The sequence below is a fragment of the Primulina eburnea genome, chromosome 10, assembly GCF_022965805.1.
Source record: "Primulina eburnea isolate SZY01 chromosome 10, ASM2296580v1, whole genome shotgun sequence".
In the NCBI taxonomy this organism is placed as follows: Eukaryota; Viridiplantae; Streptophyta; class Magnoliopsida; order Lamiales; family Gesneriaceae; genus Primulina; species Primulina eburnea.
This window is the reverse complement of record NC_133110.1, coordinates 32,469,458-32,541,546: the sequence shown is the minus strand read 5'-3', so window position 1 is coordinate 32,541,546 and position 72,089 is coordinate 32,469,458. Positions and strand designations below refer to the sequence as shown.

Here is a 72,089-nt window from a genome sequence, read left to right as displayed (position 1 = left end):
TCCGGGTATGTTTTCTTGCATCTATCCATTGTTATATATGTCTTTTGTGAGCCCATTGTAGAGTAGAGGATGCCACCTAAGAGGAAAACAGTAGAGGGTGAGGATAGTTCTTCCTCGAGAGTTGTCGATGAGTTCGGCAAGTTATTGAAAGAGCAGGCCAAGGTCCATAGTGAGCAGATCCAGCAGTTGCTCCGATTGCAAGGAGCAGGTCAGGGCAGAGGTCAAGCAAGAGGGCAAGTTGCTCAGGCTGTTGGCACTGATGCCATATTTTCTGCTTTTAAGAGGATGGATCCGCCGGAATTTTCAGGGAGCACCGATCCTTTAGTTGCAGTCGAGTGGGTCAAGGCTTTAGAGGCGATCTTCGATCATCTCCACTACGAGGACAGAGACTGTATCAGCTGTGCTGTATTCATGTTGGTTAAAGCTGCTCGCATATGGTGGAATGCGACCAAAGTTGGAGTTGATGTCTCGACATTGAAGTGGTCAGAGTTTACAGATTTGTTCTATGACAAGTATTTCCCTGACGCACTTCGAGCGAGGAAGGTTTCGGAGTTCTTGGAGCTTCGACAGGGGAGCTTGAATGTGGATGAGTATATTCTGAAGTTTGAAGAGGGTTGCTTGTTTGCTCCGTACATTGCTTCCAACGACAAAGACAAAGGTGCTCATTTCATTCGAGGCCTTAGAGCTGAGATTCGTCGAGATATCAATATGTCCAAGGCTGTGACTTTCAAGGAGATCGTGTCCAAGGCTTTGTTGGCCGAGCAGGACGAGAAGGACATTGCTAGGGAGAGGCAGGCGAGGCATCAGGCCATTGCTCAGAGGGGACAGAGTTCGAGTCAGCGTGGCAGAGATCGATTCAAGGGGAAAGGTAAGATGGACTCGAATCCTAGACCACCGACAGTTCCAGTTGCTCCATCTGATCCCGAGAAGCCTTTATGTCCCAAGTGTGGGAGACATCATAGGGGAGAGTGCAGATTTGGCACTCATTCTTGCTATCGTTGTGGCACGGCAGGCCACATTGCCCGAGATTGTCCAAGAGGAGCTAGCCAAGAGAAGGTTCAGGGTCGCATCTTTGCGATGACCAAGGAAGGTATTAATCATGATTCTTCTGTGATCTCTAGCACTATTTTAATTTCAGGCAGAGTAGCTACGACTTTGATTGATACTGGTGCTACTCATTCTTTTATGTCTGAATTGTTTTTGAGATCTTTGGGTATAGTTTCTTCTATTCTTCCCCTCCAGTTGAATGTCTTATTGCCTTCGGGGGACGTGTTGTGCCTGACGTCTATTGTGTATGCATGCCCTGTTCGTATTGATGAGCGAGAGGTCTTTGCTGATTTGATTGTGATCCCGATGATTGCTTTTGATGTTATTCTTGGCATGGATTGGCTGTCGACCTATCGTACTGTTATTGATTGCGTTGCTAAGACGGTGACCTTTGCAGATGATAGCATTAAGGGAGGTACGCTCGCCAGTGCAGGTACTTCGCTGGTCCTTCCTTTTATTTCATGTCTTGAGGCTGAGAGATTGCTGTGTAGAGGTTGCGATGGGTTTCTTGCTTCTATTGTGGATGTGGATAGTATGGTTAAGTTGAATATTGATGATATTGATGTTGTGAGGGAGTTTGCCGATGTGTTTGAGGATGATGTTCCGGGTTTGCCGCCGGACAGAGATGTTGAGTTCGTTATTGATCTAGCTCCAGGTACGGTTCCTATTTCTAAGGCTCCGTATATGATGGCCCCTACCGAGATGAAGGAGTTGAAGACGCAGTTGCAGGATCTTCTAGACAAGGGTTTCATTCGTTCGAGTTCTTCGCCTTGGGGAGCTCCGGTTCTTTTTGTCAAGAAGAAAGATGGTTCTTTGCGGCTGTGTATCGACTATAGGGAGCTCAACAAAGTGACTGTCAAGAACAAGTATCCGTTGCCACGGATTGATGATTTGTTTGACCAATTGCATGGTGCTACTGTCTTTTCGAAGATTGATCTTCGGTCTGGCTACTATCAGTTGAAGGTTAGGGAGTCCGATATCCCTAAGACGGCATTCAGGACCAGGTATGGTCACTATGAGTTTCTTGTGATGTCTTTTGGTCTGACCAATGCCCCTTCAGTTTTCATGGACCTGATGAACCGTGTGTTCAAGCCGTTCTTGGATAGCTTCGTCATTGTCTTCATCGATGACATATTGATCTATTCCAAGACCAGAGAGCTTCATTCAGAGCATCTCAGAGTTGTGCTTCAGTTGTTGAGAGAGAGGAGGTTGTTTGCCAAATTGAAGAAGTGTGAGTTTTGGTTGGATCAGATTTCTTTTCTAGGCCATGTCGTTTCGAAGGATGGTATAGCAGTTGATCCAGTGAAGATAGAGGCGATTCAGAAGTGGCCTATTCCTACCACTGTTTCTGAGGTACGCAGTTTCCTTGGTTTGGCGGGTTATTATCGTCATTTCATTTCAGATTTTTCCAAGATTGCCCTGCCATTGTCCAATTTGACGAGGAAGACTGTGAAGTTCGAGTGGTCCATTGTTTGCCAGAGTGCATTTCAAGAGTTGAAGGATAGATTGACGACAGCTCCTGTTCTTTCATTGCCCAGTGGTTCTGAGGATTTTGTTGTCTATACCGATGCGTCGAAGAAAGGCCTTGGTGCAGTGCTGATGCAACGAGGTAAGGTCATTGCTTATGCTTCTCGCCAGTTGAAGGATTACGAGAGGAATTATCCGACGCATGATTTAGAGCTGGCAGCTGTGGTTTTCGCCCTGAAAATTCGGAGACATTACTTGTATGGCGAAAAGTGTGAGATTTTCACGGACCACAAGAGCTTTAAGTATTTGTTTTCTCAGAGAGAGCTCAACATGCGGCAGAGGAGGTGGTTAGAACTTGTCAAAGATTATGATGTGACTATCAGTTACCACCCAGGGAAGGCGAACGTTGTGGCTGATGCTTTGAGCCGTAAGTCGAGTTCTTCCTTGAGTTCTTTGATTCAGAAGCCGTTGTTGATGGATTTGCAGAGAGAGGAGATTGCTTTGGTAGTTCCGGGGACCATTGCTCGCCTTTCAGCGTTGGTTATTCGGGCTACGTTGACGGACAGGATCCGTAGGGAGCAGACTGTTGATGTTCAGTTGACAGAGATGAGAGCTAGAGTAGAGGAGAGAGGTAACTCAGAGTTTGGGCTGAATGGAGAGGGTTTGGTGACTTTCAGAGGCCGTATCTGTGTTCCTAATGGCGATGATATTCGGCGAGACATTCTGACAGAGGCTCATACCACGCCATATTCGATTCATCCAGGCAGTACGAAGATGTATCAGGATCTTCGTCGACTTTACTGGTGGCCAGGTATGAAGAAAGATATTGCCATGTTCATTTCTCAGTGCCTTACTTGTCAGCAGGTGAAGATCGAGCATCAGAGACCTGCTGGGACATTGCTATCATTGCCGATTCCTCAGTGGAAGTGGGAGCATATTACTATGGATTTCGTGACTGGTCTTCCCAGAGTGCAGAGAGGTTTCAATTCCATTTGGGTTATCGTTGATCGATTGACCAAGTCAGCGCACTTTCTTCCAGTCAAGACGACGTATTCCATGAACCAGTATGCTGAGGACTATATTACAGAGATTGTTAGACTTCATGGTGTTCCAGTGTCGATCGTGTCTGATCGTGACCCCAGGTTTACTTCAGAGTTTTGGAAGAGTTTGCACAGAGCTATGGGTTCGCGGTTAGCGTTTAGTACAGCTTATCACCCTCAGAGCGACGGTCAATCAGAGAGAGTTATTCAGATTCTTGAGGATATGCTCAGAGCTTGTACTATTGATTATCCAGGTAGCTGGGATTCTAAGTTGCCTCTTGTGGAGTTCACGTACAATAACAGTTACCAGGTGACGATTGGCATGGCACCGTATGAGGCACTTTATGGCAGGAAGTGCAGATCGCCCTTGTATTGGGATGAGATTGGCGAGAGGAAGATGTTAGGACCAGAGTTGGTCCAGCAGACTGCTGATGTTGTTGCTGTGATCCGAGAGAGGATGAAGACAGTGCAGTCGAGACAGAAGAGCTATGCATATGTTCGTCGTAGGCCATTGCAGTTCGAGGTTGGCGATCATGTGTTTCTGAAGATAGCACCTCTCAAGGATATGATGAGGTTTGGCAAGAATGGTAAGCTGAGTCCGAGGTTTATTGGTCCATTTGAGATTTTGGACAGAGTTGGTGATCGAGCCTACAGGTTAGCCTTACCGCCAGATCTTGACAGAGTTCACAATGTGTTTCATGTTTCGATGCTCAGGAAGTATATTGCGAATCCTTCCCATGTTCTTCACCACGAGCCATTGGACTTGACGCCGAATTTGACCTACCATGAGATTCCGATTCAGATTCTGGATCGCAGAGTTAGAGTTTTGAGGAACAAAGAGATCGGCATTGTTAAAGTCCTTTGGAGGAACCATTTGATCGAAGAGTGTGGGGACCCGGACGCTAATCAAGTTCTTAATCATCTTTGGGACTAATTAATCAATTATAAAACAGGGTCTAAAAATTTTTTTCTTTTTAACTTGCGGAACGTAGTGAAATAAAACATATATATACATCTCAGTATATAAAATACAAATCCTGTATTACAAAACATTTATTCAAACTAGAGTTTAACAACTAATGTCAAGTGTTCACACCCTATCTCAGATCAAAGTCCGAAGTCTCCACTCTAACTCGATCTCTCCTCATTCTATTCACATCGATATAACATCGATTAACAGTAATAGAAGGAACGATGAATCTATCCACATCGATATAATATCAACCAACAGTAATAGAATAAGCTATACATCTATCCACATCGATATAATATCACCTAACAGTAATAGAAGGAGCTATCAATCTATCCACATCGATAACCAACATCCAGTGACCGTCTTTGGCACATCCGCCAATACACCATCTTATGACATCGTGCAATGTGCCCGTGGTGATCCCACCACTAACGGCACTTCTGTCATAAGATTACTCTTCTAATACATGTAATCTATAACTCAAGAAACAAGTATATCAATCAATCGATGCAAATATCAATGCAATAAAATAAAGTATGTGATTTAGGGAAACCCGAGTCTAAACCGACTCAACTCCATCTCCCAATACCACATTGACTTATACCTTTGTCTTCATGATCTGACGAAGACGAAGACTCCATTTCACGTCTGTCCATGTCAATCTGAATTCACAATATCGAATAGACTGTGTCAATCTACAGCTCAATTCAAAGCATGTTCTGATCAATATCAATTCACTGATATTTCGACGGTATAATAATACAATCTCAGTAACCCCGTCAATCCTAACATCACAGATATAATACAGAAACTCATAATCAATATCAATACCAATTTCTATATCAATTCTGTACAATCCCGCAATCCCGGCAATACCATATCAGTACCAACAAATCAACAATTCATCTAATCCCAATCTGGTTAATATCAATATATCCAGTGATACAGTACAAATCAGATATTAATTCCAGTATTATAAAATCCACAATACCATGATTCTGATATCAACTCGGTATATTACAATCGAATAAACTCTGAAAATTCATAACAAGTCCATACACAGTCCGTTCTTCAATCTGACTTCAGATATACGATGTCTACTGTGTCAAGAACATCATATCTAACTCCTATTCAATTTAGACAATATCATAAATTCAAAACATGTCTAAACGTAGCAAAACTTACGTCCAGTTGTAGTCTACGTTGATATGAATTCGGTACTGAAGTCGGATTTAAAATCTGACGGACGGATTTCTCGCAAATTAATTTCAAACCTCGGAACTTCAAAACCTTCCCCTCGATTTCTTTTTCTTCTGAAGATTACGTTTACATGTATATATATATATGTACACACCCACGCCGCATACAACAAGTGGCACACTCTAGTTCTGCATGACTGGCGCATATGCGCGCACAATTCCGCGCATATGCGCCGAGAGCCTTATCCGCACACCGGACTGCTCGCGCATATTTCGTGTATTATTCCGTCTTTCCGGGCCACTCCATTCCGTCTATATTTACCGTAATTAATTAATAAATCATTTCAGATTAATTCCAGATTACGGTAATTATACCCAAATCATTTCAGATTACGGTAATTAAATTCTAGGGCATTACATTTCTCCCCCTCTTAGATTAGAGTTCGTCCTCGAACTCTCACTAAATTAATTCAAATCTATCAGAAGAAATGTATAACAGAGTTTAACATCCAAACTCATTTCCTTAACATCATTCTGCGGTATTTTCCTTTCCCGGATCTTGACTCCAAACGGAAAATACTCATTCAAGAAGTATAATGTCATAATACTACTTGAAATGATTCGTGACATAATCAATCGTAAAATATTGGCTATACAGCATCTGGATATGTCAATCAATAGTTCTATAACGAACAGTATCATCATTTATCAATCCTAGTCAAGGATATATTCAATTTCCAGCTCCAATTACCAATCGTCATCATCCGACATTGGCCTATGTCAAAGTAAATTTACGAGCTGTTTTCATTTTTCTTCTGAATCATACTCCTGATTCTATCAAATCAAATCTCAGAGATCCTTCATACAACGGAAATTAACCGTTCTCACTGTACCAAAATCTCTAAGAATGCTATCTCAATACGCATTTGATAGCTATCGTCGTATGAAAATTCATAAATAACACTCAGTTATTTCAACTTGTGCTAAAATCACGCACTACAACTATTGAATATCCTCCAGTATTAGGATAGTTCGCTCCGATGATCCTTCAATTATGCACAATAAAGAAAAGAGTTAATTGTATATACTGCCAAAAGTATAAAAGCAACCAAACTCCTGGTATGATATATTCTACTTTGGCATTCAATACAATCTGACCTCTTTTCTAGCACAATTTTAGTTGTCTAATAATATCTGTACATCATCCTGTACAACATAATAGAGGCAGATTCGAACAATCTGTCATTCAGAATCACATCATAGTACAATAAAAACAAGAATTCAGTAGTGTTATCACACAATTCTTAGAAATGTACTCCCATTTCTATTTACGAATCGTCAATCAAAACAATCAATCTCCTGATTTCCATCTTTCTGTCTTCAATTGTTGGCAATTCAGCTATTTCAATACATATTCTGCCACAACTGATCGCATTTGTTTATATCAAAACCATACTTTCAAATTTCATACCTGTTCTGTAATAGCCGAGCCCGGTGTACGGTACGATTTAAGTTTCGTTTGTTATTTGGGATATTTGATTAGATGTTCAGAGTTGTATTTTTGGGCTATAGTATTGTTAGTTTTATTGTCTTGAGGTGTTGGTTGATGTTGGTTGTTCGTTTCAGAGTTTCGGTTTGATTTTTGTTGCATGGGAATAGTGTTTTGCCGTGAGCACACCGCACCCGCGGCGTTGTAGTGACCGCCCCCGCGGTGGAGACCGCACCCGCGCTGCTTGCAGTACCGCACCCGCGGTGTCTGTGGTTCAGGATTTTTGTGGACTGCCGAAAGCTCAGCGCACCCGCGGTCCTTGTGTTGGCGCACCCGCGGTGAAGGTATGGGCGAGATATTTAGTCGATTTTGGAGTGGTTGGCCATCACTTTTCCTTTTTCTTTCCTTCTCATTTTCGCATTTCTCTCCATTGCAAGGGTTTTTGGTCATTTCTTTCACTTCCTATCTTCGATTCAAGCGTTTGTTTGGAATTTCGACTTGAGATCGACGTTCTCCTTGGTGCTAGGAAGCTTGGGTAAGCTTTTGGTGCGATTCTGTTAAGGTTGTAAATTAAGAGTTGTTTAGGTTGGTTGTTTATGTGGATTTATGGATTATTTAGCTTGTAATCTTGGATATTTAGTTGATATTGGTGTTATTTGTGGATTATTTGTTGTAGGTGGTGATCAAGGGCTAAGTTGAGGTGTTTGTTGTGGTTTGTAAGTGGAAATTCATTCCTTTTGCTCACATGATTTTATATGTATGTGTTTCAAAGAGTTTATTGTGTTATTCCCTTTCATTTGATCCATAGTATGTATTGTTATATGTATTGGAGGCATTGTATGTCTCATTATTGATTAAAGGGAATACAAAGAGATATATAGAGTTCAAAGTGATTGTTAAAACCAGAGAAGAGTTTAAATATTTTCGGATTGATAAATACATAGTCAGAGATTGCATGCAATATTAGATGATCATCGCCCAGAGGCTTATATCCCTCAGAGTTATCGGTATTTATATCGATTTGGGATACGAGCAACCCCAGAGCAGAGATACTATTGATATCAATCCCCAGAGCAAAAGAGAAATACCATCATATTTTATGCTATTGCTATATTATTGATATTCAGAGTTTACAGTTCAGAGTTGATGGTATTTATGATTTCAAAGAGATGTTTTACAGAGTTATTGTTCATTGTTATATAAGAGTTCCACTTGCTGAGATTTATTCTCATTTCAGTTATTTTCATGTGATGCAGATCAGAGTGGTGCCTCGGGACGTTGACTGTAGATCGGGGGTCATATGCATACACCGTTGGAAGGAGGATTTTGGCATGATCATAGGAATGATGTTTTGTTTTTGTTATGTCATTTAAATGATCATGTATTTATTTTGTAAAGATATTTGATGAAATGTATTTTGAAACTCCTTCCGTATATTTTAAAGAGAAAATTTTATTTCCGCTGCGTATTTATTTTAAAAGAGGATCGGGGTGTCACATGTTCTGTTACCGAAAAGAATACTGAATCGATCACTGTGCACTTCTGACCTTGTCTGTCATTCCAGATTCGGAATATTCGGCACAAACAAGATATATATATAACAGTAATACCTACCTGATGCTCTGATCGACGCTCAGATTCGGTTGCACTGTATATAATCACAATAATATATCACAATCGGTATCATATACGGATTCTGAATAATATCAATATCGGCTCCGATTCGAGTATAAATCAATATCTGATAATGCTGACTAACTGATCACATCTTCAAATCGTTTAGATCAACTGCTATATCTTCTTCGAATGTAATGTCCCCCAAACAATATAATCTGTCCCAATACTGTTCAGAACAATAACAATTCGCAAGCAATTTCAAAACCACAATCAGATATAATAACCTACCAAACTCCAGCAATTATAACTATCTGATATTGCTGTTGTTTCAGTCAGTAATCACTGTCCTCAACTATCTTTATATCCAAACCATTTTGTATTCAATAATCTGAACTCCCAGATTATTCCATATAAGATATTCAATTCAATCAATCTTATATCACGAGTATATCAACGCATCATAGTTACACGGTATAAAATCATCAGAATACCTCTGAATACAGGATTCATCAATCCATAACAGAACTGAGATATCTCATAGAGAATTACATATTCAGATATAACTCTCAAGCCATAAATCATCAAACTGATATCTCAATTCTTTTAATTCATTCTGTATTATTCTATACAGAATTCTAAAATAACACCAGTACCTGGTATAGAATCAAGGCTGTAATCCATCTTCCTGATACAAAGCAAATCTAAAATCTAAATCTGCGAGACTCTAGCAAATCTCCTGCTATCGACAAATCAGCTCCTGATATGCTCAATTTCAGTAATCAACTGAATATATAAGGAATTACTCCATTCATTTCGATAATCATCAAGTCATATAGTACGGATATCAAGGAATTCAAAATCGAGAATTCTTACCGTACATTATTTATTCTTTGGCCATTTCAGGTCAAAATCTTACCATCTCCTGGCAAGAATCTATACCCACTCTGTACTTGTTATTATATATCAATAATATAGTTAAAATCAAACAACACAAGTACAACATCATCTAATTCCATCTCATTCTCATTTTACTGCAGTATATGATATTTACAGAGTTCACTGATAACAATATTTTCCTCCAAAAGATTAAAACAAAACTCAATACTACAGTATACACAGACCCAACAGGTACAATGTATATCAATGCAACTCAGTCAAAGATAATCGTAAAGAATGCATTAGTATATATCAATACATATGCAATCTAATCATAACAGATCAGTACCTGTCACTGTATCATTCAGTATGTCCTGGGTCTGTTTCTCGATCACCACCCCCAGATGATCCTGCTCCCTGAAATCTCCGGGCACCTTTTTGTGGACAGACTCTAGCAAAGTGTCCTTGCTGTTTACAGAAGTTGCACCGACCAGTCACTCCGTGGCATAGCTCCGGGGAATGTCTTCCACCGCAATTCCTGCAATAAACTCCAGTATAATTCGGACTAGAGCCACTGGAGCTAGATGAACCGCTCCCAAATTTCTTAAATTGCTTCTTTTGAACTTTCAAAATCTCTTTCTTTCCTCCACTATATCTGCCCATCTCGATTCTGGAAGGCAGTTGTTGTGGTATCGGTGTTGGAAGAACATATGAAGCTTCTTTTTGTCTCATTAGAACGGTTTCTGCTCTTCTAGCTCGATTCAGAGTATCAGCAAAATTACTCGGTTGTTTTACAGTCACCAAGGTGCGTATTTCCAGATTCAAGCCCTTGATAAACTGATCAGCTACAGCTGTATCATTTCTAGCCACTTGCGGACCAAACTGTAACAAGGTGAAGAAATAGGCCAAATATTCATCGATCTTCAATGGACCCTGCCTCAAATTTGCAAATTCTGCACTTTTATCCTCTCGATATGATAAAGGTACAAACCTTTGATAAAATTCAACCTTGAAAAGCTTCCACGTAATCATGAAACCACGCTGTACTAGGGCTTCCCGGTTTACCAGCCACCAACTTCTAGCGACTTCCCGTAGTCGATTCCCAACCAGTTTAATTCTGCACTCGTCTGTGAATCCCAGAAATTCAAACAGCATTTCGATCTCCTCCAGCCAAGTCTCACAATCAGCTGGTGTCTCGACACCCCTCAAAATCGGTGGTTGAAATGACTGAAATCTTATCATCTGTGTTTCCATCAGAGTTTTAGACACATCCATCTGATCATACGATGTACTACCCCGTTCTGGAATTCGTCTAGGAGGAATATCTGATAATCACAGGTATTAGTAATAACAGGAGACAACTCCGTCTCAATCCCAATCCTGATCAGCTTACCTCTGATCAAGTATTGGTTCTGATCCCGTTTCATATAATACATATTACCAAATCATCTCCGATATCCAGGTAACATGTAGTTTAATACACAGTAACAACATACTGAAATCTTAGCAGATACAATGTTATTTCAACATTATATGCATTTCTATGCCATATAAATCCAGGCAACAAACATAATATCATGCTAGCATACATATAAATCATCAGTATATGAAATCACATGCTAGCAATCACATGCAGGGAAAGAAAACTCAATCTACCCCGCTCACTAACTCTTATCTCAGTGCTAAGGAACCTACAATTCAAGGACCTACGGCTCTGATACCACCTGTTGTGGGGACTCGGACGCTAATCAAGTTCTTAATCATCTTTGGGACTAATTAATCAATTATAAAACAGGGTCTAAAAATTTTTTTCTTTTTAACTTGCGGAACGTAGTGAAATAAAACATATATATACATCTCAGTATATAAAATACAAATCCTGTATTACAAAACATTTATTCAAACTAGAGTTTAACAACTAATGTCAAGTGTTCACACCCTATCTCAGATCAAAGTCCGAAGTCTCCACTCTAACTCGATCTCTCCTCATCTCCTCGACCCTGAACCTGTCCCACCTGTTGTCAAGTACACATACAGACAAGACAACAGCCGGATAAACCGGTGAGAATAACTCCCAGTATAAATCAATGAAACATGCAATCATATAAACAAATATAAAGCATGTAATCAGGTATAAAAAATATGTAACGAATCTGAAACATAATCAATGACCCACTGTCAACTATACTCGTAGCTACGTAATTCAGACTAGACTCAATCCTAGTCTAGGGATCCCGATTCCAGAAGTTGGTATGCATATATCGACTAACAGTAATAGAAAAGACTCCAGTTCTATCCACGCCGATATAGTATCGATTAACAGTAATAGAAAAGACTCCAGTTCTATCCACACCGATACAGTATCGATTAACAGTAATAGACGAAGCCCTGATTCTATCCACATTGATATATTATCGATTAACAGTAATAGAGCAAGCCTTGATTCTATTCACATTGATAGGATATCGATTACCAGTAATAGAACAAAGTCCGATTCTATTCACATCGATATAACATCGATTAACAGTAATAGAAGGAACGATGAATCTATCCACATCGATATAATATCAACCAACAGTAATAGAATAAGCTATACATCTATCCACATCGATATAATATCACCTAACAATAATAGAAGGAGCTATCAATCTATCCACATCGATAACCAACATCCAGTGACCGTCTTTGGCACATCCGCCAATACACCATCTTATGACATCGTGCAATGTGCCCGTGGTGATCCCACCACTAACGGCACTTCTGTCATAAGATTACTCTTCTAATACCTGTAATCTATAACTCAAGAAACAAGTATATCAATCAATCAATGCAAATATCAATGCAATAAAATAAAGTATGTGATTTAGGGAAACCCGAGTCTAAACCGACTCAAGTCCATCTCCCAATACCACATTGACTTATACCTTTGTCTTCATGATCTGACGAAGACGAAGACTCCATTTCACGTCTGTCCATGTCAATCTGAATTCACAATATCGAATAAACTGTGTCAATCTACAGCTCAATTCAAAGCATGTTCTGATCAATATCAATTCACTGATGTTTCGATGGTATAATAATACAATCTCAGTAACCCCGTCAATCCCAACATCACAGATATTAATACAGAAACTCATAATCAATATCAATACCAATTTCTATATCAATTCTGTACAATCCCGCAATCCCGGAAATACCATATCAGTACCAACAAATCAACAATTCATCTAATCCCAATCTGGTTAATATCAATATATCCAGTGATACAGTACAAATCAGATATTAATTCCAGTATTATAAAATCCACAATACCATGATTCTGATATCAACTCGGTATATTACAATCGAATAAACTCTGAAAATTCATAACAATTCCATACACAGTCCGTTCTTCAATCTGACTTCAGATATACGATGTCTACTGTGTCAAGAACATCATATCTAACTCCTATTCAATTTAGACAATATCATAAATTCAAAACATGTCTAAACGTAGCAAAACTTACGTCCAGTTGTAGTCTACGTTGATATGAATTCGGTACTGAAGTCGGATTTAAAATCTGACGGACGGATTTCTCGCAAATTAATTTCAAACCTCGGAACTTCAAAACCTTCCCCTCGATTTCTTTTTCTTCTGAAGATTACGTTTACATGTATATATATATATATACACACCCACGCCGCATACAACAAGTGGCACACTCTAGTTCTGCATGACTGGCGCATATGCGCGCACAATTCCGCGCATATGCGCCGAGAGCCTTATCCGCACACCGGACTGCTCGCGCATATTTCGTGTATTATTCCGTCTTTCCGGGCCACTCCATTCCGTCTATATTTACCGTAATTAATTAATAAATCATTTCAGATTAATTCCAGATTACGGTAATTATACCCAAATCATTTCAGATTACGGTAATTAAATTCTAGGGCATTACAAAGAGGCTACGTGGGAACCGGAGGATGAGATGAGAGAGAAGTATCCTGAGTTGTTCGTGCAGTGACGTCAATTTCGCGGACGAAATTCCTCTAAGGAGGGGAGATTGTAATAGTCGAGCCCGGTGTACGGTACGGTTTAAGCTTTGCTTGTTATTTGGGTTATGTGATTAGATGTTTTAGAGTTGTGTTTTGGGCCATAGTATTATTGGTTATTATTGTCTTGATGTATTAGTTGTTGTTGGTTGTTCCTTTCAGAGTTTCGGATCGATTTTAGTTGGTTGAGTTTTGATCTTGGCCGTGACCAGAGTGCACCCGCGCTCTTAGAGGAGTGCCCCCGTGGTGTACTATTCATGATTTTGGAGTTGGGAAGCCGAAGTAGGACCGCACCCGCGGTAGTGTAAGGACCGCACCCGCGGTGATGACCGCACCCGCGGTGTCTGTAGCGCCGCACCCGCGGTCCGAGTGTTCCAGAATTTTGTGTTGTGCCGTGAGCTAGGCGCACCCGCGGTGCTAGTGGCAGCGCACCCGCGGTGGAGGTATGGGCGAGATATTTAGTTACTTTTTGGAGTGGTTGGCTTCACTTTACTCTTTTTCCTCCTCTTTCATTTCGAAATTCTCTCCATTTCTTAGGGTTTTCATCCATTTCTTTCATTTCCTATCTTCGATTCAAGCGTTTAGTTGGCGATTCGACTTGAGATCGTGGTTCTCCTTGGTGCTAGGAAGCTAAGGTAAGCTTTTGGTGCGATTCTTTTAAGGTTCTGAGTTAAGAGTTGACTTGGGTTTGTTGTTCTTGTGGATTTATGGATTATTTAGTTTGGATTCTTGGATATAGAGTTGATGTTGGTGTTATTTATGGATTATTGTTGTAGGTGGTGTTCAAGAGCTTTGATTGAGGTGTTCTATTGGTTTGTAAGTGGAATTTCATCCTTTGTGCTCACATGATGTTATATGTATTGTGTTTCAAAGGTTTTAATGTGTTATTCTCTTCAATTGATTCATTTTTATGTATTGATTCCATTGCTATGCATATTGGAGACTTTTATGTCTCAATTATTGTTCAAAGGGAATACAAGAGAAAAGATAGAGTTTCAAAGTGTTTTTAATGCCAAGAGAGAGTTTAAATGTTTTATTGGATTGATAGATACATAGTCAGAGATTGCATGCAATTAGTTGATCAACGACCATAGGCTTATATCCCTCAGAGTTATCGGTTTATATCGATTTGGGATACGAGCACCTCAGAGCAGAGATACTATTGATATCAATCCAACCAGAGTAAAGAGAAATACCATCTCATTTATATGCTATTGCTATGATATTCATGTTCAGAGTTTATGATTCAAAGTTGATGGTATTTATGATTTCAAAGCTATGTTTTACAGAGTTTATTGTCATTGCTATGTAAGAGTTCCACTTGCTGAGATTTATTCTCATTTCAGTTATTTCATGTGATGCAGATCAGAGTGGCGGCCCGGGACGTTGACTGTGGACAGGGGGTCATATGCATACACCGTTGGAAGGAAGATTTTGGCATGATCATAGGAATGATGTTTTGTATTTTGTTATGTCATTCAAATGATCATGTATTGTTATTTTGTAAAGATGTTTAAAGAAATGTATTTTGAAACTCCTTCCGTATTTTAAAAAAAATTTTAATTTCCGCTGTGTATTTTATTTAAAGAGGTCAGGGGTGTCACACAACTGATGACTGAAACGTCTACTATTCGTTTTCTTAAAACGTTAAATTTTTTTTTCCCACTAAACTCGGCCTACTCTCTCAAGTACATAAAAATATTTTATTAAAATATTATGCACCATTTTAAAATAATAAATCGATGAACTAGTACTTGAAAATCAATGGAAATAGTTTAGCATAAAAGCATCAATTGTCTAACCAACCTAAAAGCAATAAAGGTGAAAAGTATCGTCCTCTCAAAAATCCCTCCTAAGCAAAAATAAAAAGTCTTAAAATCTTTAACTTAAATCATAAACTTAAAATCATGAGTGCGGAAGAATAGAAGCGCTGGTCCTCGGGTTATGTGCACCTTCAGTCCAGTCAGATTAGGCATCAAAGCCTCCCTCAACATTATTATCATACACACCTGCATCAATCACACCGAGTGAGTCTAAAGACTCAACACGTCATATTCTTGATAACAAATAATACGTATAAAACCACAAGAAACAGTGAAAAATACTTATACGTAAAAATACCATTTTCATGACACGCATAACCTTCCAGCATAAACATTTTCGTAAACATTTTCATATCATCTTCAATATAATCATATACATATTATCATCAACATATACGTATTTTTTTTTTTCGTTGAATTCAGATCGTTAATTATGACTTTCGTGTTCGTCTACGTCTACGTCTACGTGTTGGGCGATGGATCCATCTACATGTAACCACAGTACTGGGTGGCGGGGACACCAGCGACACTCTCACCCGTCAACTGGGCCTTGGCCTTACGTATTAACATATCATCGTATACATCTACATATCCATATCCAAGGAAACACGATCGTCGGGCTCCCACTGAGACCATAACCCTCACGAAATTTCCAACATATCATCGTATTAGTCCCAATTACTTCACTTTCTTCAACGTTTCATATTCTCATCACTTTAAAAAATTAAACATGCGTATAACGTTTTTTTTTTTAAACCAAGCATGCAACATATCTTTTAAATGTCCATAATTAAACCATAAAATCCATAAACGTTTTAAAAAATAACATTTTAACATATAAATAACCATGAACATTTAATATAACATTTTAACATTTTAAATCATAAACATTTGAAATAAATCTTTCGTCATAAAAATCCCTAAATATATAAATTCCATCAACATTTAAAATAATCATATAAAACCCCATAAATATCCATAACCATTGAAAATAATCATATTAGCACATAAAACAGCATTTAGGGCACTGCCATGACGTCTACTAATTTTAGGTGTAAAAAGACCGTTTTACCCTTGGACGTAAAATTTCACGTTTTTGACTTATTATTAATTTCATTGACTCTAAAATTTCCCAAATAATTATTTAAGCCTACATGAATTTTTTCATATTTTTATTTAGCTTAAATCAAGGACTTTTAATTTATTCTTTAAATGTGACGTATTAATGCGTTTTAATCCCGAATTAAAGCAAACCTGAATATAAAATTCCCAAACTTAAAACTTAGACTTTTAATAATTATTTGAGCTTAAACCTAATTTTCCATAATTTTATAAAGCTTAAACTAGGTGTTTCAATTAACTCGTTAGTTAGCGTTTCATGTGGCGATTAAATCACGAATAAATCCAAAACTCGTTATTTTGATCCCAAATTTTTAACATAGCCTTTTTATTATTTATTCTACCCTTCCATGTCATGAGCCACCCCCGTGGAAAAATGGAATCAATTTTGGTTTATTTAATCTCGTTTTTGACCCTTCGACGAACACACCGAGCCATCTCCTAATTTACCCGAGCCACGCCCAAGCCACCTTGAACCAAAACCTAGCCAACCCATCTAGGCACCCTACTGTGCAAGCCCAGCCTGAAAAACCACCCATGGCCCGCTCGAAACTTGCTCGAACTTGACCCCAAAATCTGTGCTTGTGTATGGGTGAGCCTTCCCTTGGACAATAGGACTCTTTCTCCCTCTAGGAAACTACCAGCTGCTAACCACTCGACCCATCCCGACCCTAACCGCCCTGGACCACGCCCAGACCAAGCCCAGACCAACCCCAAGCTCCCATAACCGAAGCTCCACTAGCAGCATCATGAATGGCCGAGAAACCCACCTAGCATGGACTCCATGTTTCTGTTGATAGGACCTAGCCAACCGACCCAGGCCCTGACCCAACACCTCTAGCACCCTTCTAGGACCCTAAGGACCTAACCTAGCCCAGCCCAAGCCCCCTGGCCGAGCCCCTCCTCCCTGCCCAAACTTCTGAAACCTGCGCATGATTTCCTTCAAGCTCTCGGGTAGTGTCTTGAATGGCAAGGACTCCTCCCAGCCCCTGGTTTTCGAGTCCTAGCATGGCTAGGACTCTTCCCTTGACCCCTCACGGACCATAGCTAAGCCCTGGCCCCAACCGAACCAAAGCCCAGCCCCCATGCCCACATAACCGATCCCCTCAAGCACCATGACAGTAACTTGTACAAGCTTATATCTTTTATCATGTGCAGTGTTTTGGTCCCTTATCATCCTAATACATGGCAGCCCCTTATATACTTGTAAATCATGATTTTTGGAACAAAACCAAGCTTTAAAAATCCACTTTTGATGCATGTACGAAAATATATCAAGGTGTTCTTATTTTTCATGCAATTCATAAATAAATACATAATATGGTGTGATGATGAGTAAAAGGAGAATATAGCGTGCCTTTGCGTTATATACGCACGAAGAATCGTTGACAACGAAGAACGGATCGAAACCTTGGCTTGTTCTTGCTTGAACCCTTCGAATTGCTCTTCAAAATTTTGTGTGAAGTGTCGTGTGTGTGGTGTGTCAAGGTGGAGAGAGTTTTCAGAATTTACAATTGTGTGACCGTGAGGTTGTGTGCAAAGTATAGGGTTTTAGGTTTTTATTATATTAAATACAATAATTAAATATTTAATTAGGCTTTAGGCCTATCAAGCCAATCAAATTAAGCCCATTAGTCTCAATTAGGATTTAATAAAATATTATCAAAGTTATTGCTTAAATAAATTTGTGAATTTATTAGCCGGGTTGCCAAAAAGCTCGCATTTTTTTAATGAAAAACCAACACTCATAAAAATTTACGTCTCGGCGTATAAAATCACTTCCAAACCCCTTATTTTCTAAAATATGAAAAACTTCCACCCTTATTTGAAATAATTAAACACAAATAACCAATAAAAAACATTTTCTATTTTTCAGCTCTCGGTCTCCGTTCCTCGATCGTCACTTAAATATTCCTTAAAAAAATATAATTTTTTATGCATGAAGATAATACAATCATATTTAACATATAATCATGAATGACACATAATTAATTTAACAATTAAATCAATTAATTACTCATTTTTCATATTTCCTATATTTGCATGCAGTCGGATTACGTCGTCTTAATTTTGGACCTTACACATATGATCACCTAAATAGAAGTTTGCATTACCCTCCTGCATCTTAAACAGAAGAAATATATAAAATATAAACATATTATTCTTCAATAGTGAAAATTTTTATAAAATAAGTTACCATTTGATTTGGCGACTGAAAAAAATGTTGATTGTGTCCAAACATGGGAAGGAATTTGCAATAATGTGAAATTTAAGTATTGTTTGATGAAATTCCATAGTTCATTTCTCATGTGTTAGTGGTATTTTGTGAACTTTGTCCCTTTCTTTTTGCTCCTTTAGCACCTAGCAAGTCAAACAAAGTTACAAACTTAGTACAATATGCAAATTCAGTAAGCAAAACACTTCAGACAATATGCAACTTGTGGATATTATCTCAAGATCTTGACACTTCGGTGGAGCCTTGTTAGTTTTCTGTTTGAGCTGGCTTAATGGCACAAGGTGAATTAACAAAAGTCAAGAAATGGTTGAGAGTGACAGTTGCTTACATATAGTGTTCACACAGACAGAAGTATATATGTTCAGAGGCCCTGAAATTTAATGGGGCTGCTTCTTCTGTTTTACACATTCACTCACAACAAAAGAGAGTTTTTTCTCTTATCTTTCGGATTCATTGTTGAGGAATTGAGTGGAGATCTGTGTATGTGAGATTGATCCAGAAACTTGTAAATTCACCATTAAGGTGTTCTTGAGTTCAATAAAGATTGGTCGAGTGTTGCTTGTCCGTGGAAGTAGACAAATTTGTCGAACCACGTTAAATCGCTTTGGTGTTGATCACATTTCTTATTATTCAGTTTCTTTCTTGATCACTGTTGAATGCTGATATATTGCATGTTTCAAAATTAACCTGAATTCGATATTTGGGACGAGTTAATTCGTTCGTGATCAAATCGAATTACAACAAAGTGGTATCAGAGCCCAGGCTTGAAAGAGCATGGCGTCTGAAAGATATGAAGTCGAGAAATTTACCGGAAAAAATGACTTTGTTTTGTGGCGTCTGAAGATGCATGCACTGCTGGTTCATCAAGGATTAGATGAGGTGCTAGTGGGGGAGAAGTCAATATCTTCTTCATTATCTGATAAGGAAAAGAAAGATATCTTGAATAAAGCCCACAGTGTTCCGATCTTCAATCTTGGAGACAAAGTTCTAGGGGAAGTCTCGAAGGAAAAATCAGCAGCTGCAATCTGGACAAAACTTGAACACCTATACATGACAAAGTCAATGGCCAATCGACCCTATCTGAAGCAAAGACTCTATACATTCAAGATGTTGCATGGGAAGTTTCTGGAGGATCATATAGATGACTTCAACAAAGTCATACTTGATCATGTTAATATCGAGATAAAAATTGAGGATGAGGATCAAGGTATGTTGCTGTTGAGATCTCTACCAAAAGAATATGAGAATATTTCAGATACACTGATCTTTGGCAGAGAATCCTTGTCCCTGGAGGAAGTACAAAAAACACTGGTTTCTAAAGAGCTAAAGAAGAAATCTGAGATCAAAGAAGAAGAATCAGGTGAAGGTTTAATGGTTCGTGGAAGATCTGAGAGGAGGGAATTCATTAAAAATAGGTTCAAGACAAGATCCAAGTCTAGAACTAAAAGGAGATGCTTCTTTTGTCATAAAGAAGGCCAATTCAAAATTGAATTCCCCGAAAGAAAGAAGATATTCCATGGAAAACCATCTGAATCAGGGGATGCAGCCATTGTACAAGATGGATATGAGTCAGCCGAGGTTCTAACAGTGTCTGATAAAGATCCCTCAGAAGAATGGATATTGGACTTGTTGCGTGTTTTCACTACCGCAAGTGTACGGTGTCAAGTTTTAGTACTGGTTAGAGTACAGATATCGATCCCACGAGGAGTGTGTGTAGAATTGTATATCAATTCTTGTAATTAAAATAGTCCAAACTTTATCTAGAAAATTCGTACGAGAATTGGTTTGTTAAAAACAATTAAATTGCGAGTGAATAATAATTCGAATTACCGAATGGAGAAATATCAGTGATAGAAAATATCTAGAGTAATGATTTCACTAAGTTTCTACGATTATTCTTCCTGGTAGCATTTAAATTCTTGAATTCCTATTATTTAATGGCCAAGAACACTTACGTATTTTATTCCCCCTTTCCCAAGTGACGAATAACTGTATCATTCAAACTTCGATTCAATTATTCCTAATACAAATCTAAGTTTAATTGATAGATGCAATTAATGTTCTTACCTAAGCCTAGCAAAAGTTATACGCCTTCCGAACGATATAAACATCACACGATGTGCCTCTAGTGATCTATAACCCTAGTCCCTCTCCCGAGTTGCAGAATTAATCACAACATATAATTTATGGCCAGTAAATTGCAATGAAACAAGAGTAGAGAACACAATTAAATAAAACGGAATCCAATCATAAAAATATCCACGTCAAATAAAGAGACAAAGGGAAAGACATGTTTGTGAACGATCTTCGCGTGTCGTGCCTTCGTCTCGCCTTCGCTCCGAGTCTTCCTCTGTATTTTCGTCCGAAACGGCGTGTCCCCCTTCTGACCTAGCGGTGCGCATTATAAAGTGATTTCTGGGACGCCGTGCGCGCGGGTGTGCGTGATATCGCGCTGCTGCGCACGCTACTGTGTTTGGCCGTGCAGGTGTACGCGCGGTTGCGCGTAATCTCGCGCGCCCGTGCGCAAGCTTCTGTGCATTCGCTTCTTCTGTTCGCGCACGGGTGCGCGTGATGTCGCGCGGTGGCGCGCGATGTTCTGCTCGGGTGCTTGTCTTTGCGCGCGCGGCTGCGCGCGATGTGGCGCGATGGCGCGCGACTCACTGGTCTTGCATTTGTGTGGGTGTGCGCGCGCCTGCGCGTGAAGTGGTGCGGCCGCGCGCACACATCTGTCCGGTGATGTGCTCGTGGTCGTGCGCTTCTTGGTCCACTTGGCTTCGTGTTCGCTATTTTCTCCATTTCCTGAAATGACAACATAAACAAAACAAAAACGCATAATTCTGTTCGAAACAAGCATAATTCAAAATGGATTTAAATGTAAATTAAGTGCAAATCTTGCACTTATCAAACCCCCCAAACTTGAACTTTTGCTAGTCCCGAGCAAAATAAAATAAAAACAAGAAGTCAATTAATAAATAATGAAACTCTTAACAGTCATGGATTCGCAAGAAGTGATATTGGCCTCAGATTTTATCTATTTAATGTAATTAACGATTTCCCAAGAATCACGTGTGTGTGTGATAAGTCAATGTTCGTTTACCCCATCGAGTGCTCAAATAGAGTCATAATGCCCATCCACTTACAGAATCAAGAAATCCTTAGTTTAGTTTAACTTACACTTCATCAACATACAAGTTCACATTCATAGATCACATAGGACTTTATTGGTGATTAATTGGCTCAATGAATATTCAACGAAATTATACCAAAGATGAAATCACACGACGAGATGCTTGCAAGCAAGTGATTAAAGTTTATACTTGATGACAATGTTTTTCAGGTATCCATAGGCTTGACTTGAACAACTTTTCTCCACTAGTATATTGGATAAATGTGACAAGGTTAATAGGTCTTGTAGGCTTGTAACGTTAGGCCACGGCTCACGGCTACAATAAAGTTATGGAAATCAAAATTTGAGAGAAATATTTGAACTTCATCAACTTCACTCATTTTCATTTTCTTTTGAACCACCACCCACTTTATTGTTTTCTTTTCATTCATATCCTCCATTTTCCGTATTTTCTTTCTTGCTAACCACTTTTGATTCATTCTTTTCATTGTTTTTCTTCTTCTTTTCTTTGCCAACTCCTTTTTTCATGCTTTAAATTTTTCTTTTTCTTTACAAGGAGCATTTGAATCATTACAACACCACTGAATTTATTTCTCTCAAAATCAGGTAGGAAATTAAGTGTATAAGCTTCATTTGGTAGTTGCTGTGGAATACAGAATAGATACAAGTGGGGGCTAATTGTATGTCATTGACATACGCCACTTGATTTTTTAATAGGCTCAAAATAGGACACTAGGGATACTTCATGTTCTGTTGGTAGGCTCGAAGGCTCAAAACGGCTCCAAAGATCGCCTAAATCATTCCTATGTCGCATATTATCTGTATTTCGCCTCAAAAAGTGTTCAAACAAGTTCTAGATTACCGTCAATCCATTAATCATCTCATACAAACCAGTCACATGCAATTTGCAATCAAAATGATATGTGAAATAGGTGCACGAAGAAAAAGTAAGGATCTCAATTAAATTTGAAGCTCAACGGGCTACAATTGACAGTAAACAAAGAACACAGGCCCAAGGATGTTGTGAAAGACTGCCTAGATCATTTCTAAGTCTGCAAAAGTGTCAATCGATGTCATGCAAGTTTTACCAAGAATCGGATATCCCTCATCTATTTAGCATCATAGGCATGCAACTTGTCTCTAAGCAACAATAGTATCAATAAACACGACAGTGCAAAATATTTGTGACTCCTAGGTTCTCATGAACACATATATATTTCAAGATCGTAATTCAGTTTTCATCATTGGTCACACATTTTGCTTATCCATGATGCTACCTAACAAGTTCTAACATGCAATAAAAAAAATTCAAATTAACTAATACTGAGCGATAAAATAAAAAAATTTGCAGAAAAATTCTAAAAATTCTAACAAGCAACGCAATTTTACCCTCCCCCAAACTTAAATTATGCATTGTCCTCAATGTATAGAAATAAAGAACACGAAAACACATACCTTGCGCACGAGTGTCAAAACTCGGGCGCTCGAGTTGTTGTCCGCAGCATCTGTGTCATCCATGTCCATGGGCTGCGGCGGTGATAGATCTGGTGGTGGGTAAAATTAACAACTAAGGACGTAAAATAAAATAAAATAATAAAAACAAAATGAATGCTAAAGAAAATAAATTGTGGGTTGCCTCCCACACAGCGCTTGGTTTAACGTCATCAGCCCGACTATACCACTCTTGTTCATGGTGGTTTGTATGATATCTTGGAAGCCTTGAGTTCTATGTTTTGACCATCAACCGCCATGGTCAGTTTTCCTTGTCTCAAATCAATGATGGCTCCAGCAGTAGCCAAAAATGGTCGTCCTAAAATAGCACGAACATTCTGACTGTTCCCCATGTCAAGCACCACAAAATCTGCTAGAAGCCTTAATTTATCTATTTTGAGTTCAAAATCTTCCACAATACCCAGCGGTGTCCTAACCAATTTATCTGCCATCTGCAAGCTTAGTCCTGTGGGCTTTATCCTACTCAATCCAAGTTTCTCGTAAAGGAAACTTGGCATTATGTTCACACTCGCTCCTGAATCACAGATAGCTTTTTTCACTGATTGACTTCCAATTTCACATGGTACAACAAATTCCCCGGGGTCTTGTAGCTTCTGAGGAAGATTTCCTTTCCTGCCCTTATCATCTCTTCCAGTAAATGCCACCTCTTCCAGCTCTGCAAACTGAATGTTAGAGTGTAGGTTCTTGAGATCTTCAAGACCTTTTTTCTTTTGAAACTCAGCCTTCAATTGTAAAAATCTTTGGGGATAGGGAAGTAAAGAAATATCAACGCATTGATCAAAATCATAACTCTTACCTTTCTTACCTCGGCTCCTTTTGCTTGGAGGCGGCTGATCAACTTTCTCTTCTTTGCTTACCACTCCAATCTCCTCATGCTGGATAAAAATAGCATTCACCTCTCTCAGATTTGGGTCTGCATTCTTTTGCACTGCACCTGATGGTTGAGATGTGAGTTGCTTCGTTATTTGCCCAACTTGCGACTCCAGGATTTTCAAAGTAGCACCAATGGGTTTCTAGGTTGTCAAGCCTAGACTCAGTCCTAGCCATTCTCTTGCCAGATTCAGCAACAAACGTTCCAACTAAATCCTCAAATGATGGCTTCCCTTCCCCATTTGATGTATTGAACCCCGGTGGAGGATTCAACACATTCTTATTGTTTGCATAAGAAAAATTTTCATGGTTTCTCAACCCAGGATGATACGTATTAGGGGGAGGGTTACCTCGATATCCGCCAAACCCTCCAACATTTCTGTTGTTGATATACTGAGCTTCTTCAAGATATTGTGCTTCTTCAACGACGGGCAATGGTCCCTCAGTATTTGATGTGCTCACTTTATTCATGGTTGCTATCTGTGTAGTCAATGCTGATACTTGTGCAGTAAGTGATGTGATCGGATCCACCGCATAAATTCCAACAGTCTTCTGTACTCCTGAACTCTCAGACGGCCATTGGTAGCTGTTAATAGTCATTTGCTCAAGCAAGTCGTAGGCTTGAGCAGGAGATTTGGCAAAGATCGTGCCACCTGCCGCTGCATCCACAGTTGTACGTGTTTGACCATTCAATCCATTATAAAACAACTCAATCTGCACCCAGTCTTCGAAACCATGATTCAGGCACCTCCGCAACAGCTCTTTATACCTTTCCCAAGCTTCATACAACTACTCGAAGTCTGTCTGTCTAAAAGTGTGATCTCAATCTTTAATTGTGCAGACTTCGCAGGTGGAAAATATTTAGAAAGGAACTTTGTCGCCAGCTCCTGCCATGTCGTGATGCTCCCTAACGGCAGTGATTGGAGCCATCCTCTTGCTTGATCCCTGAGAGAAAAAGGAAACAAACGCAATCTAATAATGTCATCAGGAACATTATTAATCTTTACCGTATCTGTGATTTCCACGAAAGTTCTCAGGTGAACGTGAGGATCTGAAGTAGCAGTTCCAACGAACTGGTTTTGTTGAACCATATTGATCAGGGCAGGCTTCAGCTCAAAATTGTTAGCATTTATGGTCCCCCGAGCAATACCAGAGTAATGATTGTTGATCACTGGTCGGAAGTGATCTCTGATAGGAATAGCCTCTGGCTGGGCGTGTCTGTCATTTTCTCTGTGTTCAGCCATTGCTTGGATCTCTTCCCTCTTTGCTTTTCTTAATTTTCTCGCAGTTCTTTCGATCTCCGGGTCAAAAATCAGCAAGTCTGAGTTTTGCGATCTTAGCATACATTGTCAAGCAGGAAAAATGAAAAACTCAATCAATTTAAAATACAATAAAAATAAAAGCTCTAAATTAAAATCTAGACTAATTTGGTAACAGTACTGATATAAATTCAAATTTGACACTCCCCGGCAACGGCGCCAAAAACTTATTGCGTGTTTTCACTACCGCAAGTGTACGGTGTCAAGTTTTAGTACTGGTTAGAGTACAGATATCGATCCCACGAGGAGTGTGTGTAGAATTGTATATCAATTCTTGTAATTAAAATAGTCCAAACTTTATCTAGAAAATTCGTACGAGAATTGGTTTGTTAAAAACAATTAAATTGCGAGTGAATAATAATTCGAATTACCGAATGGAGAAATATCAGTGATAGAAAATATCTAGAGGAATGATTTCACTAAGTTTCTACGATTGTACTTCCTGGTAGCATTTAAATTCTTGAATTCCTATTATTTAATGGCCAAGAACACTTACGTATTTTATGCCCCCTTTCCCAAGTGACGAATAACTGTATCATTCAAACTTCGATTTAATTATTCCTAATACAAATCTAAGTTTAATTGATAGATGCAATTAATGTTCTTACCTAAGCCTCGCAAAAGTTATACGCCTTCCGAACGATATAAACATCCCACGATGTGCCTCTAGTGATCTATAACCCTAGTCCCTCTCCCGAGTTGCAGAATTAATCACAACATACAATTTATGGCCAGTAAATTGCGATGTAACCAGAGTAGAGAACACAATTAAATAAAACGGAATCCAATCATAAAAATATCCACGTCAAATCATCGTATAGACAAAGCTACGTCAACCTCTAGAATGGAAATTTAGTTCATCACGAAATCCAAGAGAAAACAAGACATGTTTATGATTCTAGACATCGCCACGCAATAAAATAAAGAGACAAAGGGAAAGATAACAAATCCGAAGCGTCGTCTCTGTCCCCAGATCCGTCGTTCTTCATAGTTGTGATCGATCTTCGCGTGTCGTGCCTTCGTCTCGCCTTCGCTCCGAGTCTTCCTCTGTATTTTCGTCTGAAACGGCGTGTCCCCCTTCTGACCTAGCGGTGCGCATTATATAGTGATTTCTGGGACGCCGTGTACGCGGGTGCGCGTGATATCGCGCTGCTGCGCGCGCGCTACTGTGTTTGGCCGTGCAGGTGTACGCGCGGTTGCGCGCAATCTCGCGCGCCCGCGCGCGAGCTTCTGTGTATTCGCTTCTTCTGTGCGCACGCGGGTGCACGTGATGCCGCGCGGTGGCGCGCGATGTTCTGCTCGGGTGCTTGTATTTGTGCGCGCGGCTGCGCACGATGTGGCGCGATGGCGCGCGACTCACTGGTCTTGCATTTGTGTGGGTGTGCGCGCGCCTGCGCGTGAAGTGGCGCGGCCGCGCGCACACATCTGTCCGGTGATGTGCTCGTGGTCGTGCGCTTCTTGGTCCACTTGGCTTCGTGTTCGCTATTTTCTCCATTCCTGAAATGACAACATAAACAAACCAAAAACGCATAATTCTGTTCGAAACAAGCATAATTCAAAATGGATTTAAATGTAAATTAAGTCCAAATCTTGCACTTATCAAACTCAAGGTGCTCATACCATATGACACCCAACCATGATTGGTTTGAAATTCTGAACCAAATAGAAGATGGTTCAGTACTCCTTGGTAACAATAAAGCATGCAAGGTAATTTTAATTGGGGCTGTAAGAATCAAGATGTATGATGTACTTGAGAGAATACTACAAGAGGTAAGATACGTTCCAGAATTAAAGAGAAATTTGATATCTCTTGGAACACTGGATAAAATCGGGTACACATTCAAAGCAGAAAAGGAGTTCTTAAGGTTTAAAGAGGTGCTCTAGTAATGATGAAGGGAATTAGAAAAAATGGACTATACTCGCTTGTTGGAAGCACAATAATTAGTTCGATTGCTGCAGTGGCAAAAGGTGATGGCAATAAGACTCAGCTGTGGTATAAAAGGCTAGGCCATGTCAGTAACCAAGGATTAACGGAATTGTGCAAACAAGGAGCTTTCGATGGGGATAAAATAGAAAACTTGGGATTTTGTGAAGAATGTGTGTATGGAAAATCTTGTAGAGCCAAGTTTAATACATCAACGTACAGAACCAAAGCTACCTTATATTACATCCACTCGGATCTTTGGGGTGCTTCAAGAACAACCTCATTAGGTGGAGCTAAGTACTTTATGAGCATCATAGATGACTATTCCAGAAGAGTGTGGGTATATATTCTAAAAGGAAAAGATGAAGCCTTCAAATCGTTCAAGGAATGGAAAGCACTTGTGGAGAACAAACAGGCAGGAAGGTGAAATGTCTAAGGACAGACAATGGACTTGATTCTTATCTGATGAGTTCAACATGTTTTGTGCAAAAGAAGGAATCACTAGACACAAGACAATGAGAGGTACTCCACACCAGAACGGCCTTGCAGAAAGAATGAACAGGACCATCCTTGAAAGAGTAAGGTGTATGCTCGTAGCAGCTAACTTGCCAAAAACCTTCTGGGCAGAAGCTGTGAGCACGGCTTGTTACCTCTTCAATATATGTCCCTCCTCTGCCATAGGTTTTAAAACACCTCAGGAATTATGGACAGGTAAACCAGCAGCATATAAGCACCTAAGAATCTTTGGGTGTATTGCATATGCACATTCGAGACAAGACAAACTTGCACCAAGAGCCTTAAAATGCATATTCATTGGATACCCAAAGGGAGTTAAAGGATATAAACTCTGGTGCTTGGAAAACAGATTCAAAAGGATGATTATAAGTAGGGATGTTGTGTTCAATGAAGCAGATATGGCATATATCGTCAATCAAACAGCAGGTGGACCTACTTTGGATAATGAATCGGTTGGTGTGGGAATGAGGCTGGATATTGAAGGGGTGACTGGTGATGCTGATCATGATTCCTCATCTATAGAAGAAGAATAATCCCAACAGGTACCAGAAGAAGGGTATAGTCTAATAAGAGATAGAGAAAAATGAGCAAGCAAACCACCAGAGAGGTATGGCTATGATGATCTCATATCATATGCCTTGATTACAGCTCAAAGTTTGGACATTGAAGAACCAAAGTCCTACAAGGAAGCCTTGAGCAGTCAAAATAAGCACAAATGGTTAGAGGCGATGAGGGAAGAGATTAAGTCACTACAGGACAACAAGACCTGGACACTAGTAGAAAGACCACATGGACTGAAATTGGTTGCATCAAAATGGGTGTTCAAAAGAAAGGATTGTATACCTGGAGTTGAACCACCAAGGCTAAAGGCAAGACTTGTAGCCAAAGGGTTTACACAGAGAGAAGGAATTGATTTCCATGAGATATTCTCTCCAGTAGTAAAACACAGATTAATTCGAATTCTATTGGCCATTTGTGCAAGATGGGACTTGGAACTGGAACAGATGGATGTAAGGACAAATTTATTACATGGAGAGCTAGAAGAAGACATTTACATGCTTCAACCCGAAGTCTTCATTATGGGAGGAAGTGAGAACAAAGTGTATAAACTAAAGAAATCTTTGTGTGGGTTAAAACAGTCCCCAAGGCAATGGAATAAGAGGTTCGATGACTTCATGTTTAAAGCTGGTTTCAGTAAAAATAGATATGATCTGTGTGTGTACTTTAAACGCGGTGAAACAGATGTAATGATATATATAATATTGTACGTGGATGATATATTGATAGCCTGTGCAGAAAGAAAGGAGATTACCAAGCTCAAAACAGAATTTAAAACAGAGTTTGACATGAAGGATCTTGGTCCAACAAGAATGATGCTTGATATGGAAATAAAGAGGGACAAGGGAAGTAAATTGATTTACTTGTCACAGTGATCATATATTGAGAAGGTATTGGGTAAGTTTGGAATGTCAAGTTCAAAGAGTGTGCTAACATCATTAGCACAACATTTCAAACTCACTGCATCCCATAAACCAGAAACAAGTGAAGAAAGGAATTACATGACTAATGTACCTTACGCAAGTGTTGTAGGCTCAGTCATGTATGCAATGATATGCACAAGGCCTGATCTAGCATATGCTGTAAGTATGGTGAGCAGATTCATGGCCAATCCCGGGAAAACTCATTGGGAAGCCCTCAAATGGGTGATGAGATACCTCAAGGGTACAGTGAGGTATAGGTTGGTCTATGGTAGAGCAAATGAGATAACTGAAGCATTAAATGGTTTTGTGGATTCTGATTTTGCAAGGTGCATTGACACTCGGAAGTCAATCACTGGATATGTCTTCACAATGTTCGGAACAACTATCAGTTGGAAAGTAAGCCTTCAACCAGTGGTGGCACTGTCAACCACAGAAGCCGAATATATTGCCATTACAGAAGGAGTTAAGGAAGCTATGTGCCTGCGTGGATTAGTTGCTGAACTAGAAATTCAGGATGCAACATTAAGGCTGTTGTGTGATAATCAAAGTGCAATTCACTTAACTAAGAATCAAGTGTTTCATGAGAGAACTAAACATGTGGGTGTGAAATTGCATTTCGTGAGAGAAGTAGTTGGCAAAGGAGAAGTAGAGCTGGAAAAAGTTAAAACCGATGACAATGTAGCTGGCATGTTAACAAAGCCAATCACGAAAGATAAACTTCTATATTGCTTAAAAATGATCAATGTTGAAGAACTGGAAGGTCCTTAGACTAAGGGCTGATACTGACAAGTAGCACTTGATTCAATCTTGAGACAAGGTGGAGAATTGTGGATATTATCTCAAGATTTTGACACTTTGGTGGAGCCTTGTTGTTTTTCTGTTTGAGCCAGCTTAATGGCACAAGGTGAATTAACAAAAGTCAAGAAATGGTTGAGAGTGGCAGTTGCTTACATATAGTGTTCACACACAAGGAAGTATATATGTTCAGAGGCCCTGAGGTTTAATGGGGCTACTTCTTCTGTTTTACACATTCACTCACAACAAAAGAAAGTTTTTCCTCTTATCTTTCGGATTCATTGCTGAGGAATTGATTGGAGATCTGTGTATGTGAGATTGATCCAGAAACTTGTGAATTCACCATTAAGTTGTTCTTGAGTTCAATAAATATTGGTCGAGTGTTGCTTGTCCGTGGAAGTAGACAAATTTGTCGAACCACTTTAAATCGCTTTGGTGTTGATCGCATTTCTTATTCTTCAGTTTATTTCTTGATCACCGTTGATTGCTGACATATTGCATGTTTTAATATTAACCCGAATTCGATATTTCTTGCAATTGGGACCAGTTAATTCGATCGTGATCAAATCGAATTACAACACAACTTAATTCAATTAAACCACATAATAAGTATAGTATGGAGCTTCAGTACACCATGAATCAACCACATTATGTAACTTTGATAGTAAGTATGAAACTTCAACATATGAAACTTCAATACAACAATTAATTCAATTAATCTATACTCGACTATCCACACTTACCTGAAAATATGAAAACTTAATTGAAACTTCTTTTCTCCTTTTTTCCTTTTTCTTTTCTTTTTTTGCTCTTAGTATCCCAGTGTCGTGTAATATTAGCATTAGTAACTCTTTTGGCTTTAGCAGTAATTGGGTTACATATGCATACTCCATCACTTCGAATATCATCACATCTATACCTAAATTCAATACAAGGTTGGAGATTTCATCTTTTGTAGCGTCAAACAATCCATATAATATTTTTCTTGCCTCGTCATGAGATTTGCTCAGTTGAGTTACATAATAGGTTGATCTCATTATTTCGTTGACAAAAACCATTTCAGATACACGACCATCACACTCCTGCCACTTTCGTCAAAGTCAGATGTAAGTCTATTTCCTACATTCTTCATCCACATCTTCAAAATATAACATTCGGGTATCACAGTGACATCCATACAGTTAAACACCATCCAAGCATGCTTACACAAAATCCTATTTGTCTCAAACTTACGACAACTGCACTTTATTTCATGATTATGCTTATTGAACACCACGTGTTGAACCCTTGACTTTTCATCATGAGATTTTACTTTGATTTTAATCTAATTCCAATCATTACCAAAACAATATGGTGGTTCAACCAATTTGCAATTCAATGAATTGACCAATTCAACTTCGAATAGCAAGTATAAAGACATCATATAAACATTAGTAGCATGAATCAACAATTGATGGTTTTTCAAAATCTGTACATGATTACCATGCCGACAACGGGTATCTTCAGTCTTTTCCCTTTCCCGCCAGTTATTTTGAATCTTTGCATAATTCAACATAAAGTCATACAAAGAACTCAATTTGTTACCTGCCTTTTAAAACCATACTGTGACTTCATTTCTCTAAGTAGCCAAAATTCCTGCACTAAACCTTCTATTCATAAAAGTAGTAGACCATTTCTCCTTAAGCTTGTACATCTCATTCAACCATTTATGACCATCCAAATCATATGTTTCAATCATATATTTCCATGTGCTCTCAAATTTATCTTTAGATTCACAATGATTCATGCATTTATACCACAATCCTTTAAAAACAGAATCACCATTTAAACTCCTAAAGTGTGAAGAAGCATTTTGATTTGTATGTCATTGACATAAACGATGATGTGAAAGTGGAAAAATTGTTTCAATGACATTCATCATGGCTTGACATTGGTCTGAAAAGATAGCATGTGGTTGTCGTCAATTCATAGAATCAAGAAATATTGCAAACAACCATTCAAAAGAATTTTGAGTTTTATCTGACATAAAGGTCAAGCCAAACAACACATTCTGCATATGTTGATTTATACAAACAAATGGAGCACATATCAAATTTTACTTATTTGTTCAATATGTTGTATCAATCAACAGGACATTACCAAAATATTCATAATAAACCTGACATCTATAGCCCCTAAAGAAAAAAGTTCATCACCCTATCGTCATCATCCAATTGAACATTCTAGTATAAATAATTCTTCTTATTCGCATTATTTATAAAATATTGAATAAGTGCAGTGACATCTCCATTCTCAACTTTTGTATATTTTTCCAACCGACTCATATGCATACTTTCTAATAAAACCTAAATTTGGTGGCCCGCATGCTTCATTTTCCATAAAAGAAACAACATTAGAGACAGATATTCCAGTATTTACCATAGCTTCTAGAATAGAATTTTTTGCATGTGATATATTGTATGCCGATCTTATAAAATTACACATAAAATATGCTAAGTTCGTTGAACCAACCAACCCCCACCTCTAGCCATTTTGATGTCGTGAAATGACTTGATTTGAAAAAAGTTGTAAAATTTGAACTTTCAATTTCACCAATATTAATTATATTTAAAGTTCATTACACATTCATATTTTGGAGTTTGATGGTTTAAATTTAGAGGGTAAATTCGAAACCTTCTCTCATCGAAACACTATGTGAAAGGATTTAAGAATTTAAATATTATTTAAATTAGCTTTTTATTGTATTACAAACAAAATGTTATTTTATGCCATTAATTATTAAACTTCGTATATATTAACGTTGAATAATTATTAAAATTATTGACGTAATATGATGAATATATTTAAAATTTAAATATTATTATAAAAAATAATTATTATATAAAAAATGTTTATATAATTTGAGAAACGTTTAAATGAAGATAACAATATTTTGTCGTTAAATTGACTTCTTTATCTTGACTAGTGAAACTGTTACTAATAAACAAATAAAAATATATTTTAAAAATCATATATTATTTTTTCTATCAAATTTAATTTTAAAATTAAATATTTTTAAAAAGACAAATATTTGTTTTTATTAGATGAATAAATTTTGATTAAATTTTTATTAGAACAAATTAAAAAATATTTATATTGAAATAATAATAATAATAATAATAATAATAATAATATAATAATAATAATAATAATAATAATAATAATAATAGCAATTTGACAATCAAAAAACCAAAATTCAAGACATACTCTTTTAAAAGAAAAACATAATATTATATATAAAAAAATTATATTTATTTAAAACCATAATCAAAATTAAATGAAATGACACAATACATATAGACATTTAAATATAGTTTTATATTTTCAAGTGACATCATCACATCAAATTTAAATGTGAAGTCTTTTGAAGTTTTAAAAAAGAAATTGAAAAGACTTCACATTTAATTACACATTTATTTTATATTTGTTTTCAAATATTTAATGTGATAGGTAAATATATTAATATCACTAAATACTTTTCATAATATGACAAAAATTTGTTTATATATATAAATTTCAATATGGTTATAATAATTATGATCATATACAGCGTAATCCTATATGAAATATATCAAAATCAAAGGCTATCAAAGTATCATAAATCTTTGAAGCAAATGCACAACTCGCCCAAGAATTTCTATCCAAAATAAACTAATGGGTTCATTCGATGGTAGCTGGGGTAACACCTCGACTGGATCCGACGACACAAAAGGGAGCCAAATCATTTTTTCATGTGGTTCCACAAGTTGCCACATGTAGAAAAGTATGTTTGGCTCACTATGACCACTGACTGGATCAGTACTAACACTCTAGGAAATCGAACTTAAGCTAACCTGAATCGATTTATTTTTATCTGAATTCAGCGATCTCGAACACTCTAGCAGTTCCATCGATTGAAACAGCTACCAAGAACTCTCCATTAGAAGATGTGTCAATCGACTGAATTGGACCTGTGTGTCCACATAATATTCTTGCACAGTTTCCGGAGAGACTATCCCATATTCGAACTTTCCCATCGACGCAGCCTGTGGCCATAAATCTAGAACCAGATAGCCAAAGCAAACAAGTGACTCCATCCTGCCAAAAAGGACTAAGATAAGCTGTTGCAACGATCACCCACGAAAGAATCATGGGAAGATTTGATCCAAATACATAGGAATATGTTTGTCAAAGATGGATGTGATTAGGTGGGATCAAGACTAGATCTAACCAAATTTCACTGCCTCAAAGGCACCTCAAGAAACCCCCTCCAAAATAAAAGGACTGCCAAAATCCACCTTTTTATCTACTTGAATACTCCTTATTCTGTGAATGCATCATCACCAAGAAAAGAATTTTTTACTGCTAATTTCTTATCTATTACAGTATCATCACCCCTGAGAACTACAACCCAATCTGCGACTGAACATTACATGATGCTGATAAAAATGACACAATACGAACATAAAATACCAAATTGACGCCTTCTTATTAAATGCAGACTTCAACTTACAATGTTAATCTTAATTGCTTCCCATCTATCTCCTGATACTTGGATGCTCTCAACTCCATGAAATTTATCACACTTTATGAGTAAATGAATTGTCTGACTCCGGTAATAGGTATATCACTTCATGAGTAAATGAATTGTCTGACTCTGGTAATAGGCATATAGTTTAAACTTACAAGGTGAGGACCGAGGAATGCAGTGTTGTGAAATATGGAGTATGTTTCTTCAAGTAATATGCTTACGAAGTATAGACTTCTTTCGAGCTTTTTGGATTTGAGCCCAAAAACTACAGCCCCCTTCTTCGGATGTCAATGTTTATCCCACCCCCACAGCCCCCAAAAAAATCAAAATTCAATAAAAAAAAAATAGCTCAAGAAAAGAAAGGAATTCAACAAACCTCATGGTCACATGTGCACCTAGGAGATGAATGCTGTAGATCCCATATTATAAGCTTATTATCCATGCCTCCTGTCGCAGCCATTGGATAGCCTCCTCGAGTACTTCAAGTAAGTTTAAGGAAAACATGTGAAAGAAACTTGAATATATATTCTACTTCACGAAAAAAAGCATGAAAAATTTGCTGAGACACAGGATAGTTTACTTAAGTAAGATGTAAGTATCTGTATCTGTTTCTTTTGATTTTACAGGATGAAGATGAAAAAGTAGCAAGTCACACCTTAATTCAAAAGCTGCACACTCGACTGATTCGGAATGGGCACTTAAAGAACTTACCACCTGAGAATTGAAAATTGCAAGATCAATCAATACAATCACCTAAAAAGCCAATTTTGTCAGCAGTGGAACCACTCCAACGCATGTTAGTGGCATTGAAGATTGAAAAGAAAGAAAAAAAGCCAAAGCACCTTCCCAGTTGATATGTTGACAATATGAACTGAACCATCATTTGAACCAGTGAGCACAAGAGTAGAGTCAGAATTGATCGTCAAGCATGTGAGTCCTTCAGTATGATAAGGATGACCTTTACAATAAGATATACAATAATCAGCAGTGCCAGCAAATCCCGAGGCTAGAAAGAATCCAATAACAGCAAAACTAAAATAACAAAGCAATGATAGAGGAGCACGACTTTTTAACTTTTGTATTGCATGGATGTTGTTAGCAGTAATTTCCAATGCTGTTTGTGCAGAAAGTTCAGCAGGGGAGAGTGAGAAGGACGTAGAGTGGCAGCAAGCTAGAAACATAAGGAAATCTAAATTCTTCCAATTGTCACATGCTCTTCACATGCTATACATCAAGAGTAAGGACCAGTTGCACAAAGAACTTCACACTTATTGAAGCAAAGTTATGCATTGTCCTGTACTAGCTTATTTTGTCTCTTCGAGCAAAAGGTACAATGTTATAAAATTCAGAACTCACAAAGGTCGTTTGGCTGCTGCTTTGACTCAAAAATAAGTCACATGTGCATTAGAGTCCACTCTCCTATTTCACTAATAAAACAAAAAACTATAGCGATTCATTTTGCCATTGCTTTGCATAAACAAAAATTTCGGCAACTGACACTATTGTCTGCTTAACTCAGAATTCTTATGTAAATTAGTACTTTCATAATATTCAAGAATGAGTTGTTTCAAGTAGAAAAACCTCAGTCTCACCTTGATTTTGCTTCAAGCAAATATAAAAGTATTTGAAAATCATGGACGGATCTTTTTACAATATTGCACATTAAGGAGTTTCTGAAGAATGGATCATGACTTGAACATGCATGAAGCTCAACCAAACAGCTTACAACATAATATTAGAGATATTTACAAATACAAACTCAGTGCCATACCTCGGACAACATGGATGATTTCACCTGTTCTAGGGTTCCAAACTCTCATTGTTGCATCATCGGAACCACTACATATTACTTTACCTTCAGAAAGTAAGTGTTAATTATAAATAAGGATTTTTGAAATAATATAATAGTCACCAAAAGAAAGCACTAAAGATCAGTACCATCAGGAGTAAAATCACCACAAGTTACACTACTCCCATGCCCGGTGAAAACATTCAAAACAGCAGCCTTGTCAGCATTCCACATCCACACAGAAGAATCGTCAGAACCAGCTAAGATCAAATGTCCTTTTGGATGCCACCTGACCCACTGTACAATTTCCAGTTCAGACAACAGATACAAAGAAATAATTCACAAGCATAAGTTTGAATATCACCTCAATGTTCCCTGTAGGACCTTCAAGTGTGCATCTTAAGTCTCCGCTAGCTGTGTCCCATATTTTAACAACTCCATCCAAGCCTCCAGATGCAAGCAACTTTCCATCTACACTAAAAGCTAAACAAGATACAGAGTCCTGGTGACCTGCACAAGGACGTTTGGGATCCTCAAACACAAGGGACTAGAATGCAATCAACTGGCAGGGGTCACGATAACTTATTAACTAATGATGCCGTTGTATTCATTTGAAAAGAAACAAGTAAATTGATCTTATTCATGCTTTTTCTTTCAATGTTCAAGCAATTTACACAAGTTATCTGTTTATCATAAGCCTTCACTAGACTTCAAGTTTGCAAACCAAGGATTTTTATAGTGATACACTTAAAATTCTTGAAATACATAAGTCGTTTATTAGATTGTTTGACACCATACACAAATTTGGAAAGATCTCATGAACCAACAAATGTTCAAAAACACTTTTATTTTTTTGGTTTGAGAAACTCTCAATCACATACCTTCTAATGCAAAAATCCAGTCTCCTTGATTGATCTTCCATAAGAATCCTTTTTCATCGCCACCGCCAGTAGCAACCAATGTAGGGTCCGTTGGACTGCATGCAGCGGTGTATAGTTCACCTAGAAGCAAAGGAACAAATATCTAAATCTCCGTTAGAAGAATTAATACAAAGAAACTAACACATTATATTGGCTTCATTAACTGAAATAGCATTCAAAACCAGAAAACATAGTGCATTTGCATGACAATTAAATATGTGGAATTAATAAAAGAAATATGATACACTATTGGTAAGCAGAAAAAGACACGGTGCACCTGTATGACCCGTAAATATGTGTATTGAATCATCAACAACATCTGCAACCATAATTGCACAACAGGGTAAGATCTAGAAAAAATAATTTGAGATATAAACTCATTTATATATATAAAAAAAAGTTCTATAAATGTACCACAAAGAGCGCTCTCATGCCATCACACTATTTAGCAGCAGTCCCTAAAGTTGTCATTTTACAAAATGAATTCATTGTCCAACTAGAACTTTTTACAATTATTTTTTTCCTAATTCGGTGCTTCAAACAGATATCACTGAATTGACATTGTAAGTAGGAAATACACAGCTCTCAAGTGTTTCTATTCCACCTTGTGCACTCTTTCATTCACTCAATAAATCAGGAAAACAAGTTCGCATTAACAGAATACGAATATCTTGTATGTATATTGGGGACAAATAAAAAAAGGTATTAGTGATATATTATTTAATATCAAATATGGACACCTTCTTCTCCATCAGAGCCTCCTTCATCATCCTCATCTGGAAGTTCATCATCCACATCTGGAAGTTCTGAAATTGCAAGCAATTCAAGTGCACATAAAATGAAGTAGAAATTTAGGAATAATTCCTAAATAAACAGTGGCATGATGAACACGTGGGACTGTTAAAAAAGAAGTCGACTTCAAAGAAAAAGGCAAACAGCGATACTCTTTTTGGTAAAAGGAAAAAAAACATTCATTCAACATACACAATTTTTATATGAAAATCATTCACCAACTTAAATATACTCTAAATAGGATGGCCACCAATTACTACAAATAAAAAGTTTTAACCAAAGGGCTTCTAACACCCATTCCTAAAAAATTTCATCAGAACATGAAATGATTAGAATCACCAATGTAATTAAATCTGACTACCCCGTATTTTGTAAAAAGCGGATGACAGCAGCAATTCTTACAATATACCTTCTTCATCGACATCATATTCATTAATGATATCGCTTTCATCCAGAAAATCCTCTCCTTGACCTTCATCATGGACCGGAGAAGCCACATTCATTTCTGAAACATACAGAAAAGGAAACTTCAGTCCAAGTGATAATCAAAATTTGATAATATTACCAATGAATGCCACCATATATCAAAGAACTAGCAATAAGTTTGACGAAAACAATATCTTTATCAGTCGAATTTACTTTAACTAAATGTAATCCAACAGAATTGAATGAGTTTGATGGGATCTAAAATCTAAATCATGAAAGAAAAATAAATTACTGTTTGCATTATTTTCCCAGCTCGTTTCAGCTCAACTGATAAAATGTCAGCAAAATGAAAAGGTGGAACATTTAAGCTCAAGCAGTCCAGCTTGAATCAAATTCGACCTTTCAAATGAGCCTAACCAGCTCCAAAATCATATAAAAGCTGAAAAATCGAATAGAGCCCAGAAAAGCAGATCAAATAACAAATAAACAATATGAAATTGATCTTGTATTATAACACAAACTGAAGTTCTAAATAAAAAATCTGAACTTTGATGTACCCGAGAATGGATGAAGTACAAAGAGGCGGCTTATACAGGGTGACGGTCGGCCGGTGGTGTGAACGGTGGTCAAGGGTTTTCGCCGCCGGCTGGGTTTAAGTGATTGTTGATTTTGGAAATTAATAATTTGTACAGTGAATAATAATAATAATAATAATAATAATATAATACATCTGAAAAAAGATTAATAATCTTCTTCATATTATTTATTTATTTGATTAATACCCATGCATCTTACACAATTTTTCTTGATATATATATATATATATATTTAAACTTTCAAAAGCAACAACAAAACCTTATGAAAATTGACTACTATAATAATTATTATATTAGAATAACTACTCATTATTTTAATCGTAAGAATAAATGATTTTATCATTATTATTATTAAATTTATCTTATAATACTGAACAATTTTTTCTTCTTAAAAAAAATATATTTTTTGTGATATTATTTCAGAGATTTAAATTCATGAGATAATCAATATAACACAAAAAAAAAACTTATTTTTAGGTCAAAGCACTAGATCTTATATATCCAACCAAATCTTGCCACGTACTTGGTTGCTTTGACTTTCTTTCACCTTAGGCTTTTGTGGAAGCATCTTTTGATCACAACACTACATTCTTTAGTTGTCACATTCTCAAAGTCTACAAATCTCTTCTTTTTGGATGTAATCTATTTGAAGAATTTTTGTTACCCAGGTAAGATACAACGGGAGTTCAACAAAAAGAATAATGATATGAATTTTGTGAAAAATTTTAAGACCTTAGAAAACTAAGAAGCCAGTCCTTTCTTTTGGAAGCGTCGTGGAAACGACATGTGGACCTTGAGAATATTTAGTGTTCCACTCAATATATATGATTCCGTCATGAGATTTTTTGACTAATCATCCAGAACCATCAGTACCTCTCTTTTATACTCCTCTCTTGATTCTTTGGTGGCTTGACCAAATTCAGTGACATCTCTGATCATATTAGCATCAATGTGCTCCTCTCAGTGTTGTGGGGATTGTTCCTCTTTGCTGATTGGTGATGATACTTGCACTTGACCAATTTGGACTTCAAGGGGTTTTATAGTGGCACCCATATTGTTAATATGCCTTTCAAGATTTTTTTATCCTATTTTAGGTCTTCTCTATTCTCTTTGAAGGTTGAGACACAAAAGTGTTAACCAAATCTTCCAAAGATAGTCTACCTTCACTCTTTTGATTGTTGAATACTGGAGGAAGATTCAACACATTCTTATTATTAGCATACAAGAAATTTTCATGATTATGAAGGCTTGGATGATAGTGATTAGGTCTAGGTTTACATCGATAGCCATGTCTACCCATGAAATGATGCTACCAAGTGGCAGTGATCGGAGCCACTTCCTTACATGATCCCGAATAGAAAATAAAAACAAATTCAATCAAACAATGTCTTTCGAAATACTATTAATCTTTACCGTATCTGCAATCTCCAATAATTTTCTGAGATTAAGATGAGGATCTATAGTAGCTGTAACCTAAAATTGGTTATGTTGTACCATATTGATAACACAACTTCAACTTGAAATTGTTGGCATTGATTGTCCCACAGGAAATTCCAGAATAATTGGCATTGATCACTAGTTTAAAGTGGTATTTGATAGGCGCCACTCTTGTATTAGTCTGCGAGTCCTCTCTGTGTTTAGTCATTTCTTTAAGGTCTTCTTTTCGTGCTTTCTTAATGCTTTAGCAGTATTTTCAATTTTTAGATAAAAAGCAATTAATCAACACCTTGAGTTTTTTAGCATAATCTGTAGAAAAACATGTCAAGATTAATACAACAAAAAATATAAACTTTAAATTAAAATTAAGACTAACTGATAACTTTATTAGTGTAAACTAAATTAAATTATTCCCCATATCGGTTCTAAAAACTTCTTTGCATTAATTCTTACTATAAGTGTACAATGTCAAATTTAAGTACTTGATTAAGTACAAATATCGTCCTATAGAAAATGAATAATTTAATCTTGTACTAAGTGATGTAATTAAAATAATCCTAATTAAATCTAGAAAATCAAATATGAGATTTATAATATAAAATAAATAAAAGAGCAACAATCGAAAAAAATAATAGAGAAAAAATAAATGAGAGAGAAGTGTAAGAATTTTGATTTCATTGACTATCCACTATGGTTAATTCCTATCAATGTCTATACATAAATTCTTTTAGTTTATTAGCCAATAATTCTCAATCCTTTCTACTCTCTTTCCCAAGTGAGATTTATTACCTAATATCTATTTCAACATCCCTATTAAACAGTATAAATCACACAATAATTCTCGTTATGAATGCAATGGAGTTATAAGTCTCCCGAATTCCGTATACATCAAAGATGTATTTTCTTATGGTCATGCTCAAAATCTCCTCTCCTGGATGATAAATTTCAAATAAATATATCAATTCAATTAGTGATTGGCCGACGATTTATTTCCTCTTTGTTTCACTGTTGTTCACGTGTTCTCTTTTCTCCCTTCTCTGCTTCCTCCCTTATAATAAAATAATTCAACACAATGAAATACTAAATTTGTGACACCCCGATCCTCTTTTAAAATAAATACACAGCGGAAATAAAATTTTTCTTTTCAAATACGGAAGGAGTTTCAAAATACATTTCTTTAAATATCTTTACAAAATAAATACATGATCATTTAAATGACATAACAAAAACAAAACATCATTCCTATGATCATGCCAAAATCCTCCTTCCAACGGTGTATGCATATGACCCCCGATCTACAGTCAACGTCCCGGGGCACCACTCTGATCTGCATCACATGAAATAACTGGAATGAGAATAAATCTCAGCAAGTGGAACTCTGATATAACAATGAACAATAACTCTGTAAAACATATCTTTGAAATCATAAATACCATCAACTCTGAACTGTAAACTCTGAATATCGATAACATAGCAATAGCATAAAAATATGATGGTATTTCTCTTTTACTCTGGGGATTGATATCAATAGTATCTCTGCTCTGGGGTGCTCGTATCCCAAATCGATATAAATACCGATAACTCTGAGGGATATAAGCCTATGGGCGATGATCATCTAATATTGCATGCAATCTCTGACTATGTATTTATCAATCCGAAAACATTTAAACTCTGAATAGAATTTAAAGCCGTCACTTTGGAAACCATATCTTTTCTCTTGTATTCCCTTATAACAATAATTGAGACATCAATGCCTCCAATAGATAATCAATGGGATCAATACATAACAATGAATCAATGGAAGGGAATAACACTTTGAAACCTTTAAAACACAATACATATAATATCATGTGAGCAAAAAGGATGAAATTCCACTTACAAACCACAACAAACACCTCAACTTAGCTCTTGATCACCACCTACAACAAATAATCCACAAATAACACCAATATCAACTAAATATCCAAGATTACAAGCTAAATAATCCATAAATCCACATAAACAACCAACCTAAACAACTCTTAATTTACAACCTTAACAGAATCGCACCAAAAGCTTACCCAAGCTTCCTAGCACCAAGGAGAACGTCGAACTCAAGTCGAAATTCCAAACAAACGCCTGAATCGAAGATAGGAAAGGAAAGAAATGACTAAAAACCCTTGAAATGGAGAGAAATGTCGAGAATAGAGGAGAAAAGAAAGGGAAAGTATGGCCAACCACTCCAAAAAGTAGCTTAAAAACTCGCCCATACCTTCACCGCGGGTGCGCTCCTCTAAGCACCGCGGGTGCGCAATGGTTTCGGCAGCCACAAAAATTCTGGAACACGAACAGCGCGGGTGCGGCGACGCAAGCAGCACGGGTGCGGTCTCTACCGCGGGGGCACTCCAGTTAAGAGCGCGGGTGCACTCTGGTCACGGCAAAGCACTATTCCCAAGCAACTCAAATCGAACCAAAACGCTGAAACGAACAACCAACATCAACTAACACCTCAAGACAATAAAACTAACAATACTATAGCCCAAAAATACAACTCTGAACATCTAATCAAATATCCCAAATAACAAACGAAACTTAAATCGTACCGTACACTGGGCTCGGCTATTACAATCTCCCCCCCTTAAGGGAATTTCGTCCGCGAAATTGACGTCACGGCACGAACAACTCAGGATACTTCTCTCTTATCTCCTCCTCTGGTTCCCACGTAGCCTCCTCTATCAAATGGTTCCTCCAAAGAACTTTGACAATGCCGATCTCTTTGTTCCTCAACACTCTAACTGTGCGATCCAGAATCTGAATCGGAATCTCTTGATACGTCAAATTCGGCGTCAAGTCCAATGGCTCATGGCGAAGAACATGGGAAGGATCTGCAACATACTTCCTGAGCATCGATACGTGAAACACATTATGAACTCTGTCAAGATCTGGAGGTAGGGCTAATCTGTAGGCTCTGTCACCAACTCTGTCCAAAATCTCGAATGGACCAATAAATCTAGGACTCAACTTGCCCTTCTTGCCAAATCTCATCACACCCTTGAGAGGTGCTATCTTCAGAAACACGTGATCGCCAACCTCGAACTGCAAAGGCCTACGACGAACATCTGCATAGCTCTTCTGTCTGGACTGGGCAGTCTTCATCCTTTCTCTGATAACAGCAACAACATCGGCAGTCTGCTGGACCAACTCTGGTCCCAACATCTTCCTCTCACCAACCTCGTCCCAATACAAGGGAGATCTGCACTTCCTGCCATAAAGTGCCTCATACGGTGCCATGCCAATCGTCGCCTGGTAGCTATTATTATAAGTGAACTCAACCAAAGGCAACAAAGAATCCCAGCTACCTGGAAAGTCTATAGTACAAGCTCTGAGCATATCCTCAAGAATCTGAATGACTCTCTCTGACTGACCATCGCTCTGAGGATGATAGGCTGTACTGAACGCTAACCGCGAACCCATAGCTCTGTGCAAACTCTTCCAAAACTCTGAAGTAAATCTAGGGTCACGATCAGACACGATCGACACAGGGACACCATGAAGTCTGACAATCTCTGCTATGTAGTCCTCGGCATACTGGTTCATCGAATACGTCGTCTTGACTGGAAGAAAGTGCGCTGACTTAGTCAATCGATCAACGATAACCCAAATAGAATTGAAACCTCTCTGCACTCTGGGAAGACCAGTCACGAAATCCATCGTAATATGCTCCCACTTCCACTGAGGAATCGGCAATGACAACAATGTCCCAGCAGGTCTCTGGTGCTCAATCTTCACCTGCTGACAAGTAAGGCACTGAGAAATGAACACGGCAACATCCTTCTTCATACCTGGCCACCAGTAGAGTCGACGAAGATCCTGATACATCTTCGTACTGCCTGGATGAATCGAATACGGCGCGGTATGAGCCTCTGTCAGAATATCTCTACGAATATCATCGCCAACAGGAACACAAATACGACCTCTGAAAGTCACCAAACCATCACCATTCAAGGCAAACTCTGAATTACCTCTAATCTCTGCTCTATCTCTCAACTCTGTCAACTGAACATCAGTCGACTGCTCTCTACGAATCCTGTCCGTCAATGAAGATCGAATAACCAACGCTGAAAGACGAGCAATGGTGCCTGGAATCACCAGATCAATCTCCTCTCTCTGCAAATCCATCAGCAACGGTCTCTGAATCAAAGAACTCAATGAAGCACTTGACTTACGACTCAAAGCATCAGCCACAACATTTGCCTTCCCTGGGTGATAACTGATAGTCACATCGTAATCTTTGACCAGCTCTAACCACCTCCTCTGTCGCATATTGAGCTCTTTCTGCGAGAACAGATACTTCAAACTCTTGTGGTCTGTGAAAATCTCACACTTTTCGCCATACAAGTAGTGTCTCCAAATCTTCAGGGCGAAAACCACAGCTGCCAACTCTAAATCATGCGTCGGATAATTCTTCTCATAATCCTTCAACTGGCGAGAAGCATAGGCAATGACCTTAGCTCTCTGCATCAACACTGCCCCAAGACCCTTCTTCGACGCATCGGTAAAGACCACAAAATCCTCTGAACCACTGGGCAATGCGAGAATAGGAGCTGACGTCAATCTATCCTTCAACTCCTGAAATGCACTCTGGCAATCTATAGACCACTCGAACTTCACATTCTTCCTCGTCAAATTGGACAATGGCAGGGCAATCTTGGAAAAGTCTGAAATGAAACGACGATAATAACCCGCCAAACCAAGGAAACTGCGTACCTCAGAAATAGTCGTAGGAATAGGCCACTTCTGAATCGCCTCTATCTTCATCGGATCAACAGCAATGCCATCCCTCGAAACGACATGGCCTAGAAAAGAAATCTGATCCAACCAAAACTCACACTTCTTCAACTTGGCAAACAACCTCCGCTCTCTCAACAACTGGAGCACAACTCTGAGATGCTCTGAATGAAGCTCTCTGGTCTTAGAATAGATCAAGATATCATCGATGAAGACAATGACAAAGCTATCCAAATACGGCTTGAACACACGGTTCATCAGGTCCATGAAGACAGAAGGGGCATTGGTCAAACCAAAAGACATCACGAGAAACTCATAGTGACCATACCTGGTCCGGAAAGCCGTCTTAGGGATATCGGACTCCCTAACCTTCAACTGATAGTAGCCAGACCGAAGATCAATCTTCGAGAAAACAGTGGCACCCTGGAGTTGGTCAAACAAATCATCAATCCGTGGCAACGGATACTTGTTCTTGATCGTCACTTTGTTAAGCTCCCTATAGTCGATACACAGACGCAAAGAACCATCCTTCTTCTTAACAAATAGAACCGGAGCTCCCCAAGGCGAAGAACTCGGACGAATAAAACCCTTATCTAGAAGATCCTGCAACTGCGTCTTCAACTCTTTCATCTCTGTAGGAGCCATCCTATACGGAGCCTTAGAAATAGGAACCGTACCTGGAGCAAGATCAATAACAAACTCTACATCTCTATCCGGCGGCAAACCCGGAACATCATCCTCAAACACATCAGCAAACTCCCTCACCACATCAATATCATCAATATTCAACTTAATCAGTCTATCAACATCCACAATAGATGCCAGAAAAACATCACAACCTCTACACAATAGCCTCTCAGCATCAAGACACGAAATAAAAGGAAGGACCAGCGAAGTACCTGAGCTGGCGAGAACTCCTCCCTGGCCATCATCTGCAAAAGTCACCGTCTTAGCAACGCAATCAATAACAGCACGATAGGTCGACAGCCAATCCATGCCAAGAATAACATCAAAGGCAACCATCGGGATCACAATCAAATCAGCAAATACCTCTCGATCAACAAAACGAACGGGGCACGCATACACTATGGAAGTCGGGCACAAAACATCTCCCGAAGGCAAAACAACACTAAGCTGAAGGGGAATAACAGAAGGAACTATACCCAAAGATCTCAAAAACAATTCAGACATAAAAGAATGAGTAGCACCAGTATCAATCAAAGTAGTAGCTACTCTGCCTGAAATTAAAATGGAACTAGAGATTACAGAAGAATTACGATTAATACCTTCCTTAGTCATCGAAAAGATACGACCCTGCACCTTCTCCTGGCTAGCTCCCTTAGGACAATCTCTGGAAATGTGGCCTGGCATGCCACAACGATAGCAAGAACGAGTGCCAAATCTACACTCTCCACGATGAGGTCTGCCACACTTGGGACACAAGGATCTCTCAGAATCAGACGGAGCAACTGGCGCTGACGGTGGCCTAGGACTCTGATCCACCTTGCCTTTCCCCTTGAATCGATCTCTGCCACGCTGACCTGAACTCTGGCCTCTCTGAACACTAGCCTGGTGCCTCGCCTGTCTCTCCCTGGCGATATCCTTCTCGTCCTGCTCTGCTAGCAACGCCTTGGACACAATCTCCTTGAAAGTAACAGCCTTGGACATATTGATATCCCGTCGAATCTCCGCTCTAAGGCCTCGAATGAAGTGAGCGCCTTTATCTTTATCATTGGTAGCAATGTACGGAGCAAATAGGCAACCCTCCTCGAACCTGAGAATATACTCATCCACGTTCAAGCTCCCCTGACGAAGCTCCAAGAACTCTGTAACCTTCCTCGCTCGCAGTGCATCAGGAAAGTACTTGTCGTAGAAAAGCTCAATAAACTCAGACCACTTCAATGTAGAAACATCAATGCCAACCTTGGTCGCATTCCACCACAAACGTGCAGCTTTAACCAGCATAAAAACAGCACAACTGATACGATCTCTGTCCTCATAGTGGAGATGATCAAAAATCGCCTCCAAAGCCTTGACCCACTCTACTGCAGCTAAAGGATCGGAGCTGCCTGGAAACTCGGGTGGATCCATCCTCTTAAACACAGAAAAGATAGCATCAGAACCAACTGCAGCTGGAGCAACATGCCCTCTACCTTGGCCTCTGCCCTGGCCTGCTCCTTGCAGTCTAAGCAACTGCTGGATCTGCTCACTGTGAACCTTAGCCTGCTCCTTCAGTAACTTGCCGAACTCGTCGACAACTCTCGAGGACGAACTATCCTCCCCCTCTGACGCCTTACGCTTAGGAGGCATCCTCTACTCTACAATGCTCACAAGACACCAATCAAAACATAACAATAGATAGATGCAAAGAAAACATACCCGGACAGTTGAAAGTAGACGAAGTCATATGTATTGGTCCGAAGAACACCGCTCTGATACCACTAAATGTGACACCCCGATCCTCTTTTAAAATAAATACACAGCGGAAATAAAATAAGAGATTGTGAAACGACGGCTTTAAATGCTATTCAGAGTTCAAATGTTTTATTGGATTGATTAATCATAGTCAGAGATTGCATGCAATATTAGATGATCATCGCCCATAGGCTTATATCCCTCAGAGTTATCGGTATTTATATCGATTTGGGATACGAGCACCCCAGAGCAGAGATACTATTGATATCAATCCCCAGAGTAAAAGAGAAATACCATCATATTTTTATGCTATTGCTATGTTATCGATATTCAGAGTTTACAGTTCAGAGTTGATGGTATTTATGATTTCAAAGATATGTTTTACAGAGTTATTGTTCATTGTTATATCAGAGTTCCACTTGCTGAGATTTATTCTCATTCCAGTTATTTCATGTGATGCAGATCAGAGTGGTGCCCCGGGACGTTGACTGTAGATCGGGGGTCATATGCATACACCGTTGGAAGGAGGATTTTGGCATGATCATAGGAATGATGTTTTGTTTTTGTTATGTCATTTAAATGATCATGTATTTATTTTGTAAAGATATTTAAAGAAATGTATTTTGAAACTCCTTCCGTATTTGAAAAGAAAAATTTTATTTCCGCTGTGTATTTATTTTAAAAGAGGATCGGGGTGTCACAAAATTTCATTACAAAAAATTTGTCATTCAACAACACACGTACAACGATGATTTTTCCCTAAAACCATTGCTTTTATTTTTTACAACGGTTTTTTTTTTAAAACCGTTGTCGTATGACATTTTTTAAAACAAAAGACAACGGTTTTTAGAAAACCGTTGTCTTTCTGGGGGTCAAAGACAACTGTTTTCTATTTGAACGTGTTTTTAGGGTCAACGACAACGATTTTATAAACGGTTGTCTATTAGCGTGTTTTTTTGGACAATCGACAACGGTTTTCTAAACTGTTGCTAGATTTTCGCTAAATTTAGCGACGATTATTAAAACCGTCGCATTTCTTAAATTAGCGAAGGTTTAAAAATAACGGTGTGACAAATCGTCGCTAAATTTTAAATTAACTACGATTTATCCAAACCCTTTGCCAAAAATTTTAAAATAGCAACAGTTTAAAAATAACCGTCGCTAAAAGCGACACTTTTTGATTAACCGTCGCTATATTAGCGATGGTTTATACAATTACTGTCCCTAATAGCGACGGTTAATAAAAAATTGTCGCAAGCTGTCTATAAATACCATCATTCCCGCTCCATTTTCTTCCACACCACTTCACAACACTTAAAATTTTTCTCGTACACGATTTTAATTTTGATTTAGGGTAAATTTTTTTCCTTCAATTTATTGTAAATTTTTAAGTGTTAGTGTTGTTATATTTATTAAAAAATTAAATTTTTTTTTTATTTTACTGAAACAATTAGCGATAGACATCATCACAACCGTCACTAAAATTAGCGACAAACTTTATGGAAAAGCCATCGCTAATTTTAGCATCGTAGCACTGGAAAATCGTTGTTAAAGGTCAATTACCGATGGTTTTTCTTATAATTGGCTATTCATATGATTTACGTCGCTAATTAGCGAAAAACTTTATGGAAAAGCCGTCGCTAATTTTAGCGTAAACCGTTGCTAATTAGTGACGTAAATCATATGAATAGCCAATTATAAGAAAAACCGTCGCTAATTGACCTTTAACAACGATTTTCCAGTGCTACGACAACGGTTTTTTGTTGTCGTCTTTAGACGTCTACGACAACGGTATTTCGCCTTGTATTTGAGTGCACTCTTTAACCACAAGACCTTTAACAACGGTTTTACAAGATTTACGACAACGGTTTTTTACCGTCGTCTTTAGACGTCTACGACAACGGTTTTTAACCGTTGTCTTTGAGCGCACCCTTTAACCACAGTGTCTTTAACAACGGTTTTACAAGGCCTACGACAATGGTTTTTAACCGTTGTCGTTAGCCTTTTTGTGTTTCTTTAACTATTTGTCAAAGGTGATTGCAAAAACGATTTGTGGAATCCCCTAACGTTCGATCTATTGGATTATCACTATCAATGTGTATTCATTTTCATATATCTATGCGAGTTGTAAATCCATGGTTATGTTACTTGTTCCTATTGCAAATATTATCTCAAATTCAATCATAATTTTAAATATAATAAAAATAGTAACATAATCAAGCATAAAAAAAAGTCTAAAATTAAATTATTTAAACCAACGTTTCATGGTAGGATCCCATAAATCCCAACAAATAGTAAAGTTTAGCTATCAAACTTCATCATAAAAATATCAAAACAATGTTTGAATGTCTTTAAACTAAAAATACTAAAAGAAATGAAGGAGTGAGAACACAAGGTGTGAAAATATCAAGTTCTTTCTTGCCTCCCTGATTCTAGACATTTCTTCATTTATGGCGACTAGAAATAATTCTGAAATCTCATCCCCTCTAGTGTATTAGGGATGCACCCATTTATATTCGACCAAGGCTCCTATAAGATCGGTCAACTTGATAAAAATTTTATCACAAATTTTGTTTTCTTATTGTGTCATGCTGGGGCTATCAGAAATTACAGCCCAGTGTGAGGTGTTTTTTCCACATACTTGAAGTTTCATCCGAGCACGTCGAGGAGGTCATAAATTATCGCCCTTGAGCGTTATCCTCTATTTTAGTACTGAATTCTTCATCGGTGCGAGCTGGGGTGGTAAAAAAACAACTGCCCTAGCGCCAAGTCTTCTGGCTGACGCCTTGTTTTTCATGCATTCAAACTCACTTATTGTGGTTTTTTTCCCTTCAAATCCATCACCACACATGAGAAGATGACCATATGCATAACTTTTGACTAAAAATTAATAAAACATGGACTCAACACAATAAAATAATACCAAAATGAACTTAAAAAACAGTAAAACATGCAAATATGACACCTATCAACCTCACCATACTAACATTTTGCTCGCCCTTGACCAATATTGAAACGTCACTTTTTTAACTTTAAAATTTAAATAAATACTAGGAAAATTTTTTTATAAATATTTTCTTCTAACTTCAAAACCATCCAACATAGAAACTAATAATTAAAAACCTCAAATGCATAAAAATCCATAAATCGTCAATCACAACATCGTATGTCAATTTTAAAAAAAATCCAACGACTACACTTCAAAATAAAGCAAAAAATCTTTAAATAAATAATCTTCAAAAAATTTACTTTAAAATCTTAAATCTTAAGCTAATAAGGAAAATAAAAGTCCCTTGGGAGTGTACTGCCGGATCCAACCCACTCAAGCGTCAGCGCTTCCCTCAAAATCATCCACACCTGCGACAATTTTTCATAAATCATTTTAGCACATAATATCATAAAACGTTTCCTCATCATGTATCATTTTGGGTTAAGTTTGATCTTTGAAATTGACTATCCTTTATCATTTATCATCTGATCGACTGATCAGTCTATATACACCAAGTACCTGGGGGCAGGGCCTCAGCAACTCTCGTCACTAGGCATGTAAATGAGCCGAGCTGTTCGCGAGTTTTTCGGATCTCGGCTCGTTAAAAAGCTCGTTCGGGCTCGTTCGTTAAGCTCATCGAGCCGAGCCCGAGCCTTATTTTGGGCTCGACAATTTTGTTGAGCCGAGCTTGAGATTAATGATGTTCGGCTCGTAGCTCATGAACATGTTCGATAATAGGTTCGTGAGCTCAAAATTGAGCTCGGCTCGTTTAGCTGGCTCGTGAGCTCGAGCTCGGCTCGTTTAAGTGGTTCACGAGCTCGGGTTCGAGCTCGGCTCGTTTAGGTAGATCGTGAGCTCGAATTTGAGATAATTAATGAGTTATAATATAAAAATAATTATGTATGATAAATAATAATAAATTAAAAATCTATACATATTATAAAAGTGTGAATTAAGGTTAAAGTTATTTGTTTTTATTTACTTGTAGATGAAGTGAACATATATTTTTCACAAAATATTAAATTGAATATGATTTGTTTTATTTTGTAAATCTATAATCTTTTGAATGAGTTATATATACAAGAAGTTTCTCAGAAAAAAATTAATATATACAAATTTAATACTTCCAATAATATAGTATGAAATATAAAAAAAATTATGTTATCTTAATTTTGAATTTTTCTATTTAAATAACATATTGCATAAATATGTTATATCATTAAAGAGTTGAACACATTTTGATAAATATAATAAAATATTAATTAAATCATATTTTGTCAGTTGTCTAGAAGATAGAATAACCAAAATTCATTTGCTTGTAGATTAAGTTAAAATATTTACAAAAAATAAATATAATTTGTAGAATACTGAAATAACAAAATTCTTTGATTTTATTTGCTTGATGAAACAAATTTTTTTTCTACAAAATACTTAATTGTGTGGAGATTTATAGAGACATCAAATAGAGAAGAATATACATTTCTTCTCATAAGATTTGCTAATGAAGATGGCGAGAATATTGTTTTTCAAAGAGAAGAAAAAATTGATGACAAAAAAAATCGTGAAAGCAATATAAATTGAAAATATAAAAGAAGAAAAAATTTGACGCAATAATTTAATTTAAGGTTTAGAATATATTATGTATATTATATTTTTATTTTTCATAAATCAATAACACGTTATAAAATAAGTGATCAACGTTATGTATTATACTTTTTTCTTCTCTCAAATTTAATTTTAATACCTATTGTGATATCAATTTTATATTATATTTTCTCCAATGTCTAATTTATACAAAATTATAATATTTATTACTAATATGTTTTTCAACAATTATTAATTTATTTAGATTGTGCTTGGATAAATTGATTTCAAATTTATGGATTAGAATTATAATTTTATTGTTAACAACGAAACAATATATCAAATCTTGAATCTACACATTACTTATTTACATATTATTATTTATATAAAGTAGAATAAATTTCAAATAACATTATTATTTGGTGGACTTGAACAATATCATAACTAACATGAAATATTACTATATAAACATGAAATGAGTGGATTTGAAGTTTATGATGTTACATCTCTAACTAACAAAAATACATTTGAATGTATTGAAATCCATGGATTTGAAATCCTTCCAATCAAGAATAACCTTAGATTTATAACACATAAATTTTTTTAAACAAATATCTTTTGCAATCATTTTATAATACATATGGTATAAATTATATTACATTGAATTTCCTACGGATAATGCTAAAGGTACAACTAATATATAGTACTGCGATATTTACAACAATTATATCGTGAGATTTTGTTATTATCTAATGAGATTTTATATTTAATTTATCATGAGATTTTGATAAATGAAATTTTTATTGATTTTTTTGAATTGTAAGAATTATTGTACAAATTTGGTTGCACATAGCATTACTCATTTCTATCGACTAATATAGCATGAAATCATTAATATATAATTTTTTGTAAATTAATCTCTTCTGATCTCATTTCTTTAAGAACAATTATTGATAATAGAAATGTATTTTCACGTGCGTCGCACGTATCTTTACCTAGTTATATTAAAAATGTGAATGTTATGGCAATAATCACTAGTAGAAAAATCGGATTTTATTTCGGCAGGCATTACTTCGGCAATAATAAATTACGAAGTAATACATTACCAATAACTTCAGTAATAACACAAGCGAAGTAAAATAATATATTTTACTTCGGATGTTTATAAACACGGGCTTCACTATATTTTTTTATTATATTTTACTTCGTTGTATCAATGTTGACGAAGTAAAAAAATAAGAAAAATAATTTAATGCTGAAGTAATAAGATGAACCGCGTAGATTAACAAAGGAAACTAAACTATACTGAACATTTAGCGACGGTTTGTCGCTAAAAAATCGTCGCTGATTTAATCAGCGACGGTTTATCGCTTAAAAACCGTCGCCGATTTAATCAGCGACGGTGTGTCGCTTATAAACCGTCGCTGATTTAATCAGCGACGGTGTTTCAAAAAGTCGTCGCTAAATGTTCGAGCCGAGCTCGAACCGAGCTCGAGCTTCATAACTTCCGAACGAGCCGAGCCCGAGCTTGAAACCAAGAGCTCGTAACGAGCCCGAGCCGAGCCCGAGCCCGAGCCGAGAAAATAGTTGAACGAGCCGAGCCCGAGCCTGATACTGCTCGGCTCGGCTCGGCTCGGCTCATTTACATCCCTACTCGTCACTAGGTCGTGGTCAATATAAAAATACGATCGTTGGGCTCCTTCTAAGACCTTCTCCCGTAAACGGGCTTCCTCTAGGATCTTTTCCCTCACGATATCTCCATTATATCCATTGTGTCGCAGTCAATTCACATCTTTAAAAAATTTTTCCATTTCCTTTTATTTATAAAAATATCTTTTTTTTCTTCAAAAGTTGTAAAATAGCATTTTTCAAGAAAAATGATGCATCCTTTGCATATATCATAAATATCACAATTTTATCATAAACATTTTAAAATATCATTTATCATGTATTATGATTCTTCGGGATACTATGATTCTTCGGGATACTTCTAGACCCTTCAAATTACCAGGGACATAAAATGACTGTTTTAACCCTGGACCTTGAACTTCCCAATTTTGATTTTTTATTACTTTTCTTGACTCGAGCATATCCCAAACCATCATATAATCTTAAATTTTACTTCTAATATTTTTCTTAGACATAACTCGAGCATTTCAATTTAATGACTTAATAGCTAAATCGTCAAGCGTTTTAAACCTGAATTATTTCCGAAATTAATATTTTCTTCTCAAATTTTAAACATAAGATTTTCATCCTGAAATACACCCGTGAACCACGAAGCATCCCTCGTGAACGAAGGTTCGAATCATTTTCCCTTTCTAAGCCATGATCGAGCCACTTCCTAACTATACAATCCACACACCCAAAACTCTCGAGCCTCCCTCAAGCCACCTTGGACCAAACCATGCCCAGACCCTCCTGGACCCTACCTAAACCAGCCCTGACCAGCGCAATAGCCTCCAGCCAAGCGGCGCACACCCATGCACGAGAAACCCTAGGGCTCGCGGCTGCAGTCTCCTCCGAGCCATCCTATCCCAGCCACCTAGGGACACATCTAGAACATCACCATACCCTGTTCAGCTAGCCCCCGATCGGCCCTAACACTACACATAGCCCCTCGCCTAGCATCCCATAACCGTGCCCTAATTCCTCCATCCCAAGGCCGCGGGTCCTTTTCCCTTGCGCTTCCAATAGTCCAGCCATGCTAGGACTCTCCCTGGACCTAGGACACAACCATCACAGCACCTTTACTGAGCCTGGTTGAGCCCCTGGTCCAGCAGCCCCCTAGGCGTCCACTATAACCCAAGCCTGGTTGAGCCCCTGGTTGAGCCTCCATTCTTCCGTTAAACGACTCTTTTTATGACTCATAAATGTCTCATATTGTAAACGTGCCCTTAGAAATCATAAAGCATCTCAAATAAGCGTAAAACGTAAAAAATTTGAAAAATATCCATCCAATTTTCAAATAGTTTGATCAATATAATTTTGATGCTTCAAAAGTAAAACACACATATTATGGATTGAATAGTACAAAAAAGAAGGTTTAGAAACGTGACTTTGCATTTAGAACGCTCGAATATTCAATAATTGGCGCGGGTTGCGAAGAAGAACGAATGAACAACGAACAACCTTGGATATTTTATCTCAAGTTTTTGAAAGTGTGTGTGTATGTGGCCGCAACTAGGAAACTTAGAACCCTAGTTTTGCTTTTATAATTTTCAAAAATCATGTGTTAGATTTAAGGCTTTAAGTTTAGGAATAATTAAGCCCAATGATCCTAGGTAAATTAGGTACATTTAGACTCAATTAAATATCAAATAAAAGTTTACAAAAAATCGATTTCAAAAATAATAACTTTCGGGTTCATAAAACTCATTCATTTGACTAAAACCGGCTTGTCGGATAAAATAAGGCTAGAATCTTGAAATAATTTGGATTCCAGAATTTTTAGAAAATCATATAACACAAATCATGACACACCCATCAAAGTTTACACATTACAATTTTGCATTGAACATGCACACGTGTGTCTAATGTTGTTTCTAGTTGAATGCATTTAAAATAGATTTATTTTTTCAAAATTGAAAGTTTTTCAATCGACACGTTGGTGCAAGTCTTCATCTTATAAATGTCATCTCTACTAGTTACTTACCAACAAAACACAAATCATTATAAGTGCAAATTTATGGTTCAAATGAGTGTTGCCAAAGAAAATATAAGGTAATTAAAAGGAAGGGGGGGTACACTGCTCATTTTGATTTATGCATGATTGGATCATTTGGCTGTTGACTAAGGAGAAAGATCCCATTGACGAAATTAAAAGGGGAATATTATAAAAATCTTGAAGAGCAGAAGAGGAAGGCAGACAAGGCTAGATATGAAGAAACCAAGAGAGCCGAAGACGAAAAGTCAAAGAGACATGTGAGGAAGCAAGAAGAAAACGGGGTGGTGGAAGTGGTAGCGAAAAAAATTATAGAAGATAATTTATAATTTTGTATGTGTAATCGGTTTTCTATTTTTTGTAAACTTGTAAAACTTTTATTTCATCCACTCAATAAAATGCATCATTCTTTGATTTGTATTTGATATTTAAATTGCATTAAATATATTTAGTCTAGCAGCTTAGTTTTGTCATCACCAAAAATGAGAAAAATTTTAGTTCGAAATACCCAATGTTTTGGTGATAACAAATAACATCGAGCTTGTTTCAGATTACATATGCTATTTGTGAGTATTTATAAGTCTCTAGCTGGACACCATGAAGTCAAGCCAAACAACATTCATCCAATAATCTACAAATCTAAAGTCAGGCTGTACCTTTCTCCGTTTCAGTTCAAGCTGAATTCAAGATTGTAACCGGACCACATCAGAAGTTCAAGTTGCATATTGGTTTTGAGCTGATAATGCTCAAATAATCAAGTCTATCAGTATGCATATAAGCTCAAACTTATAAAGTACATTTGACCAATCAACGCACATTACCCGACATCTCCACTTGGCAAGAATATTTCTTAAAAAGACAAGGATATGTTGCATAATCTTTCTATTTCATGAATCAATTTTTTAGAAGCTATTAGTTACTATATTTGAATACATGTCAAGATGCATTAATTGCAGCGTACTATAAAAAAAAGGAGACAAAAGACAACTTGATTTTATTTATGATGCAAATACATATGATTGTTGGTAATATTTTTGAGTGTTGAAGATTTTCTGGTATATATAGGCATATTCAAGATTGAAGAAAGCTAGTGATGAACCAATTTCATTGATTTTATCTAAGCAGCTACTATCTACCGAATTTCGAGCATTCTACATTTTTTTTTTCAATTTCAAGCCGCTCACTTTAGCACACACTCAATTTTTTGTATTAAATAATCAATTATCACCACAATAACAGTACAAATATTTAGATGTCTGTGGAACCCTCGATTTAGACAGATAAAAATATAAAATTTCTAACAATAGCTTAAGCGGCTTGAGTTAGAAAAGCAAGGGGAAAATTGTTAATTTGAAAATGCCCTATGTTTTGGTGATAAAAAAAAAATCGAGCTGTTGCAGAGTTCAACTGCTATTTGCATGTATTTACAGGTCTCTAGCTAGACACCAAGAATTCAATCGATCAACGTTCATGCACTAATCTACGTATCCTAAAGTCAGTTTGTACTTCTCTATGTTTCCATTCATGCCGCATTCAAGACTCCAACCGGATCACATCATAAGCTCAAGCAACATATTTGTTTCTAATGATAATTCTCGTGAAATCAAGCCTATCTGTCTGTATATCAGCTCAATCTCATAAAGTACCTTTGCCCAATTAATGCACATTACCTGACATCTCTATTTGGAAAGAATGTCTCCTAAAAAGAAAAGGATATATTGTAGAGTCTTTCTCTCAAATCAACTTTTCAAAAGTCTTTCGTTACCATATTTGGATACATTCGAAAATTATTAATTACGACATACTATAAAGAGAAAGGAAACAAAAAAAACAACTTGCTTTTATGTCGGATGACAATACATATGATCATTGATAATCTTTTTACCGTTGAAGATTTTCTTGTATATATAGGTATATTCAAGGTTGAAGAAAGTTAGTGAAGAACCATTCTTCACTGATGTTATCTAAGTAATTACTATATGACAGGTATCTTTTACTTTGGATAACGTACCTTTTTTTAGGCGGTTTTGAATTAGAGACCTGAATCGACGTCGACCCCTCTTAATTGAGATGAGACAGGAGATCCAATATTTTAATTGAAGTATATGAAATTTTATTCATATTTCCTATTTTCAAGAATTGCTGCACATTTTTTCAATCAAGACGTTCACTTTAGCACACACTAATTTTTCATATCAGATCATCAATGATCAATTAGTGCTATCTGTCTAACTCTAGCCGCTCAAGATATTTCTTATAAGTTTTGAAGTTATATCTTTCTGAACTGAGGGTTTCATAGATAAATAGATATTTATATTGTTATCGTGGTGATACTAAGAGTTTTTTTTAGGCATTGATAAGTTTTAATTGAAATGAGTTCGTAAAAAAAATTATAAACATCCTTGGAGGATAGGCCTTTGCGTCACAGATCATAACTGAGTATATGCCTGTAAACATCCTGTGATTCGGTCAGAGACAATTCTCTTTTCCGCTTGTCGAAGCCTTCCCGAAATTTCTGCGTTCAATGCTAACTTTTTGAACTCGGTTTGAAGCATTTCAAGGTGTTCCCTCAAATGCCTCTGCATCTTGATGATAGCATCAATGTCAATGCTGTCCATCTCTTGTTAAAAAATCAGCAAGAATATTTTCGTGAGATTTAATAGTATATCAAAAAAATAATTTTGACATAAACTTGCCATCTTAAAAGTATAGATTTTTCTGGTTTGGATTCAATCCTGTTTCTTAAAAAATCTTTCACCTGTGTATTATCAACTTTCAAAAAAAATTTCTTTGCAAGTAAAATTAATGGCCATTTTTTAAAAGCCATTTTTACTGCATAAAATTCTTTCTTTCTGATATGTCATCTTATGGCTTCTGCATCTGAGAACAAACCACTACAATACATGTATGGTTGTTCTCCGTCGGGTATGATCTTAGTAATAATTGCTGCACGTCAATTATCACTAGTTTCTGTATATAATACCAGATCATCCTCATCTTGAGGAATCGCCATTTTCGGAAGATTTTTACAAATATACTTTAACTGGACAAATTCTTCTGTGTGTTCTTTTGTCCATATAAATGTTGCATCTTTCTTTAATAATGGACTAAACATCTTCCTGTGTTTTTCTAGATTTTTTTATAAATATCCCAGTAAAATTAACAACTCCTAGAAAACTCTGAAGTTGTTTCTTTTCTTTTAACTCGTTTGGAAAATTTTTCACCATTTCTATTATATGCTCTTGCAAAATTATTCCAGACTCATCGATTCTATTCCGAGGAATTCAATCTTATTGTGGCAATGACTGCTTTCTTTTCTGATAGGACTAGTCCTTCCATTTTACAAACATCAGAGAAAATCTCTAGATATTTAATATGTTCTTACATATTTTTAGATGCAATTAAAACATTATAAATATAGACGAACATAAATTTGAAATAATCTTTAAATAGATTATCTATCTTTCTTTGATATCTGAGGTGAATTAGCCAATCCCATTGGTAATACCTCATAAATATAATGTCATTGCGGTGTGGAGAAAGCTGTGAATTTCTTGCTTTCTTCCTCCATCCGAATCTGATAAAATCCGGACTTACAGTCAAACTTAGAGAATGTCTTTACATTGCGTATGCAACTAATTAGATGTTCTCTATTAGGTATAAAAATACCCATCAAACTCCAGAATCTTTTTAATTTCTTGATAATTAATAACTAATCTGGTTTTTCTTTGTTTTATCTCACCATGATCTCTTACCAGAAAACCTGGACTGTTATATGGTGAAATTCCCACTTTAATCAAACCAAGATTCAAATGTTACTTTATCATAGTCTGTATATTCATTTGATCAATGATATTCATTAGGATAGGCTTACAACGGAAAAATTCATATCTTTGCCTTCCTTAATTTTAAGGCAAGATTTGAGTTGATTTTTGTTCCACCATGCCAATGGATCTTCATTATAATTTTCTTTGATCTTTTTCTTGACATCTTCTAATGATACCTTAGATTCAAACTCTACCTCATTCTTATGTAGAGCTATCTTAAGACATTCTATTTCTTTTGGTTGGAGTTTTTTATCTGCTCTTAACTGGAGTATTGTTTCTCCAAATCGTCTAGAATCCTTCATTTTTGGGTTCATAAGTTTTCCTTCATCACCACGCTTGCTGCGAAACTGGATTGGAAATTTTCTGTAAAATGCATCTCTTAGTCTCTGGACTATTATTTTGTGATCACACGGTGTGGTGAACATAATTTTCTAGTCTCATTTTCTTGCATATAGGACTTAAACATTTGTAAGAAATTGTTTCCTAGCAAAATGTTAGCTCATGTATCATGAAAATAAATTGGTGGTGTTTTTACCTTGTACCAAGATGTCTGTCCAGCACCGCCAATCATAATTTCTGTCATCTTAATCCCCTTACATAGGATTAAGATTCTTCTTGAAAAATCTCTTCCAGCAATCTTTGGTAATTCTTCTTCCAAATTATTTTGAAAAACTCCTCTTTTTGCTGTACAGATTCCAGCACCCGAATCAACATAAGCAGCAAAATATTATGCCTTGTATTGTTCGTACAACATTCCTATTAGAATGTATATCGAGAATGGGCTTGTGTTCATTGGATTTTCCACATTTGTCATCTGCCATAAACTCCATTCCATACTCTAGACGTTTCCAAGGTTTATGTTCCTCGAGAAACACTAGTCCAAGAACCAGTCAATCTGATTCTTTTCCTGGAATTCCTTTGATATGAACTTCCAATTCTCCGATATTGATCATTCCTTGGTAAGTTCCTATCATAGGTTGCTCCAAATAGTATATGGTATTACAAGGAAATTGATTCCTTTATTTCTTAATATCAAATACCATTTCTACTTCCTTCCATCCTTCTGGCATCTAAGCTTTCCTATGGTTGAAAAGCTTTTCGGATCCTGTTGGGTTTCTTAGACAAGTGTTTTTCCCAACCTATAACTTATAATTCTATCTCCCTGAAAAAATAGTCTCCTTGATTCCAATCTAAGACTTTGATTCCTTTGTAGAATCAGTTTGTCTCTTATCTGGATATCTGTTTCCTGTATTAAAGGAAACTCAACTCTTTCTGGATAAATTGCATGGACAACTTTTCCAAATATCTCAGGTATTTCAATGAACTCATTTCTAATAAAAAAATTCTGAATGATGTGTACTAGATAGAGTATATGAAATTTGATATGTAATAGAATATGTTCTATTACCTTCTTTTATCAGTCTTTTTTCCTTGAAATTTTGGTGCAATATCAAGGCTCGGCTGAAATCTTGATCCTCCAGGTTGTAGGAAATTATTGGATAAATTACTCCTACAATCTTCATGCGCAGAGATTTCCTGAGATAGTTCCCAGTACTGAATCTTGCAGGTTCCCCATTTTTTTATCGCATATAGCAATATCAATGGGTGAATCTATTCCTTCTTTGAAAGTTTCTTTTATCATAATCTGGATTGCTCCGATATGAATCCAGGACATAGTCTTTGCTACTTCTATCGTGAGTTTTTTTAATCCCTCTTTAATTTCTTCAGAAGAAATTAATTGCATCTCCATTCTATTTCCTGTAAGTTCCATAGGAATTGTCATTTCCCTTTTAGAAACTTTATAGATTAGATTATGCTTTCTGTTTCTTATGCCAAGACTTCCTAAGAACTTTTCTACATGTCCTGCAGAGAATCATTGATATCTCTGTAGACTAGGATTTTCTTTCATAATCCTTTGGACCATGTTATGAGATTTTGTTGTCTGGCTGAAAAACCCTGACCAATCTTCATGCGTTTTGTGTCGAAACTCCTCGTCCTCAGTCAGATTCCGGTTCTATTTCATCATATTCTCCCTGACTTAAGATTTCTTCTTCTTCATATATACTATCATTTGAGGCAATGTCATCAAATCGGTATACCTGAATAAGTTCTTGGTAATAAATGGTTTCTTCAATATCTGGGGTTGGATCGAAACGTTTAAAACCTCTTTTTTCATTTTCTGGACAGTTGGTCGAGATATGACCTCTTGCTCCAAATGTCCACCAATTAGAATCCTTAAAACTTTCATTAGCTCAAGAATGAGTTATTCTGAAAATTTTCTTCGTAGGTGTTCTTCCTATGCTTCGAGATGTACTCGATGCTTGTGAGGATATCCTACTTCTTGATGCTCCGCTCCTTTGCCCATATTTATAAGATCTGGTTTTTTGTCTAAACCACACTGTTCTTAGTTTCCAAGAACTCCTTACACTTCTAGCATAAGGATGAGTTTTAAAAGCTTTTCTCTTATGCTTCTGTGGTTTACTTCCAATAATTGTTGGAAGATCATTTTCTTTACAACATAAATGAGTTTTTTTATTGATACCCCTTAAGCGTTTGTAATTCTTTTGAAATGTTGCCATATGACACCATTCTGCCAATTTTCCTTTAAGAAAAGAGGCACTTCGTGCCAACGTATCTGGATTGCCAGGTACATATTCCCATATGAGCATTTCTCTCCAGGGACTTGGCATTTTAGCGCAGAAAAGCTGCATAGCTATATCTTCTCCGACTCCTGAATTCCATCTATATTTAGTAAATAATATAATGTATTCATCCACCAAACATATGTCATGTAATTTAAGGCTATATAGAGCTTTAGTATATTTCTTCCTCTTCTCTGTATCTTGACTATTAAAATATTCAACCCCTATAAATTGTGCTTTAAAAAGGGTAGCCATTTTTCCAGCGATTTTGCTGAGAGATTCTCCAGCTAGGACTGACTCTTTAGTTTCTAATGAAGTCATGTACCAAGCAATTTTAGCTGATCACATTAGAGTCATTTCTAACAATTTAATGAATCCTTCTCTGTTGAGATCAAGTGTTCCTGTAGCGATTCTCATAGCCGATGTCCAGTCATCTATGAGATCTTCTCTGTTTTTGAAATCTAATACATCAAGGTTAAGCATAAACCCAAAAGGATGTATATGATATAAAACAATTTTCCCATAGGGTGTTTTTTGCAAGGGAATTTGATTTTTCCTTGTCCTTGTTCCCGCTGGGTGTGATCCTCCACCAGTATAGAAATCGGGTTGAGATTCTCTCATATTTATATTCTGAGATCCCAAACTTTCTCTTGGTGGTTCTTGAGAAGATGACCAAGTTATAGCAGGTGTTTCATCTCCGGTTGTGTTCATTTTCAGATCTACAACTTTGAGATTTGCGAACGATTACGCAAGCTCTTGTAGATCTTCCAGAACCATCCTTTCTAAAGTTTTCATCAGATTAATTTCTTCTCTGAGACAGATTTGATTAGATTGATCATCTTTTCTTCTTCAGTTAAAGGTTTTAACATCACTTTGGCCTTTCCTTGTTGATGTAACAAAGGTTCTGATGTGAATCTTGATACGAATAAATAACAAACACGATTAAAACGCAATCGCACCCTCTATTTAATTACGATAATAAGACTCGTGTGTTTTCCCGATCTTTTGAATCAAGTAATTGATGTGTTATTCACCTCTAAACTATAAGAGTTTAGCAACAAATAAACACGAGGACAACAATCGAAATTTGATACGAACCTTCGAAGAACGACGCCTACGACAATCCGCACAAGCACGATCGACAAACGCCACAAAGTTATAAACTTTGATAAGTTTGATTTGATTTAACAAAGCTAAAGCCTTGAAAAGTTGAGAGAAAATCTCACAAGTTCGATGAAACTCAAAATAATATGTGTATTGTGTGTAAAATTTCGTCCAATATGGTTTACATATCAAAAAGATTACTAGAATCTAGTTACCTAACAAAATAAAACTCTAAAGAAGGAAATAATTCGCGCAGAAAAACACTAGGCACGGACCCCGTGCAGACCTCCGTGTCTGGGTCCGTGTACACTCGGTAAATAGACTTCAGTTGGAAACAAGGGACACGGACCCCGTGCTCACCTCCGTGTACGGGTCCGTGTAGATACTGTCAATGGGCACCTCAGGTTGTATAGAGCACGGACCCCGTGTGCAGGTCCATGTACAGGTCCGTCCAAACTCGACCAATGCTATCAGTACTTGAATACTATTCCTTTGGTCTTCTAACACACTCCCATGCATCACGACTCCTTCATGCCTACTCATGACTCCTTGTAGTGCCTCCTTGAACTTCTTTAATCGACCCCTCGTGACTGGTCCCTCCGGCAACTGCAAAGGATCCCATGCTTTCCTTGGGGCTTGACGACCCGTGTTCGCATCATCCTCCCCTTCTTGAAAAGGATTTGTCCTCAAATCTTGCTCATCACCTACATCAAACAACAACAAATCACTAACATTAAATGTAGAACTTACTTGTACTCACCTGGCAGATCGAGTTTGTAGGCGTTGTCATTGATCCTCTCAAAAACTTGGAATGGTCCATCGCCCCTAGGTAATAGCTTTGAGCGTCGCTTCTCCAGAAACCTCTCCTTCCTCAAGTGTAGCCACACCCAATCACCCTTCTCGAATACCACCTTCTTTTTCCCCTTGTTAGCTTGCTTGGCATATTGCTCATTCCGCTTCTCAATATTGGCTTTGGCCTTTCATGCAACCCCCTAAAAAATTCAGCCTTCTTTTTGCCATCCATCTTTAACCTTTCACTCACAGGTAAAGACATCAAATCCAACGGAGTCAAAGGATTAAAACCATACACAATTTCAAATGGCGAATAATTAGTAGTAGAATGCACACAACGATTATATGCAAACTCAACAAATGGCAAGCAACTTTCCCAATTCTTTAAGTTCTGTTTAAGTATAGCACGTAATAAAGTTCCTAGCGTCCTATTAACTACCTCAGTTTGACCATCAGTTTGAGGATGACAGGTCGTAGAAAACAGTAATTTAGTGCCAAGTTTAGCCCATAGTGTTTTCCAAAAGTAACTTAAGAATTTAACATCACGGTCAGAAACAATAGTCCTAGGCATGCCATGCAACCTAACGACTTCTCTAAAGAACAAATCCGCAATGTTGGATGCATCATCAGTCTTGTGACAAGCAATAAAGTGTGCCATTTTAGAAAACCTATCCACAACAACAAATATAGAGTCTCTCCCCTTCTTTGTCCTAGGTAACCCCAAAACAAAGTCCATAGAGATATCAACCCAAGGTTCACTAGGGACGGGAAGTTGTGTATATAATCCATGTGGTTGTGTCCTAGACTTAGCTTGTCTACAAGTTATACACTTCTCACAAACACGCTCAACGTCACGTTTCATGTGTGGCCAGTAGAAATGTTCATGCAATGCATTCAAAGTTTTAGCCACACCAAAATGTCCCATCAAGCCACCCCCATGTGCCTCCCTAACAAGTAACTCACGAATAGATGATCTAGGGATGCACAGTCTATCTTCTCTAAACAAGAAACCCTTATACAAGTAGAATTTACCATGTGGACCATGCATACAAGTTTCAAACACTACTTTAAAATCATCATCTAGCACATAAAATTCTTTAACAAGCTCAAACCTCAAAATTTTAGATTCCAAAGTAGAGAAAAGCACATACCTCCGTGATAGTGCGTCGGCCACTATGTTTTCCTTACCTTGCTTATACTTGATCATGTAGGGGAATGTCTCTATGAAAGCCACCCACTTAGCATGCCGCTTGTTCAGTTTTTGTTGCCCCTTGAGGTGCTTTAGAGACTCATGATCCGTATGAATCACAAACTCTTTAGGCCTCAAGTAGTTCTGCCACGTCTCAAGAGTCCTCACAAGTGCATAGAACTCCTTGTCATACGTGGGATAGTTCAGCGCTGCCCCATTGAGCTTCTCACTAAAGTACGCCACCGGCCTTCCTCCTTGCATCAACACGCCACCAATACCTACACCTGAAGCATCACATTCAATTTCAAAGGTGTTAGCAAAATCGGGTAAAACAAGTAATGGAGCATTAATCAATTTTTGCTTAATGAGATTGAAGGACTTCTCTTGCTCCTCGCCCCAATGGAATGGAACGTTCTTCTTGATCACTGCCGTCATTGGTTCTGCCAATGTGCTAAAATCTTTTACAAACCTCCTATAGAAGCTTGCAAGACCATGAAAACTTCGGACTTGACCAACAGTAGTAGGCGTTGGCCAATCTCGAATAGCACTTACCTTGTCTTCATCAACTTGTATACACTGCGAACTTACCACAAAACCAAGGAATACAAGTTTGCTAGTACAAAAATCACATTTCTTCAAGTTAGAATACAAATTTTCAGCCTTTAATGTGATTAGCACAAGTTTTAAGTGGTTAACATGTCATCTAAGTTTTTGCTATACACTAGGATATCATCAAAATAGACCACAACAAATTTTCCTATGTGTGCACGCAAAACATGATTCATTATCCTCATAAAGGTGCTAGGTGCATTAGTCAAGCCAAAAGGCATAACCATCCACTCATATAACCCATATTTGGTTTTAAAAGCAGTTTTCCACTCATCACCTTCTCTCATCCTAATTTGGTGATACCCACTTTTCAAATCAATTTTGCTAAAAATGCAAGACCCATGCAATTCATCTAGCATATCATCTAGTCTAGGTATGGGATGCCTATACTTAATGGTTATGTTATTGATTTCCCTACAATCCACACACATACGCCATGAGCCATCTTTCTTAGGGACTAGTAAAACGGTCACCGCACACGGTGACATGGACTCACGCACAAACCCTTTATCTAATAGCTCACTTACCTGTCGTTGCAGCTCCTTAGTCTCCTCCGGATTGCTCCTATAAGCTGGACGGTTCGGTAAGGCACTCCCGGGCACCAAATCAATTTGGTGTTCAATCCCCCTCAATGATGGTAAGCCTTGAGGTAGCTCCTCCGGAAATACATCGTCAAATTCCTGCAATAGTGAAACAATAACGCTCGGAAGGGATCCGGCTATATCACTTGTGTTAAGGAGGATCTCCTTGTAAAGAATTAACACAAGTGGTTCATGTGTGTGCAACAATTGTTTCAACTCACCTTTTTGGGCCATGTATGATTTCTTTTTTGCCTCTTTCCCCTCTTTTTCTTTTCCCTCATTTTCTTTCCTCTCTTTTTTTGTTTTTATGGCTATCTCACTCTTTTGATCACTCTTTTTTTCAGCCACTTCATTTTTGTTTTCAAAAGCCACCTCACTTTTTAATTCACTCCTTTTTTCGGCCTCATCTCTCTTTTTCTTTTTCAATTGGTCCTCCAATACTTGCTTTGGGGACAAAGGAAGCAATACAATTGATTCTTTCTTTAAAACAAATGAGTATCGATTTTTGAACCCATCATGAGTAACGTGCCTATCAAATTGCCATGGTCTACCCAACAAAATATGGCAACCATGCATGGGCGCCATGTCACACAAAACCTCATCCACATACTTCCCAATAGAAAAGGACACTAGAACTTGCCTATTTACTTTCACCTCCGCACAATCATTCAACCATTGAAGCCTATATGGTTGAGGATGTTTTATTGTAGGCAATCCCAATTTTTCCACCATCTCAACACTAGCCACATTGGTGCAACTTCCCCCATCTCTGATTACATTGCAAACCCTACCATTCACAAAACACCTAGTGTGGAACAAATTCTCCCTTTGGCTAGACTCCTCATCCTTGACTTGGGCACTCATGATTCGCCTAGTCACTAGCACTTCTCCTATAACCGCTCCATATCCCTCATCGGGATCCTCCAGCGCAGGCATATCATCATCACTACCCTCGCCATCTCCCTCACTTTGAGACTCATACTCACCATAATCATTCAAAAACATTACCCTCTTATTAGGACACTCACTAGCAATATGACCCAACCCTTGACATCTAAAACATTTAGTATCTCTAGAATGAGTAGAAGGAATTTCAGTTTTACCTTGCACTCCGTGTCTAGGTGCCTCTTGCTTTGTCTCAATCTTAGGCTTGGTCACCACTTTGCTATCATCACGCTTTGCTACATTTGGTCGCCAAGAAGAAGACGTACCTCCAGTTTGGTTGGTGCGGCCAACTCCACGCCTTTTGAGTTGTTGTTCCACCTTTATGGCCATTTGCACCATCTCGTCAAGGTCCAAGTAGTGCCTAAGCTCCACTTGATCTTGAATCTCCCTGTTCAAGCCACAAAGAAAACGAGCCATGGTTGCCTCACTATCCTCCTCAATATTGGCCCTAATCATGACTACCTCCATCTCCTTATAGTAGTCATCAACACTCTTTGACCCTTGCCTCAAAGTTTGTAGCCTCTTAAACATCTCCCTATAGTAGTGATTAGGCACAAACCTCTTCCTCATGACCCTTTTCATCTCATCCCAAGACTCAATGGGTCTCTCATTATACCTCCTTCTAGTGGTCACTAATTGATCCCACCAAATGAGAGCATAGTCTAAGAATTCAACCACCACCAACCTCACCTTCTTTTGTTCGGAGTAGTGGTGACATTCAAATACGAACTCTACCCTCTTTTCCCACTCTAGGTATGCCCCCGGGTCAGATTTCCCATGGAACGATGGAATTTTCATCTTAATGCTACCCATGTGACCATCTTCCCTAGTCTCCTCATATCTACCCCGCATGGCTTCTCTTTTTCCTCTCCCAAATCCTCTACCTCTTCCATTCCTACCCCAATTCTCATTTTGACTCTCATCGCCTCCTCCCAGATCATATTCCTCATCATCTCCACCCAAATCCCTAGGCTGAGATTTACCCCCACTAACACTAACCTCAAGTTTACCCAACCTCTCATGCAACGACTCCATTTGGGTCGTCATCATCCTACTAAAATCCCCAAACAACGCATCTATTTGGACCTTGGACAACCCCGAATTCGAACTATTTCCTACCTCCCTCTCCATTTAATTCCAAATTTGTACCTGCAAGAAAAGGTTAGTAGAAATAAAATAATCCTCACCAAAATGCTCACGGTCACTCCAAAAAAAATCACTGGTCTTTTCTCACAATTTTTTTTTTTGCTCACAACAAATACTCACTAGTCACTCCAAAGAAAATTCACTCACACTCAAGTAATGTCACTCAAGTTTGATGCTTCTCTCGAAGGTGTGCTCAAGCTTTGTATTTGATTTTATCAAACAATCAAGTTTAAACTTGTGAACATATGCGACCGACTCACTTGGACTATGTAAACAAGAAATTCGAATATAGGGAATATATATATATATATATATTTTTTTTTTTGACTGTGAGAGGCAATTGAATATGACTCTCTAGAGAAAATAGAACAAGATATAAAAAAGAAATAATGGTGAAGACACCAGCAAATTTTCGAGAATCACAGATTCACGAAAAATACGAAGAACGATAGAACAAAACAGATCTGAAAACAAACGAAAAAATAATACAGATCTGCAATTTAAAACAAGATACTTACTTGAATTCAATAAACCCAAAGCTCTGATACCAAATGATGTGAATCTTGATACGAATAAATAGCAAACACGATTAAAACGCAATCGCACCCTCTATTTAATTACGATAATAAGACTCGTGTGTTTTCCCGATCTTTTGAATCAAGTAATTGATGTGTTATTCACCTCTAAACTATAAGAGTTTAGCAACAAATAAACACGATGACAACAATCGAAATTTGATACGAACCTTCGAAGAACGACGCCTACGACAATCCGCACAAGCACGATCGACAAACGCCACAAAGTTATAAACTTTGATAAGTTTGATTTGATTTAACAAAGCTAAAGCCTTGAAAAGTTGAGAGAAAAATCTCACAAGTTTGATAAAACTCAAAATAATATGTGTATTGTGTGTAAAATTTCGTCCAATATGGTTTACATGTCAAAAAGATTACTAGAATATAGTTACCTAACAAAATAAAACTCTAAAGAAGGAAATAATTCGCGCAAAAAAACACTAGGCACGGACCCCGTGCAGACCTCCGTGTCTGGGTCCGTGTACGCTCGGTAAATAGACTTCAGTTGGAAACAAGGGACACGGACCCCGTGCTCACCTCCGTGTACGGGTCCGTGTAGACTCTGTCTTCGCCAATGTAATAGGACACGGACCCCGTGCCTGGGTTCGTCGTCGGGTCCGTGTAGATACTGTCAATGGGCACCTCAGGTTGTATAGAGCACGGACCCCGTGTGCAGGTCCGTGTATAGGTCCGTCCAGACTCGGCCAATGCTATCAGTACTTGAATACTATTCCTTTGGTCTTCTAACACACTCTCATGCGTCTCGACTCCTTCATGCCTACTCATGACTCCTTGTAGTGCCTCCTTGAACTTCTTTAATCGACCCCTCGTGACTGGTCCCTCCGGCAACTGCAAAGGATCCCATGCTTTCCTTGGGGCTTGACGACCCGTGTTCGCATCAGGTTCGGTACCAGATGATAATGGTAACCATCCTCCTGAAGTTCTTTTACTAAAACTTCGTTGTTGTTCAAGTTTTTGAATTCTTGTTTGAATATCCTTTAATATTCCAATAATTTCTTCTTGGTTTTCAAGGATTTTTTCAACTCGTTGGGGGCACAAAGTATAGCATGTTGCCATAATTTTCTACCGTTTTCTGGATTTCCCTAAGATCTGAAGAGAGCTTAGAGGAATCTGGCACTATCTCTAAAAACTTATTTGTTTGAATCATAAGTTTACCTGAAGGTGATGGGGTGTCCCTTTCTGCTCTTGATATCTAACCAAGGTTAGATGCTCTTGTGTATATTCCAAAATTTTAGAATAGTTCTTGTAAATTATATTTCTCGAACCTGAGTTCGGATTCATAATTTTTTCGTAATTCTCCTCCTCAAACATTTAACTACTTGTTAATAATAAATATTGTGTTTGAAATAATTTTATCTCGGCTCTAATATCATTTTCGTCTCTGAAAATCAATTATTAGAAAATTACACTTATAAAGGGTATTTTTGTCATTTTTAACTTTTTAGGGAGTTTAGACAAATGTTCTTAGGTGTAGAGAGTTAGAATAAATTTGAGTTGGGTTTTAGAGATTTATTTACAATTTACCCTTAAAAAAACATTATAAGCTAACAATTATTAAGACCAACTTAAGTTCTAAAGAAATTCAAAGTGTTTATTCATCTCTTTTAAACAAGTTTCCGATTCTAGCAACAAATTTGTCATGTTATTGCCTTATATCTTTAAATCGATATATTTTAAATTTTAATTCAAATATGCTAGCTATTTGTATTAATTTGAATTCGTGTTAGCAGTATTAAGAAAAATGATAAATGGACGAAAACATAAATAGTATAAATATTCTATTTGTTAGATGAATATATACAAAAACATATTAGAATGGATGTTTAAAAAACGTAGAGCTAATAAATTGTTTTTTTTTTTTTACCGAAATTTAAAGTGTTGACCACAAAAATGTCTACGGCAAATCAAATGATTTATAAACTTACAAATACAATATACCGGGATTAAATTAAAAAATATATACATTGATAATTAAAAATAAATATAACGGAGAAAAATATATGGTCTTTTAATGGGCGAATAACATTTAATCCCCTTGTATTTCAAAAAAAAAAACATTTAATCCCCTTGTGAAAATCGATAGCGAATAACTCCATATATGAAATTAATGGTCATTTAAAATCTTATATTTATTAAAATCAAGTGTAAAACCTAAAGCAAATGGGGAAAAGATGCCAGACTTTTAAAAGCTCAGGGTTTGAAATTACCTTTAATTTTATATAGAATTTATATATATGTTAGTAATATCTTAGTTGTGGTGGTTCAAAT

At 37.3% G+C, this 72,089-nt stretch overlaps 2 protein-coding genes across 7 annotated transcripts; one reads left to right on the top strand and one right to left on the bottom strand.

Moving 5' to 3' along the window:
- The first annotated feature begins 29,652 nt into the window (after window positions 1-29,652).
- On the top strand, window positions 29,653-30,435 carry LOC140802850 (secreted RxLR effector protein 161-like). The gene has a single exon (XM_073158467.1). The coding sequence runs from the start codon at window positions 29,653-29,655 to the stop codon at window positions 30,433-30,435; it is 783 nt and encodes a 260-aa protein (XP_073014568.1).
- A 3,651-nt stretch (window positions 30,436-34,086) lies between these two features.
- Window positions 34,087-39,654, bottom strand: LOC140803280 (uncharacterized). Of its 6 annotated transcripts, none has more exons than XM_073159081.1 (13): window positions 39,496-39,630; window positions 39,231-39,377; window positions 38,922-39,017; window positions 38,461-38,526; window positions 37,998-38,039; window positions 37,682-37,823; window positions 37,165-37,310; window positions 36,950-37,097; window positions 36,783-36,866; window positions 35,854-35,969; window positions 35,592-35,725; window positions 35,388-35,490; window positions 34,087-34,578 (listed from the first exon to the last, which is right to left on the bottom strand). In XM_073159081.1, exons 3-13 carry the CDS (start codon window positions 39,009-39,011, stop codon window positions 34,351-34,353), a joined length of 1,299 nt encoding a protein of 432 aa, XP_073015182.1. In that variant the 5' UTR covers window positions 39,012-39,017; window positions 39,231-39,377; window positions 39,496-39,630; the 3' UTR covers window positions 34,087-34,350. The 6 variants fall into 6 exon arrangements, with proteins under 6 accessions (XP_073015182.1, XP_073015184.1, XP_073015181.1 ...); XM_073159083.1 differs by having other exon boundaries at window positions 37,682-37,801; XM_073159080.1 differs by lacking the exon at window positions 39,231-39,377 and having other exon boundaries at window positions 39,496-39,654.
- Window positions 39,655-72,089: the final 32,435 nt, after the last annotated feature.

Coding starts and splice junctions, on each gene's coding strand:
- LOC140803280 (XM_073159080.1), bottom strand. CDS start 39,011: ATGTGGCTTCTCCGGTCCATGATGAAGGTCAAGGAGAGGATTTTCTGG. Junction 36,867..36,949: donor TGGTGATTTTACTCCTGATG/GTACTGATCTTT, acceptor TACTTTCTGAAG/GTAAAGTAATATGTAGTGGT. Junction 35,491..35,591: donor GATACTTACATCTTACTTAA/GTAAACTATCCT, acceptor ACTTACTTGAAG/TACTCGAGGAGGCTATCCAA.
- LOC140802850 (XM_073158467.1), top strand. CDS start 29,653: ATGTCAAGTTCAAAGAGTGTGCTAACATCATTAGCACAACATTTCAAA.